This window comes from Spermophilus citellus (genome assembly GCF_964194105.1).
Source record: "Spermophilus citellus genome assembly, chromosome: 2".
NCBI lineage: Eukaryota > Metazoa > Chordata > Mammalia > Rodentia > Sciuridae > Spermophilus > Spermophilus citellus.
The window spans coordinates 198,073,209-198,145,297 of NC_138183.1; the positions used below are offsets into that span (position 1 = coordinate 198,073,209).

Genomic DNA, 72,089 nt, shown 5'->3' on the forward strand with positions numbered 1-72,089 from the left:
TAAGAAAATAAATTATTTTTATTAGAAATCATATAGTCCATGATATTTTGTTATAGTATCGCTAGAAGACTAAGATAGATTTAAGGTCCTGCTGTAACAAATACCTAAATATGTGGAAGTAGCACTGGCACTGGATGATTGATGGAGGCTGGGAAATTTTTGAGGTGCATGCTAGCAAAAGCTCAGATTTCCTTCACAATTTTGTTGCCAGGGATATTGATGTTACAACTGATTCTGGTGAGACTCAGACATAAAGGAGGAACATGATATTGGAAACTGGAAGATAGTCTTTGTTATAAAGTGATAAAAGCTTTCTAATTGTGTTCTACTGTTTTTTGGAAAGTAGCTACTGCAAGTGATAAACTTGGATAGTTAGCTGAAGAAATTTTGAAGCATGGCTTTGAGAGTGCAGCCAGATTTCTCCTTACTACTTACAGTAAAATATAAGTGGAGAGAGAGAAATTGAAGGATTGTTAAGAAAAAAATAAAAACAGAACTTAAAGATTTGGAAAAATTCTCAGCCAATCTGTATTTCAAAAAATGAAAAAGCATATTTTAATGAGAACACCAAGGATGTATCTGGCTGGAAAATAATTTGATAAGATACTATGAATGTGAACCACAGAACTAATCCATCATCTTAGCTAAAGCCAGGAGAAGATAGGGTGCTATGCTAGCAGAAACACTGCCAGCTGGGATTGAAGAGGACAGAAATAGAACAAAAATGGAGTATTGGAAGTCAGGGCTTCACAGGATGATAGGAGAGAGCTGTTCGGTTCCACACATGTATTGACTTCAGAGATCAGCAGAGCTGCCTTTCTCACGGTGGGCCCAGAGATCATAGGCCTGTGGGAATGAGGTTGTCTCCTCTGTTTCACTGGACACACCTGACATGGAACAAATCTCAGAAATGAGGGTGCAGCTCAAGGCCTCAGAGACTAGGCCACTGCCTAGGGCTGGAGGAGTAAGCCCACTTCTCCAGGGTGTCTCTAAAACAGGATTGCCATCACAGTGGGCCCAGTAGGGAGGGCCACCGTCTGAGAGTTCTTTATGTATTCTATGTATTCATGTTCTCTCAGAAGAGTAGAGAGCAATGTTTTCTTTCAGTGAGTTCTTTTTTCACATATTTCTGTTTTTTTATTTTTTTTTGAGGCTCAGAAACTTTTAATTTGATGCCATCCCATTTACTAACATTTGCCATATATCCCGAGCTTTGGGGGTCCTATTGAAAAAGTAGTTGCCTGTGCCGATGTGGTGGAGTGTTGACCCTAAATTTTCAACTTGATAATGAGTGAATCTATGTTGACTATTTTTATTTTATTTGTCATCCTGGCTGGGCCATGAGATGTGCCAATATTGGATCAAATGCTCTAAATGTTGCTTTGAAGGATTTTTGTTTGTTTTTGTTTTTTAAATGAAATTGACAGTTCAAACAGTAGTCTTTGAGTAAAGCAGATTACTCTCTATAGGGTGGTAGGCTCATGCAAATAGAGGTTCTTCACAAAAAGTGGAAGTTTTGTCTCCAGACTGCCTTTTATTAGAGTGGAAACATCCATCCTTCCCAGTCTACTCTGCAGATTTTTGACTTGCCTGATTGCATATATATGTGAGACGTTTACTTACAACAAATGTCTCTGACTCTACTATGTAAGAATAGTAGAGTCAGAGATATCAAGAATGTACCTAGAGAGTCTCAGAAATAAAGCAATACTGAGAAGAAAAAGAATGTTCCACTTCTTTTGCCGATAAGACACAAGACCCTGGGCTGGGAGGACATACAATTTAGTAGAGGCATGACAGAGGGGTGTAGTGACTGCAGGCACTGAAAATAAAAATGTACCTGGCATTGGAAAACACGGGGATATTTCAAATCAGAATGCAGAGACTGTGAAGCACTGTGTTTGGGAAAATTGGAAAGTCACTGGCATCCTGTGCAGGTGAGTGTAATGTCTATTGCAATGAGTACCTCAGAACCCCAGGTCGACAAACTTCTGATCACTATTTGTTGATGGCTCAAGTAACAGCCTGCACATTGTCCATGGATAATTCTACTAATTGAAGAACTCATTCAGTCCTCTCATGGGACCTAATTCTTGGCACAATACAGTCCTAAGACATCAGAAATGCAAGAGAGCATGAATGCTGCTCAGAGATTCAGAGGTAATGAGAAAACCCTAGAACGGATACACAGATGGACAGCAGTCCAGTTGCTTTTCACTGGACTATGTGAGGCCAGGATGCCTCTCCAACCTCTTACTAAGAAAGACTGAAGCTGAGTTCATTTAGAGGCTTCCTATTCTTTTCTGCAGAGGTCTTCATTTCTGAGACCAGGAGCCTCTGTCAAAAAGTGGATAGATGTTGAGAGCCATAGCTGAAGGGGCCCCAGCAAACTTCCAGCTGCCAGCAAACTTCCAGCTGCCGGCTGATGATTGGCTCACAGCAGCCCCAGCAACATCTAGCTGATTGGCTCCTCTGTGGTGATGCTCATTGAGCTGTTTCCCCGCCCTTTCAGACTGCCAGCTGATGATTGGCTCACAGCGGCCCCAGCAACATCTAGCTGATTGGCTCCTCTGCGGTGATGCTCATTGGGCTGTTTTCCTGCCCTTTCAGACCATGGAGCTGCTCATTGGGGGACTTTTTTGGCTCTGCCCACACAACCCAGCCAATCGGCCTCAAGAGCAGGAGGATTGTGGGAGGTGGAGAGGCGTGTGTTGTGGTGAGAGGCTTGTGGGAAGCTGGTTGTGGCAGTTGGGCTCTGAGGGTTTTTCCTGAGGAGCTGTTTTGTTTGGCGTGTGTGGTTCTAAAAATAAAGTTAGTTTCTTTTGACAAGTGGCTCCTGAATTGTGCCCAGCCAGACTGCGGCATTTGGTGGCCCATACGGGGCGACTGAGGGTAAGTAAACTTCTCGTTCCTGAGGGCAGGGCGACAGGATGGGTAGCCATTTTAAGATTCCTCTTTTGTTTTGCTTCACTTTTGTTTTAAGTTGCCTGTCCCTCGAGATGAGTGAGACGGAAGAAAAACCGCTCACATCTGAGGAAAAACTATTCCCGTCTGAGGAACAGATAGGGAGAAAGGCTATAATGATTTTTTGTTCCATTTTTATTTCATTCTATCTCGGTTTTGTTTGGTGTTATCTTGTTGGGTTGTATTATAGTAGAAATATGGGATCAGAAATTAGTAAAAAACATACCGAAAGAGTGTTAAGTAAATTGTTAGAGGAAGGAGGCATCCCAGTAAAATCAAGAGTAGTCAAGGCATACATTGAGAAGGTCTCTCGAACTAGTCAGACAGAGGAAGAGAATTTAGAGCAGAAAAAGCCATCAGGGGAAAAGTTACAACAGGAGACTGCTACTAACACCTTTCTATCACTCGAGGGTGTAAGGGTCCAACCAACAGCACCACCTCTACAGGAGACTGCTACTAACACATTTCTATCACCAAAGGATGTAAATGTCCAACTAACAAGACCACCTCCATATGCTGGGAGGCCCCCAATCCCCACAGTTGATAGTTGGGATCCTGAGACAGGATCTCAAGTATTAACATGCCCTGTATTTGAGGTAGGAGGGCAGCAAATTTACCATGCTTTAAATTTCAAAACAGTAAAGCAGCTAAAAGAGGCTGTAACAACCTATGGTTCTCAAGCACCCTTCACTGTAAGCTTGGTAGAATCCATTAACAACTTGAACATGACGCCAGCAGATTGTGCTAATATGTGTAAAGCTGTGCTAAATGGAGGACAATACCTGTTATGGAAGGTTGCCAATGAGGAATTTTGCAAGGAGAAGGCTAGGCGAAATGCAGCAGCTGGTTATCCTCAGAGAAATCTAGATATGTTGTTAGGAAAGGGACCTTATGAGGATCAGCAGCAACAAATTGCATATGATCCTGGTGTATACTCACAAATTGCTGTAGAGGCGATTAGGGCATGGAAGACTTTACAAGGATATGGAGGTTTACAAGGTCAATTATCTAAGATAATACAAGGAGCTAATGAATCTTACACTGAATTTTTAGATAGGCTTATCAAACAGTTACCAGAGTTTTTGGGAATACAGAACAAGCAATGCCATTAATAAAACAACTGGCTTATGACCAAGCGAATCGTTGGTGCAGAGAAATCATTAGACCATGGAAGCATGAAGATTTAAACACATATATTAAATTATGTAGAGATATTAATGAACAAGAGCAAGTCATGGCAGCTGCAGTAAAACAGGCTTTAGATGCCAGAGACATTAATGAATAAGGGCAAATTGTGGCAGCTGCAGTAAAACAGGCTTTAGATTCCAGGCCAAGAACATGCTACAATTGTGAACAAACAGGACATTTTGAAAGGAATTGCCCCATAGGAGGAGGGTTTAACAAAACTAGGTATCAAAGGAGTAGAATACCGGGTATTTGCCCACGATGCCATAGAGGGAGACATTGGGCTAATGAATGCCATTCTCAAACCACCATAGAGGGTACTCCATTATCAACAAACGAACAAGGATCAGGTGTTTATCCACGATATTGTGGAGAAAGGCATCGGGCTCCATTGCCAAAAAATGGACAGGGGGGCCCAATGCTCTGGGGCCCAAAACCACAAATATACGGAGCACTGGAGGAACCCAGCAACCCCATCAGGGTAGCGCCCAGGACACATTGTCCATCAGATCCCTCATCAGACAAACCAGAGGGAGCGCAGGGTTGGACATTTGCGCCTCCGCCAGATCTGTACTAACTCCAGAGATGGGAGTTCAAATCATTCCCACAGGGGTAAAAGGACCTCTTTCCAAAGGAACAGTAGGCTTATTATTGGGATGCAGCTCTTTACTCTAAAAGGACTTTTGATAAGTCCTGGGGTAATTGATCCCGATTATGAAGGTAAAATAAAAATTATAGCCAGTTCTCCAAAGGGTATATCAGTAATTTCACCAGGAGATAGAATAGCACAGTTACTAATAATACCAAGCCTACATGATAAATTTTCCAGTCGTGCTGTAGAAAGAGGTTCCAAGGGATTAGGCTCCACAGGTGTAGATTGGGCTATGCTTTCTTAGGCTCCTGAATTGTGCCCAGCCAGACTACGGCAGATAGATACCCTGTAGTACATCCCTCTCTTCTGTTGTTTCCACAATTTCTGGGTTTTATTTCCTTGTAACTGTAAACTTCATTCTGAACCGGGGTACTGGGTATTTCAGTCCATGGAAAGACATGAATGTCACTTGTCAAGAACTTAAGTTAGTACCAATTGTTTCTAGTGACGGAACACCTCAGTCATCAGAGCAATGGGGTGACAGGAAGGCAAGATTTAAGGGAAAATTCATAGGTTTGATTTTCTCCAGTTTCAAAGGATGAGTACTGAGGTGGGCGTGTGCGCACGTGTATACACACACACACACACACACACACACACACACACACAGCAGTTGGGCATTGTCTATCTTGGACTCTCATTAAAATTCACCCAAAGATAAAGAACTTAGGAATTCGTATGTCAAAGAACGGCTGAGAACAGATACTACTTGACCAAACAGTCTCCCTCTTTTTTTTTCCTTTTCCTTCTTCTTAGCCTAGAGTTCAACTGGGGAAGAAATGGAATACATAGGGCTCCCACAGGACCCTGCACAAACATTCACCACAGAAACAATTCTCCTAGGAGCTCACTGAATGACAGGCTTTTTTCTTCATCACAGTAAGGAAAACAAAAACAAAAACAAAAACAAAAATACTTACCATACTACTGTTCAGAAATCCTCAAATATGCTTCTAACTCCCTGTATCATTGTAATTAATATACATGAAAATTTATTTTAAAACAGAGAAAAGGACTTTCAATGAAACAGAATTACTATAGAAGTATGAAGAAAAAAAGACTAAACAGGCATGAAGTTAACATTTTTAATTATACAGAAACACTTATTTACAATTTATTTAAAATTTAAAAATCTGTGTTCTTTTAATCTAGTTATTTTTAAAAAATCATTTATTTAATCATTGTGAGGAGGATAAAAAAGAATGGACATCAGGCTACAGTATTACATTTTCTTACTTTTTTGAGGGGGTGCTGAGGACTGAATTCCAGGGCTTTGCACATGCTAGGAAAGAATCTATCACTGAACTACTCCCTACCAAGGGATTACTTCTTATCAAATCAAGATAGGTTATTAAAAATATCCTGTTGCTTAATTTTCACAATAGTACATGGAGTGAGTTTCATAAGGATTATTTTTTTATTTCTTTTAAATGGTAATCTGAATCCCTTACAATTTAGTTTCATTTACTTGATAGGGACCAACATGTGGCATCACCATGATTAAAAAAGCAAAACAAATAAACAAATTGAAAAAGTAAAATACATAATATATACTTGGCACATAGGTGGTCTTGGTATTAGTATCTAGGACATAAAAATGAGACTCCAGTAAAAAGTCAATCCTAGCTCCCTTTCACACAACCTGTTTCATGGGATACTGATACCACTGATACTTTCTGGTATTTAACAGAACAAATACTCATTGGGACACTTCAAAAGATACTTTGTACTTCATTTATTTTCTCACACTGATCCAAAGTATCAGGTACAATTTTTAAGCCAAAATCATTATTAAAAAAAAAAAGCACATCCATTTTTGTTGTTGTTATTCAAGGTTATACGGCTAATCTGTAAAGGGACAGTTTCTGAACATAGATACTCCATATACAAAACAACTACTGTTAGTATATACCATTTAGGACACATCTTCTTAACTCCTTGATTCCTTGATGAATAAGAAGCATCATGGGTAAACTGACATGGGTTAAGGGGTCATTCTATAGAGGTACTCCTATGCATAGCCCTCAACAATATAGAAAGGTGGTAGAAACTCTCCTTCATCTTCTGTCAGTAGCAAAAAAAGAAGAGAGTTTTCAAGATTTGGCAGAGGTGTTACCTCAACAATGGGATTATTTAATGAGGATTATTTAATGGTCATTTTGCCTTGGAAGCATGGGAGATGATGGAGGGATAAATCCTCATATGAGGATTTATAAATCCTTATACACATCTATGAGTGAAAGACTTCCTAACAGAAATGCTGAAGACAGCAAGGAAAGGTGGATAAAATGGTGCAGATGAGCTCAGGTGCATAGGATACACAAGGGCCAGAGGCACTACACAGACAGAGTGAGAGTAAGAAGTTTCAAGAGCTTGGCCACTGGAGTGTCATGGGCTCTGGACAGGTCACAGGATTGAAATAAGGAAAAACTTCCTTAGGAAAGGAACAATTGGAGAATTTATAGATAAGAAACCCATGGTTTGTAACATTGTAAAAAGAAAGTTCACGAGCCTCATAATCTAGGAAAACCCCAATATGTTGTGGAGGAACAGTCACAGAGAGGACCAAGGTCAAAGGATCATAGTGAACATCCTCCGCAAAAGCTTTATATTCAAATATGGGAAGCCTAGCATCCTCCACAAAAGGATTATATTCAAATGTGTGAAGCCCTATAACCCAATAGCCACATTTAGGTTGATAATTTTTACTCTGTCCGTGGAAATTTGAGGATTGAAAATAACTTCTATCACACAACCCCAGATACCAGGCCTTCTTCTTGGACACATCTACCATCCAGTAATGTTTTCCTGATGTGATAGGTGGGTAGCCCAGAACACCTTCGTGATAATTCCCACGCTTGCGCGAGTGTTCAAATACAGGCTTGCGTGAGTAGTGAGGTACATATCTTAATTGTCTCTGGTCCTTAGAAATGACAATATTTGGATTGTTGCTTGGAGACAGTGTCAGGTTAACTGTAGAAAAATTAGAGTTACATGACAGCTACGATTTAGCTTTATTTGTGATGTTATTAAAGGAATCCTGAGAAGAATTTAAGAAGTGGAATAAATTCTGATCAGAAGTCATAGAGAGGGCTGGGACTGTAGCTCAGTGGTAGAGGGCTTCCATAGCATGCATGATGCACTGGGATCGATCCTCAGTACCACATAAAAATAAACAAATAAGGCATTCTACCCATGTACAACTACCAAAAAAAAAAAAAAGTCAGAGAGATAGGACACTGCAGAAACAAGGTATGTGAGTGACTGTTGGAAGGAGCAACATGGACCTTAAAACATGAGAACTATCAGAGAAATCAATTCTGAAAGACGTTGAGAAGACTGTGGCTTATGATACAATAATTTCTGCTTACCCCAGTAGCGTTGAACATTTGTCAGCTCTGAAATGATAAAAATTCATAGTGTGAAATACAAAGGTGTCAGCACTGAAATCCATTCCCTTTCCAGATTAGGAAAAGGAGGAGGGATATCATAGGGCAGTAAACTGGCAAGTGAGGATGAATGGCCACTCCCCATTAAATATGATCACATTGTGAACACACAGAGTCCACTCTCCCTTGTCTCCTCTACCCATACCTAGAAACCACACCTTCTTCCCCATCTGTCACCTGCCACCACTAGAATCACACACTTAACCTAGCTCTTCTCACCTTGAGACACCTGCAGCATCCCCTTCAGATCAGGAGCTCGGAATACTCTTCTTTGTTCCTTGGGGAAAGTTTCTGGCTTCCTCAGCATTAAGTCCTTATACCTAGGGATAGAAAAAGTTGACCCACACTTCAGACCTTGTGGTCCCCACCCGACAACAACGATTTCTTCCCATCATTTCACCCCATTGATGCACTTGAACTTTCTTCACCAAGGATCCTGAGAAGGGAAGGGAAGATTCCTAACTCTGAACTCCTAAGAAATATTTCATGGTCACCTCCCTATTTACTTTCTTTGTGATCTTGTGAGTGTCTTAACATCTCAGAAGCATAGTTTCTAAAATGAATCAAGTTGCCCCTCTCTCTCTACCTCCTAGAATGCATGGTCAATGGTGAAATATTGAATTTTACGAAACTCTGGTGTCTAAGAAAAAAGAATATGAGGAAAATCAGTGCTATGAGTGTGTGTTCTCAAGAAAATGTTCAGAAACTAAGACTGCAGGTCCTGGCTCCTGGGTATTTGAGAAATAAGAAATGTAATAATCATATCTGGAAATGTTCAAAGCTTATTACTAATAGGGAAGCCCTCAGGTGACATCTGAGGTCTCATATTCTCTGGGGAAAAATGTCAAACATTTGGGAAGAGCAATACTATGAACACAAAAGTCATAGTAGTCTTAAGTCTATGTTTCTGAAAATATGCACCTTTCCCAAAGTATGCGATGCACATGGATCAACTGATTCTGGTGTGTTGCTATCCTTGCACACCAAGGCAGTGCCTTCTGGAAACTTCAACTTAGTTCCTGACGGTTTAGCCTCCTTATCATGCAACTGGAAGATGCTTATACATACAGAAACTCTTTCATACACTTTATCCCTGATAGACCAACTTCAACTTCAGTCAAGATTTTTAATTATCCAGGGATTCTAGTTTGTTTGTGAAAATCTAAATAGAAATCACAAAGAAGCCCTTGGTCTCCTTTATTCCCAGAAGAAACATACAAACATCCAGGAATTGTCCCAAAGAGTAATTCTTAGTACTTATCAGACAAAGAAGAAAAATCTTGCCTACAGTAAATAAAGCAGCCATTAAAACTGCAGCCAGAGCTAGAAGTAGGCACATGAGGGCAAGAAATGGTGGTGCCACAGGGGGTCTAATGTTAGAACATCTTATCCCCAGGACAACTACTGTTTCAAACTCTGACCTCCACAACCCAAGTCCCCATCATAGAATCTGTCTAGTCTATACAATACTCAAATCGTGATTTGTGACTATAAATTTAATATAATACTATATCTAAATTTACCTGATCTGGGAGATGTTGTATTCTAACAGAACGCCAGATAATTCTACTAACTACAAATCTCTTCTTACTACACAAAAGGATCATCCCTGGTATCGCACACGTACCTTCTCATGACATCATTCATATCCTAGAAAGAAGGGGGGAAAACACAAGTTACGAAATCACAGACTGTCCTCACTGACCAAGCTTCATCACATTGTCACCAGCCCCTGCTCTGCTGAGAACAGAGATGCTCACAGTGTGATGAACAAAATAGTAAAGATAAATTCAAGGGCTGGGGATATAGCTCAGTTGGTAGAGTGCTTGCCTCACATGCACGAGGCCCTGGGTTCAATCCTCAGCACCACATACAACACAAATAAAAATAAAAAAAAGATAAGTTCAAGCCAGTCATTCCATGGCTCCCCATGAGATAATTTAAATAAAGCACAATTCGTTCACTTATTCAACATTTACATAAACTGATATACTATTATTTGCCAAGTATAAGCAGACTCTGGATAACCAAAGTTGAGTAAAAGACTGAAAGAAAGAGGAAAATGCCAGAAATCTACATAAGGCAAAAAAAAGTCTTCAAAAATGAAGGGAAATAGATGTAATACCAGAAGAGAATTTAGAGTGTGTTGCTGGCACATGAGCTTGATGATTTTTTTCTTTTTTCGGATTTTTTTGGGGGGGCCGTGGGGGGCCCACTGGGGATTGAACCCAGACACTTCCTCAGTTAGTGAGACTGACCTTGATGGAACTTTCGATTCTCCTGCCTCAGCCTCCCAAAATATTGGGGTTATGGCATGTGCCATGGTGTGTGGCACAGTATTTAAAGATGTTCAGTTGCAACCAAAATTCCTTCAACACGTGGGTCAAATTCATAGAAAGAAATGAACTATAAAAAACTCTATAGTTCATTTCCCAAATTACTTCTTAATAATTTGGAAATATATTAACATAATAATTAAGTACTACTTTGATAATTTATATATGTATATTGTGTGTTTGTGTGTGTATATATAACAATAAGCTCACAAAGAAGGAGGAAGGAAATGAAGTATTTGTGCCAAGTTTCTATATTTTGCAGGAATTAAGTTAGTATTGATGTGAAGTAGATTGAGACAGAATAGAGTGCATTTTGTTATCACCAGGTCAAGCACTAAGACAACAAAACTACAGCTAGAAAACCAGGAAGACTAAATTTCTATCCTGGAATATATTTATTCAACAACAACACCAAAAAAAGGCACTCAAGAGAAGAAAAATACCAAGAAACTTCAGAAGAAATATAGAACACAAATAACAAAGTAGTAAATATAAACACAATTATATCAGTGACTACACTGAATTCTATGGTCTCCATATCCTTATCACAATAGAGATTGTCAAATAAACATCAAGCAAAAATAAATGACATAAACAGGCTAACAATAGATGAAAAAAATGTTCTTTAAGAGTTAATAAAGGTGATCAAATGTAACTAAACTGACTAAAGAAAGAAAAAGAAAGGCCAAGTGCAGTGGCACAGGGGATCACAAGTTCAAAGCCAGCCTCAGCAATTCAGTGAGGTCATAAGCAACTTAGTGAGACCCTGACTCATAATGCAAGGATGCTTCAACATACAAATTTTAACAGAATGTAATATTAAAACCATATGATGATTTCAAAAGATACACAAAAAGCATATCATGAAGTTCTATATCCTTTCATGATAAAAACTCTCAACAAATTAATTACACAAGGAATATACAATAAAATAAAGTCCATACATGACAAACTCAGAGGTAATATCATAATCAACAGTGAGATGGTGAAAACCCTTCTTCCAAGATCAGGAAAAAGCCCATTTTCACCACTTTTGTCAACATGGTACAGAAAGTCTTAGCCCAAGCAATTAGGCAAGTAAAAGAAGAAACAGATATGCAACATGGAAGTTAAATTTTTCCTCGTTGCAGACAACATGATCTTATTGAAAACCTTACGGATTTCACAAACACACACACAGAAATCTTAGAATAAAAAACTAATTCAGTAAACTTCTAGGATGTAAAATCAATATACAAAAGTTAGTTGATTTTCTATACTAACAACTACCCAAAAGAAATGAAGAAACCCCCACTTATAATAGCTATAATAAAATAAAATACTTAAAGTTAACAAGGAAGTGAGAAATCTATATACTGAAACCTATAAAAAAGTTGATACAAAAATTGAAACAGACAAAAAAAGTGGAAAGATATCTTGTGCTAATGGGTTGAAAAAACTGATATAGAGAAACACTAAAATATTTCAAATTCAGCTAAAGGAGCAAAGCTGGAGGCATCACCATGAGTTTAAAATCTATAACAAAACTATGCTTTTTTTTTTTTTAATAAGCACTCTACTGACAAAGCTATATTCTCAGCCCTGATCTGTAATCTTTTTAAAAAAATTTTTTATTTATTTTTTAGTTTTTGGCAGACACAACATCTTTGTTTGTATGTGGTGCTGAGGATCGAATGTGGGCCACATACATGCCCGGCAAGTGTGCCAGCCCCAACAAAACTATGCTAATAAAGACACAAAACAATGGCTATGAAAACAGATTTACTTGCCAATGGAAAACAATAGGGAGTCTGGAGGTTGGTGGAAATGGGTGTATTTATGGTCAGTTGATTTTTAATACGCTGTGTACCAAGAGTACACAGAAGGTTCAGGCATAGCAGCAATGCCCACTAAACCAGTGACTTGATCATATGTTCAAGCCAGCCTAGACAACTCAGCAATATCCTGTCTCAAAAAAAAAATAAAATAAAATAAAAAGGGCTAGGGATGTACCTAAGTGCTAGAGTTCCCCTTGGGTCAACCCATAGTGCTGGGGGTTAAGTACGGAGAAGAAAGGACTGTCTCTTGAATAAATTGCATTGGGACAACTGGATAACTATATGCAGAAGAGTGATAATTAAGAACATATCATACCACATACAAAAATCATTTCACAGTAGATAAAAAACTTCAACATAACACACGGAAGTATAAAACTACTTGAAGAAAACATACTGCAGTACTCCATGTCATTGGTCTGAGCAATGATATTTTGACTGAACCCCAAACCCTGGCAACAAAAACAAAATTAGAAAAATGGTATTACACCAAACTGAAAAGCTTGTGCACAGAAAAGGAAATAATCAACCAAATGAAAAGACAGGCTACAGAATGGAGAAAACATCTGCAAAGCATATGTTTTTAAGGGGTTAATATCCAAAATATATAAAGAACACATATACACGTATAATTGAATAGCAGAAAAACAAACGTCCAATTTAAACACTGGCAAAGGACTTGAACAGACACTTCTCAAAAGAAGACAAACAAACTGTAGGTATATGAAAAAATGCTCAAAATCACTAATCATCAAGGAAACACAATTTAAAACTACACTGAGAGATCTCACTTCACACTTGGTAAGAAGACTATTATCACAAAGGAAAAGCAAGCGTTGGCAAGGACACGGAGAAAAGGAAACCTTGGCACAATATTGGGGGAATGTAAATGAGCACAGCTATGATGACAGAAAATGCTAGGAGCCACAAGCAGATAAATGATGCATGGCAACTTTGCTTGTAAAGTGACGCCAGCTAGCCACTGAGATGATATGATTATGTTAAGATTTACATTCATATGCAAATTGGGCTCCTGCTGTTCACCTTGGCCTGCTACTGGACTCAAGTTACGGGACTCCTGGAGGGTTCCCATTGGTTGGGGAAGGATAGTAGGAGGAAATTCCGGGGGAGGTCCGGGCCTCCCGATTCTGGGGGATGCACGGTTCCGGTGGACGCCGGCGTGGGAGGACCGGTTTTGCCTTGCCGGCGCCTACGGAGTATTGGTGGCTTTTTCTAAAATAAAGTTTTGTTCCTGCTCGATTGGCTCGTGATTCTGTGCCCAGCCAAGACTGCGGCATTTGGCGGCCCGTGCGGGGAACGCCTGAAACTTAGCGGTGAGTAAAATTGCTCGCCCCTGAGGGAAGGCGACAGGATGGGTGACCATCTCAAAAAACAATGTGTTCTTGTTTTGATTTATTTTGTTTTTATTTCGAGCTCCCTAGCCCTAGAATTTTCTCAGGCGAACTGGGAAAAATGGTTGGCTCAGGTTTGAAGTTATTCGGCCCTGAGAAAGAGAAAATTGACACAACCATTCTCTGTTCCGTTTTTGTTTCATTCTGTTTTGGCTTAGTTTTATCCTATCTTATTGGGTTACGTTACCTTTATAGTAGATTAGAATCCAGTAAAAAACAAACCGAAAAACTGTTAAGTAAATTGTTAGAGGTCCAAACTATGGTAGAAAAAACGCTAGGTCAAGCAAAAGAGAAGGTCTCTCAAGCTAGTCAGACAGAGGAAAATTTAAAAAAAGAAAGCTTAGAGGAAAAACAGCCATCAGGTGGAGAATTACAACAGGAGGTTGCTACTAACTCCGTTCTATCACCAGAGGGCGTAATTCAACCAACAGCTCCATCTACTGCTGAGCGGCCCTCAACTCCCGTAGTTGATGGACGGAATTCTGAGACAGGACCCCAAAGATTAGCATGCCCTGTACTTGAGCAGGCAGGAGGGCAACGAATTCACCGTTCTTTAGATTTCAAAACAATAAAGCAATTAAAGGAGGCTGTAACAACCTATGGGCCGCAAGCTCCCTTCACAATAAGCATGGTCGAATCTGTTACCAACTTGGACATGACACCAACAGATTGGGCTAACATGTGTCGATCTGTGCTAAACGGAGGACAATATTTGTTATGGAAGGTTGCCAATGAGGAATTTTGCATGGAGACAGCTAGGCGAAATGCAAAAGCCGGTTACCCTCAAAGAAATATAGAGATGCTATTGGGAAAGGGACCTTATGAGGGTCAAAGACAGCAAATTGAATATGACCCTGGCGTATACGCACAAATTGCTGTAGATGCAGTTAGGGCATGGAAAACTTTACAGGGGCATGGAGACTTACAAGGTCAATTATCTAAGGTAATACAAGGAACTAATGAACCTTACGCTGAATTTGTAGATAGACTTATCCAGGCAGCCTCTAGGATATTTGGAAATACAGAACAGGTAATGCCATTTATAAAACAACTGGCTTATGACCAAGCAAATCGTTGCTGCAGAGAGGTCATTAGACCATGGAGACATGAAGATTTAAACACATATATTAAATTATGTAGAGACATTAATGAACAAGGGCAAGTCTTAGCAGCAGTACAACAGGCATTAGATGCCAGGCCAAAAACATGCTATAATTGTAATCAAACAGGACATTTTAAAAGGAGTTGCCCCATAAGAGGAGGGTTTAACAAAGCTGGGTATCAAAGGAATAGAATACCGGGTATTTGCCCACGATGCCATAGAGGGAAACATTGGGCTAATGAATGCCATTCTCAAACCACCATAGAGGGTATTCCGTTGTCAAAAAATGGACAAGGACCAAGTGTTTACCCACGATATCGTGGAGAAAGGTATCAAGCTCCATTGCCAAAAAACGGACTAGAGGGCCCAATGCCCCGGGGCCCAAAACCACAAATATATGGGGCAATGGAGGAACCCAGCAGCACCATCAAGGTAGTGCCCAGGACGCATTATCCATTAAATCCCTCATCAGACAAACTAGAGGGAGCGCAGGGCTGGACATCTGCACCTCTGCCAGAGCAGTACTAACTCCAGAGATGGGAGTTCAAATCATTCCCACAGGAGTAAAAGGACCTCTTCCCCAGGGAACAGTAGGCTTATTATTGGGACGCAGTTCTTCTACACTAAAAGGACTTATGATAAGTCCTGGGGTAATTGATCCCGATTATGAAGGTGAAATAAAAATTATAGCTAGTTCTCCAAGAGGTATATCAGTAATTTCACCAGGAGATAGAATAGCACAGTTATTAATAATACCCAGCCTGCATGATAAATTTTCCAGTTGTAATGTAGAAAGAGGTTCCAAGGGATTAGGCTCCACAGGTGTATATTGGGCTATGCTGTCTTTAAATTTAGATTCTAGCCCAATGCTAAAATTAAATATTCAAGGACATGACTTTAATGGGCTGCTGGACACAGGAGCTGACCTCAGCATCATATCTCGTCAAGAATGGCCAAAACATTGGCCATTACAACAAGCCACTCAAACGCTTCGAGGCCTAGGAGTGGCAACAAATCCCCATAGAAGTGCTATGGTATTAGATTGGAGGGATCCTGAAGGATGTGAAGGAACTATACAGCACTATGTATTGGATCATCTTCCCATAAATTTATGGGGACGAGATGTCCTAGATCAATTAGGATTGACATTAACAAATAACATCAATTCTAACACGCCCACTACTAGGGCTAAACAAGGCTTTAGGAAAGAAAAAAGATTAAGAGAACAAGAACAAGGTATGACAGCACCTATTCAAATAGATCAAGAAATAAGTAGACATGGTTTGGGTTTTCAGAAAGGGCCACTGAGACAATCAAAATTACTTGGAAATCAGAAAGACCAGTGTGGGTTCCTCAGTGGCCCCTGACTAAAGAAAAGATACAAGTAGCCCATGACTTGGTCAGACAACAATTAGCAGAAGGACATATACAACCTTCCATATCCCCCCATAATACTCCCATTTTTGTCATTAAAAGAAATCTGGTAAATGGAGATTATTACAAGATTTAAGAGCCATTAATAATGAGATGGTTATTATGGGACCTGCTCAATCAGGGATTCCCCAATTGTCTGCTTTACCAAAAACCTGGCATGTTTTAGCTATAGATATTAAAGATTGTTTCTTTTCAATTCCAATTTATCCCGAGGATAGTCCACATTTTGCATTTACTATCCCTGCACTGAATCATGAAGGTCCTGATCAGAGATATGAATGGAAAGTACTCCCTGAATGGATGGCTAACAGCCCAACTATGTGTCAAATTTATGTTAATAAAGCAATCCAGCCACTTAGAAATCAAAATCCTGAACTACAAATATTTCACTATATGGATGATGTGTTATTGGCACATAAAGATAAAAACACATTACTAGAATGTTATGCCACACTTACAAACTTATTGAAAAATTATAATCTAGAGATAGCAATAGATAAAGTACAATTAAATCTTCCAATTAATTATTTAGGGGTTCTATTATCCTCAACCATGGTCCGTCCACCAAAAATTCAAATACGAGTAGATCAACTCAAATCACTTAATGACTTTCAAAAGTTATTGGGAGACATAAATTGGATAAGGCCTTATCTAGGCATACCAACAGGAGAGTTAGGACCTTTATTTGATATTCTAAAAGGTCCATCAGATCCAAATTCACCCCGCATGTTAACGCCTGAAGCAAGAAAAACATTAAAAATCATTGAAACATATATGGAAAATATGCATTTGGATAGAATTGATATAAGTTTGCCTTTATTATTTATTGTACTACCAACAAAAAATATTCCTAAAGGAGTATTTTGGCAGGAAGGTCCATTATTGTGGATACATTTATCTTATTCTCCTAACACTATTCTTACTAGATATCCTGAGGCTGTAGGACAATTAATACTCAAAGGAATAAAAGCAGCAAAGGGAGTATTTGGGATTTCTCCCAATAAAATTATTACTCCATATACTATGAATCAAATTGATGAATTAGCTAATGAGTTAAATACTTGGGCAATAATCATGTGTAAAACTAGTGTTTCATTTGATAATCACTTACCATCTAATCCATTGTTGTCTTTTTGGTCTAAGCATCCTGTAGTTTTTCCAAAAATGACAAGAAAAACCCCTATCATAAATGCTCCATATATATTCACTGATGGGTCAAACAATGGTACAGCAGCAGTAGTTACTCCTGATCAAACTTTTATATTTTTAGTACCCAAACAATCAGCTCAAAAGGTAGAGCTTAATGCAGTATTACAAGCTTTTATGATGTTTAAAGATTCTGTATTTAATTTATTTTCTGATAGTCAGTATGTAGTTAATGCTATAGTATCCCTTGAAGATGCTGGTAGGATTTCACCTTCTTCTACTGTTTTCTCTTTGTTTTCCGCTATACAAAGTCTAATCTGGGATCGAAAAGATCCATTCTTTATAGGTCATATCAGGGCACATACAGGATTGCCTGGAGCCCTTAGTATGGGCAATGAACTAGCAGATAAATCTACACATGACATACATATTTTCTCCACAATAGAAGAAGCTATAAATTTTCATAAAAGGTTCCATGTCAATGCTAATACTTTACAAAAGCGTTTTAAAATAACTAAAGTACAAGCCAGACATATAATAAAACAATGTCAAAATTGTGTGACATTTTTACCACAAGTTAATCTTGGAGTCAATCCTAGAGGACTGATACCTAACCATATTTGGCAGATGGACGTCACACACTTGCCAGAATTTGGAAAATTAAAATATTTACATGTTACAGTTGATACTTCTTCCGGATTTTTGATGGGCTCCCTTCATGCCGGAGAAAAAACTAAAGATGTTATAGCTCATTGCTTACAAAATTTTGCCACTGTGGGCGTTCCTATACAGTTAAAAACTGATAATGGTCCTGGTTATACTTCTGCCTCTTTTAAACAATTTTGCTCATCATTTGGTATTACTCATATAACAGGAATTCCATACAATCCACAAGGACAAGGCATAGTTGAAAGAGCTCATCAAACTATTAAAATGTACTTATTAAAACAAAAGGAGGGAATTGGAAAGGGTTATATATCCCCCAAAGATAAACTTAAAATAACCCTTTTTACTCTAAACTTTTTAAATTTGGATTCATCGGGACTTAGTGCTGCGGAAAGACGTTTGTACCCAAAAAATGTACATAAGCCTAAGGTACTTTGGAAAGATATTCTAACAGGACAATGGAAAGGCCCGGATCCAGTGATAGTCTGGAATCGGGGCGCTGACTGTGTTTTCCCACAGGAGGAACAACAACCGATTTGGATTCCAGAGAGATTAACTAAAACAATTTCTACAGAAAAAGAAGATGATTTGACTCAAATCCATAACAGCTGACATCCAGAGCTCCAGCTTGGCTATTCTTACATCTGTGACAGTGATTAACCAAGGTGTTTTTTTTCAATATCTATTTTATTATTGCATTTTTCCCACATCATAAAGTTCTATTTTATTTTTGAGCTCATACAAACCTAGGTTAATGTTTTTCTGATCAGTTTTATTTTTTGACTGTGTTTTATTTTTTGACTGTGGAGTTTTTAAACATTGCAATGGAGATTTCACCTAGGTATAGCTACAAGGCCTTTATTTACTATTGTCTTATGTGTTGTATGTTTTGTGCACACTTCTGTTTTGTGTTGTATGTCTGTATGTGTGTATGTCCATATTTCTTATATGAGGAGCGCTCATGAAAAAATGGATCTGAATTTTTTCTTTATTCACGTGATTTATACGGTTTAATTTAAATTAGGTGAACAGCTGTTAATGATTGTTTTTAAAGATGGTTAAAAGATCTGTTTGTTTACTAATTTAAATTAGGTGAACAGCTGTTAAGGATTGTTTTTAAAGGAGTTTAAGAGATCTGTTTGTTTACTTTCACCTTTCCTTTTCATTATATTTAATAATTCTGTTCAGGATAATGTCTCTTTAGCATCATTACCAGAATTTCCATCTCCATCCCAATTCCGGTGAAGACTGAGATAAAACCAAACTACAGCTTCTATGATAGCTATCACAGTAAACTGTATAAACTCATGCATCAATGAATATAACTCAACAAGTAATGCTCAATCAAGGACTTGATTTACTTTGGGAGGAAATGGACATATTGATAGACTCCTCCAATTTGAACTGCTTGCAGAACTTGCCTGGACTATATATCAGTTGCATACATTGTGAAATATCATCTGGTGCACCGAATTGTGGTACTGCTGGCATATCTTTGCTGATGGTGTCATCAGTGATGCAATTTCCTTGCCAGCTCACCCCATGTTAATTGTGGTAATACTGGCATATCTTTGCTGATGGTGTCACCAGTGATGCAATTTTTCCAAAGGAGCCATCAATTGGCTTGGTGTCGTGGCATTTCTGTATCCTCCTCCCTTCTACTAGTGATGGTCTAAAATTTGGGGGCCAACAGAGGTGAGGCAAGAACCTCACCCCCCCACTGGTGCATAGGCCTATCCACAAGCATGGCTGAATGCTGGACCGGTAGTCAGTGACGGGTTGATCTGATTACAGTGGATTCAACCTAAGACAGGAAGCTGACGCCTAAAGGTCAGTTCTCCCATGACGGGTAAGAACCATATGTTGAATTGGACAACCTACCAGGCACGGTCCCTAGCCACATTGCTTGTTGCTTAATTAAACAGAAGGGGGCAGATGCTAGGAGCCACAAGCAGATAAATGATGCATGGCACCTTTGCTTGTAAAGTGACGCCAGCTAGCCACTGAGATGATATGATTATGTTAAGATTTACATTCATATGCAAATTGGGCTCCTGCTGTTCACCTTGGCCTGCTACCGGACTCAAGTTACGGGACTCCTGGAGAGTTCCCATTGGTTGGGGAAGGATAGTAGGAGGAAATTCTGGGGGAGTCCGGGCCTCCTGATTCTGGGGGACGCGCGGTTCCGGTGGACGCCGGCGTGGGAGGACCGGTTTTGCCTTGCCGGCGCCTACGGAGTATTGGCGGCTTTTTCTAAAATAAAGTTTTGTTCCTGCTCGAGTGGCTCGTGATTCTGTGCCCAGCCAAGACTGCGGCAAGAAAATATGGAAGCTCCTCAAAATATTGAAAATAATCTAGCCACCCAGCAACTGGGACTATATCCAAAGTATATGAATAAGTATGTCCATGAGATATCTCTCAGATTTACTAAAACACTATTCACAATAGCCAAGTTTTGGAATCAACCTAAGCACCCATCAAAGGATGAATGGATAAAGAAAATGTCTCTTTCTCTCTCTCTCTCTCTCTCTGTCACACACACACACACACACACACACACACGCACACACACATACACACACAATGGAATACTATTCAGCTTTAAAAGAGACAGAAATCTGTCATTTGCAGCAACATGAAATGAACCTGCAGGAGATTACACTAAATGAAACAAGTCAAGCACTAAGAACAAACGCTGCGTGATTTCATTTAAGTATGAGGAATGGGCAGAAAATGATCTCATACAAGTAGAGAGTTAAAATGGGGTTAGTCAGGGGCTAAAGGTCAGGGAGAATTGGGCACACATGTGATAAATATATACATTTTCTGTAAATTAAAATAGTCAATACATAGACACATAGACATTAAAAGGATTACAAAGAATTCTTATGATTAATTAGGATTACATATTTGAAAATCAGATGAAATTAACAAATTCCTATAGGATATCAATGACCAAAACCAGACTCAGGAAGTATAAATCTAAAACAGCCAGACACCAATAAAAAAGTTTAAAAATTTGTATTGCACCCAAAAAGGCAGAATAGACTGAGATGGCTTCACGGGTGAATTTCACTGAATATTTAATGAGGAAATAATACCAATTCTTCCAATCCCCCCCGCCCCCAGGAACTACAGAAAGGGGGAAGTCTCAACTCATTCTATGAGGGAAACGATAGATACATCTCTTGTAACCAGAAGTCATTTGTTTGTCAGCAACGAAGCTGAGGAAAAGATGCTTAGGGCTGGGGATGTGGCTTAGCGGTAGTGTGCTCGCCTGGCATGTGTGGGGCCCGGGTTCAATCCTCAGAACTACATACAAACAAAGATGTTGTGTCCAAAGAGAACTAAAAGATAAATATTAAAAAAATCCTCTCTCTCTCTCTCTTTAAAAAAAACAACAAAAAACAAAGATGCTTAAAAAAGCAGAAAACAGGGCCTACCGAATATCACTGGTTACAGTGGATCTTCCCTCCAACTTTTGAAATGCACTCGATAAAATAATAAAAATGGGATTATTTTCCTTGCTATTTACACATTTACTTATTCCATAAGCTTCATAATTGATTTGGGAATGAGGCACTTCAGGGCCCAGAGAAGCTGAAAGTCTTACCTGCAGCATCTCAACTGTTGACCCTTCCAACCGATGTTCCAGATCTGAGATGAAATCTTTCACCAACTGGCTCTGCCGGATCAGCTCACTTTCAGACTCTGTCAGGCTGTTCATAATAACTTCCTCCTCGTTCTTCAGCTTTTGGATCTCCTGCTCCTCCTCGGATTGGAGGATGTCTCTCAGTTTTCCAAACTCTATCTGGACATTTTCCACCTCACTCTGTATTTTGTTCTTTGGAGGGGGGGGGAGAGAGAGAGAGAGAGAGAGAGAGACTGGGAATAGGAACCATAAAAAGAACTATTTTACCTGGTGAGTTCTCACAGGGTAGTCTTGGAACCAAGGGAGAGATTCTGAGGGAGGCCGATCTTTCCCTTTCCCTTCCTTCATGACATTCCAAAACAATGACCTGAAGTCAGCATTGTCCAGACTCAACCTGAGCTGCAGTGGGATACCTGGGTGTGCCTCAGCTTCAGCTATCCAGGACACTCATATCTGCTCCTCATTTCACTTTTTTTTTTTTTAGTATAATAGACTTTTTTTTTAACATTTAATTTCTTTTTTTTATTGGTTGTTCAAAACATTACATAGTTCTTGATATATCATATTTCACACTTTGATTCAAGTGGGTTATGAACTCCCATTTTTACCCCGTATACAGATTGCAGAGTCACATCAGTTACACTTCCACTGATTTACATATTGACATACTCATGTCTGTTGTATTTTGCTGCCTTTCCTATCCTCTACTATCCCCCTCCCCTCCCCTCCCCTCCCCTCTTCTCTCTCTACCCCCTCTACTGTAATTCATTTCTCCCCCTTGTATTATTTTTCCCTTTCCCCTCACTTCCTCTTGTATATAATTTTGTATAACCCTAAGGGTCTCCTTCCATTTCCAAGCAAGTTCCCTTCTCTCTCCCTGTCCCTCCCACCTCTCATCCCTGTTTAATGTTAGTCATCTTCTCATGCTCTTCTTCCCTACTCTGTTCTTAGTTACTTTCCTTATATCAAAGAAGACATTTGGCATTTGTTTTTTAGGGATTGGCTAGCTTCACTTAGCATAATCTGCTCTAATGCCATCCATTTCCCTCCAAATTCTATAATTTTGTCATTTTTTAATGCAGAGATATACTCCATTGTGTATAAATGCCACATTTTTTTTAATCCATTCGTCTATTGAAGGGCATCTAGGTTGCTTCCACAGTCTTGCTATTGTGAATTGTACTGCTATGAACATCAATGTAGCAGTGTCCCTGTAGCATGCTCTTTTTAGGTCTTTAGGGAATAGACCCAGAAGGGGAATAGCTGGATCAAATGGTGGTTCCAAAAGTCACTGCCTATATACTGAGACAGAAGATTGTATTTACATAAGCAGAAGACGTAACATTTTACAACTTCTAAAATCAATCTCAACAATTACAATGCCCTTGCATGTCAACACAAAGGGGAGGCATAAATGTTTAAATCTATGAAATCAAATTGTAATACTTACTGTAAAGAAAAATTAAAAAGCTTTCGAATAAAGGCCATTATTATTATTATTATTATTTTGGTACTAGGGAATGAACTCAGAAGCACTTGACACTGAGCCATAACCCCAGCCCTATTTTATATCTTATTTAGACGCAGGGTCTAATTGAATTGCTTAGTGCCTTGCCTTAATGAAGCTCACTTTGAACTTGCCATCCTCCCGTCTCAGCCTCCTGAGTTACTAGGATTACAGGCGTGCATCACCACAGCCAGCCTAAAGGCCATTATTGAACCTACATGAAGAGCACAACTTGAACTTTTGAATTCATTCATCTTTTAAAGCTCTCCTCTGAATAACTTCAGTTCTAAGCATGGAATTCAGTACTGCGACTATTCCTTGGATTGAAGTTTGGCAATAATGTAGTCCAACTGTCTCCTTACTTCACACTGTGGGAAACTGCTCATGTCATAACATTGAGGGAGAATTTTCACCAGCCATTCTAGCTTGATATCTGTACGTGTCCAGATGTAATTCTTTGTTGTTAGAACTAACTCATTATAAAGCACCCATTCAGCCTTGTGGTCAAGAACTCTAGAAGGATGCAACTGAATGACCTGGTTACCTTTCACAGTTAAGTAATGGCCTGTTCCTTCTAAATGTGCCACCTGCATAAAATACCTAGTAACCAGAGCTTTTCTTATGTTAATATAATAGTCCCTGCTGATAAAGTCAGTACTTCTATGAGGCATAGAAGTACTGTTCATAATCTGTCCATAATTCGAGATAGCTACTGGCATACATTGTCTGTGGATATCAGGGACTGGTAGTTGATGAAGTTGCCATAACACCACTGAACCGACCCATGATTTTGTTTAAAACCATGATAGACATTCAGCAGGGTCAGATGATCTCCATCTATGTGGGCAAATCTCATCTTGGTCTCATCTGCAGCTTTCTTGGCCTCCATGGGGCAAACAAAACACTGTGGGACTGACAACATAGCAGTAATAGATAGGACCTCAATAGAACAATTGTAGTTGCAACTTGCAATAACTATTTTAGCAAGCTGTGGATCTAGAGGAAACTGCCATCATGGATCCCAATTCAGTCAGATCTGCATCATCACTTAAAGCACCCAGATAATGCAAAATTTCTAGGGTTCTCATCAGAGTTTCAGGAGCTGGTGGATCCATAAAATCAACATGCACCAATTCATCAAAACCAAGTTTCTTCAACTGTAACACCACTGATGCTAAATTAGAATGTACAGTCTCAGGATAGGTGTTATCCTGCATTCCTGTTTTATAATGTTTCTCTGTGTAAATCCTGAAGCATTTCCTAGGTCTGGTATGTCTAGCTCAGCCAGCTCTGAAGCTGATCTGAAGCTGCTCTAATAGCTGTCACCAAAAGAGTGACAGTGATGTCAGTGATGTCCTGCAATGTTAGTTGACACGACCACCATTCTTCTAATTACTGCATTTTGTTTATTGGGAGGTGGAGGGTGCTACTGCTGGGGTGGAGTGCAGAGAAGGGTGGAATTATTTTTTTTAATATATTCTTGACGATAACACTTAGATGAACCGAGAAGAAAATTTAGACAAGTCTATGGCTTTCTCAATTCTGTACACTGTTTTAGAAATACTTTATCTTGATTTTTAAAAATTTTTGTTTTTTTATTCTAATTTGTTATATATGATAGCAGAATGCATTACAATTCATATTTTTTGGAATAACTTTAAGTATTTATTTTTTAGTTGTAGGTGGACACACAATATCTTTATTTCATTTTTACATGGTGCTGATGATCGAACCCAGTGCTTCACAGTTGCTAGATGAGTGCTCTACCACTGAGCCATGACCCCAGTCCAGTGGAATAATTTTAATGTCATCAACTTCAGAACCCATAACGTCAACCTCAAGCTTTATTCTTTTATAGGCTTCATAAATTTCTTCTTGATTGGTAAAGAAAAGTAGAAGATCTCCCTCTTCCTCTTCCCACATATGTATCTGGATCACTATTTGAATTGGTGCTTCAAGATAGTTTCTCTCTGGCTCTGGAGTATAAAAGATCTCAACAGGATGTATGAGGCAAGGCATAATTAATAGTGGACAGTGATCAAAGTAAATCTGAATTTTCCCTCATGTAGAGTAGCATTCGTAACTATAACCTTTAAATCGAATCAATGTCTTACAACTTGCATTGAAACACCCATGAGAATATATGTAGCCAGTGTTCTTTCATGAGCCTCATCAACGATTATTACACCATAGTGCTCCAGGAGGGGATCGTTCATGGCTTCATGAAGTGACATCTCATCAGTCATATACTTAAGTATAGTTTTTGCACTACTACAGCCTTCAAATCAAATGGAATAACCAGCTTCCTGGCCCAACGTCACCTCTATTTCATCAGCAACTCTCTGAGCCACGCTCATTGCAGCCACTCTCCTGGGCTGGGTACAGGCAACTCCTCTCCTGGGTCCTGGTGAAGATCGCACATACTCCACACACAACTGTGGAACTGTGTTGTCTTACCAGACCCAGTCTCACCAACCAGAACAAATAACAAATAACCAGCATATCTGTAAACCTATTCAAACAAAGAGCTGAAGTCATTTCTTTAGAATATCATAGTATCAAGGTGTATGGGGTAAACTGGTGAGTGGATTAATACAATGCAGAAGTGATTTGTGTCCTGCATGTCCAGTGGGTGCGCTGAATAGGCAGAATGTGTTGATAAGATAAATGGGAAGGTTTCAAAGGTCATAATACAGCACTGATAAGCACAGCAATTGGTTGAAGCTTACAATTCCTTCTGGCTTTCTTTCTCCCTCTCTTGCTCTCTAAGCCCTCTATCACATTCTCAGTCCTACTTTCTCTTATTCCCTGCAGGCTTCTGGTTGGAGGAGTTATCCTCCCTTAGGTCCAACCAGTGCTATTTGGGCATCTTATTCTTTGTGCAAGTGGTTTGGAAGGAATTAAAAAGAAAAAAATGTGGTGACTGTATTGCACAGTGGAGAAGAACCACTTAACTCTTGGGGATGCCCACCCTCCAGCTACAACTTCCTCATTCCACTCTTGAACCTCTGCCAAAAGCTGAACACTGAGGACAGAACCATGACCCATAGCCAAAGTATTCCTTCAGTAGAATCAGAGTCTCAAAAAGCACCACAGCAACGGGATGCAAGCCAACCTCACTGGAGTGCCTCCCTGTGAATAGCTCTCTCCAAACAGCTGTATTCCTTTGTGATGTACCCACTCTCCAGCCTCCACTCCAAAAGGAAAAGGGCAAAGAGGATTATTCAAATGCTTTCCACCTTATAGACTGACATGAAATAAAGAAGAATCCCTTCTTCCCAAGATCCTGCCCAGAGTTCTAGCTAATTCCCTCAGAAAGTATTTCCTCCTACCTTCCAGAAAGTTCTCTCAGTTTGGATGTCAACTTTCCACTTCTCAGCTTCTTCCTTGGATCTCTTCAGGTTTTGCAACATTTCCTGAAACTTCTCCTGTGAGAAAAGAACCACACCAGAGTCAAGGGAAGAATTTTCTTAGCACCTAGAGAGAGGATAAACCTGGAAAAAAATCAGGTTGATCTCAGAAGAAACTAGAGCTTTCAGAAACTGTGTGAACAGACAATGGTAATCTATGAATTGGAAGAAATCCTGTGGTGGAAGGTGTCTTCTCTAAGTCTCTGGTAATAATGTTACCAACCTCTCACCAACAGTAGTCTAAATATTTTTGCACTAGAAGAGGAACCTGATATTGCAGCAAGGAAAGAACTTATATATCAACCCTTCTCCTTCAGTCTTCTGCTGAAAAAAGCCTTCAGAGCTTTTCTTGGACTCGAAATCTCTACCCATCTAGCACAAGGTGGTGTATTTTTATGCTCCCTGTCCAAGAGTTTCTACTCCAGGCTTAGCAATTAAGTGAAGGTAAAATCACATCCTTTAGGCCTCAGAAGGTAAGCATAGCATAGCATAGAAACAAATCACAGGCATCGGTTTCATGATACAATGAAATTAGAAAAAATATCGTCTCTGTCCTCCCTCCACCTGGTCTCTTACCTGGTACACCTGGATAACCTCCTCCAAGAGGAATGTGGAGTGTCCACGGTGCTCCTGAGAACGCTCACAAAGCCAGCAAATTACTGTCTTGTCTTCCTGACAGAAGAGTAGGAGCTTCTCTCCATGGCGTGCACAGTGATACACCTTCTGTTCCTCCTCTGGGTTCAGGTTGACGCCCCTGAGCCTCTCCACTATGTTGGCCACATGCTGATTAGGCTGCAGGTTCTCAAACTGGTAACTGATTCTGCACACAGGGCAGCTGCTCTCCCCTTTTTGACTCATCGTGGACTCATAGTTTGAAGTGATGCAGGCCTGGCAGAAGCTGTGGCCACAGTCAAGGCTCAGAGGTTGTGTCAGGAGATCCAGGCAGATGGGGCAGGTCACCTCCTCCTTTACATTCCCCAGGATTGCTGCAGCCATAGCATCTGTTTCCTGCTCCTGTCTGTCCTGACTTCTGAGATACCCCCTGCTCAGATTCCTACACGATTGGAAGATTAAAAGTGGGCAGAGTAAGAAAGGTTGAAATAGAATGGATATTGACTATGTAGAAATAATAATGGACCAAGACCAAAATTTTTTAAAAAGAAGAGAAACAAAGAACAGAGTTTGGTAACATCGTGAAAGATCTTTTCATAATGATATCAAGTAGGTTACGTCACATGATAAATTTCATATATGTAATGACTGTTATTTCTCTTTACTATTACTGGAAAGGCAGAGAAATAGAGGCCTGTTTTAGCAAGAATTTTGTGTAACCTACCATCTATCTTTGCCTGATTTTCTCCAGGCCAAAAACACATCCTCAATGTTAAAAGCACCAAACCATTTATGCCTCAGGCATTTCACCCTTGCTGTTTCCCAGTAATAGAAAGGTCCCCTTTATATTAGTATGACTCCTTATTTGTTATCTTGTCATAAAGAGCTTCTCTGACTACCTTACCAAGAGTTCAAACACCTTCAGCTCTGATACTTATGCAATGCTATTTTTTCTTATCAGCACATAATAAATAAAAATGAGTGTGTGCTCCTGGGAGTGTGTCTGAACCTCATAAGTTATAATCCTTTCACTAGATGTGTGAATAGAGATACTAAGTGACTTACTATTTTCAATGTGATTTATCTTCAATACATTGAGGTGAGATGAACTTATTCCATTTAGGGTCCATTTAGAAGTCTCCTCTCTACATTACAGTTAATCCAAGACAAAAGAGCTAACTGCATGGTTACCTATTAGTCTTGCAATCATTCTACAAAATGTCACTGATGATGTGTTAGCAACTAGATTAAATGTCAAAAACTAGATTAAATATATGGTTGTTTATACTGAGCCCAAGCACAGTATAAACAACTAGGGATTAATCAACTGGACAGGCATAGTAAATTAAATAGCCAGAAGGAGCAGACATGACAAACACTACTAGAGAGATGGGCAAGTTGCTGCAAGACTAAATAAAAGGGGCAAAGAGAAGATTTTTCCAAGAATTCCAAGGTGAAAACAAAGGTTTAACAAACCTAAAAAGCGTGAAGGGGAATATGGAATGAAAAAGGGGACAAACGTGTTAGGTAAAATAAATCACCCTTATGAAGAGCCTACTCATGTATGACATAAGCTCTTCAATGTTTTTGAAATTGCTAGCATAGGCTGGTGTGGTGGCATATGCCTGTAATCCCAGCACCTTGGGAAGTCAAGGCAGGAAGATCGCAAGTTTGAGGACAGTCTCAGCAACTTGGTGTAGACTTAAGCAACTTGTTAAGACCCTTTCTCACAATAAAAAATTAATAAAAGGGCTACGGATGTGGCTTAGTAGTTAAGCACACCATGGTCCAATTACCAGTACCTAAGTAAATAAACAAATGAACAAAATTGCCAGAATGCCTGATGTACGGTGAGTTGTAGGTCTTTGGTATCATATAAGTCTTCAGGAAACAGAAAATGTGACACTTCTCAATTATATAACACTTGAGGACGATTTTCTAATAATAGGGAGAAAATATCAGTCTAAAAAAATTCCTGTGTCACCCCAAACAGAGCTTTGCCTGAATTATGCAACTTTGTGTCCTGGTGCCAATATGATACTGTGCCCACCTCTCAGGGAAGCAGAGCCCCCATTGAGCTAGTCCATCCTGCTCTTCAGGCCAAAGAGCAGAGGTGCCCTTCTTCCTCAGAACCAAACTTGCACTCTTGAATCGGAGCTGCTGAGGCACTCTCCTCCCGGGAGTGGACTCATCTCTGTGCCATACCATCTTTGAGGCCTGAACTGCTGTGGTGCCCCATCTTCTCAGGACAGGGTGTTATCACTGCACTGTTCCTGAGATGGGAACTGCAAGGACTGAGCCATAGCTGTGGCCCATCATTCCTAGGTCTTTGCTGCAGGTGCACCATGGCCCCCAGAGCCTGGGCTTCCACAGAATCCTACTGTGTTGGTTCATATTTGTGCTGCTACAAAAAAATACCTGAGACTGTGTAGTTTTTTTAAAAAAAACAACAACAATGAAAACATTTATTTCTTATGGGTCTGAGGGCTAGAAAGTCCAAGATTAGAGATCTATGTCTGCTGAAGCTTTCTTGGGCATCATCTTGGGGCAAAAAGAAGTAAAGCGCATATATGAAAGAGACAGAATATGAGACAAGTGGGAAGGAAGCCAAACTCATCAGCACCTCACTCCCATGCTAACTCTCTCCTGTAATAACAGCATTAATCCATTAATGAGGACAGAAGCCTCATGACCTCATCACTTAGAGGGCCCACCTGTCAACAGCATTGGGGATTAAGTTTACAACATGTAAATTTTAGCATAGATTCGAGGGTTTGCCCCATTCTACCCCATGTCAGAGCCATAGCTATATGTCCTCTCCCTGGGCCTCAGCTTCTAGGGTACACCTCAGAGTCTCAGGGTAGGGTTGTAAGGGTGACCTACATATACCCTGGTTAATGATCTCATGAACCAGAAGTTCCTAAGTGCCACAGAAGTTGGTTCCACAAGTCTCTAAGTCCAAGATCCTGGCTCTGCAGCCACTCTGAACATATGTACCCTGGAACCCAAGTGGCATCTAAAAGCTACCGACAAGACACCTGCTGTGTTGCCATGGCTGTTGCCACAGGTTCTTGCAGTGCAGGCCACTGAGTCACATTCAGACTTTGCACATTGATTACAGCTGACAGAGCTACATGAAGACTCCACCATTATGCCTACCTAAAACCAGAGCCACCTCACCCTGTTCAAGTGGCACTCTTGTAGTCACCTGAAGTGAAAGTCTTTCCCCACAAAAGATAATCTGCAAAACTAACATGCAGACAGCCACATGTATACTCAAGAGGTGTGAAGAAGCAAAGAAAGAGGAATCTATCAAAGGAACCTCCAGTAACTGACCCCAAGGAAATGAAAAGCTACAAACTGCACCCAAAGCAATTCAAAATAACAAGGAGCAAAGGAGAAAGTCAGCAAACTTAACAAAAGAGCCACAGAGAAATATTAGAGCTGAAAAATTCAATACAACAAAGGAAATTAAAACTGCAGGAGAGAATTTCAACAGTAGATTAGCTCAGGCAGAAGAAAAAAAAAAATCAATGAATTTGGGAACCTGTGTTTGGTGTGCATGTCTGTAATCCCAGCTACTCAGGAGGCTGAAGCAGGTGGATGAAATTTCAAAATTAGTCTGTGAGACTTAGTGAAACCCTGACCCTAAATATAAAGGCTGGGTATTTAGCTTAGTTGTAGAGTGCTTGCCTAGCATGCACAAGGCCTTGGTTTTGATCTCTAGTAAAACAAACAAAGAAACAATGACAACAAAAACAAAACACAAGTGGGATTTATCTGTGGCATAAAAAACTAGCACATACAAATCAATCAATAAGACACATAATATTACAGAACAAAAGATTAAAACCACATGGTGGCCAGGTGTGGTCGTGCAAGTCTGTAATCCCAGTGGCTGAGGAGGCTGGGGCCGGAGGATCTTGAGTTCAAAGTCAGTCTCAGCAAAATTGAGGCGCCAAGCAAGTCAGTGAGACCCTGGTCTCTAAATAAAATACAAAATAGGGCTGGGGATGTGGCTCAGCAGTAGAGTCCCCTTGTGTTCAATCCCCAGTGAAGGGGTTATGGAAAATAATATTCCTACAAGAACCCAGCCACCCCCTAACAACAGAGGAACAGTGTGACTCAGGAGAAGGAAAGGAAACTAGCCAAACATTAAACCTCTCCTAGAAACAATGGGCCCCAAAGTAAAAAAACAAACTTTCATCCCTTCCTGGGTTCATCCCCAGCATCTCCACCAAAAGCAAACATTCATCCCTTCCCAACAACAATCAATCCTGAAAGGAGGAGGCCTGTATTGAAAAGCTAGGCCCTGGACTTTTACCCTTTCCCACTGCAGATGAGTTCTGGAAGGTGAAAAGCCAATAGTGAAACTCTAGGTAACAATGGGTCCCAAAGGAAAGAAGATAAGCAGTGAACATTAAAAAAAAAAAAAAAAAAAAGTTCTGAGCTTTTCCCAGTGACAATGAGTTTCAAACTTTTGACAACTGTCTTCATGAGCTAAAATTTTAACCTGCACAACTAGGTCCCTGATTGTTCCAATAGCACCTCTACAGTCTCCAATGATTAGTTCACCCTCATTGTAAATTATAAAACTCAGACTCCTTCTGTAATCCACAGGCCATTTCTGCAAACAGAAAATGAGCCCTCTCATGCAAAATTGATTGACTGCCCTGTAGAATAAAGGAGAGCTTGCTGATCTGTTTGAGGTCAGCTTCGGTCCTGGTTATCTGTATTTTCATTATGGTGCGGAAACCATGTTGGTTATTTTTTCTTACACCTGGTAGCCTCCCTGCAAACAAACAAACAAACAACAAACAAAAATGATGACCATAATTGTTGCATGAAAGCATCTGACAAAGTACAACATCCTTTTATTATTAAAATCTAAAAAATTTAGGAATCAAGCTGGGCAAGGTAGTGCAGACCTGTAATCCCAGCAGCTAAGGAGGCTGAGACAAAAGAATCACAAATTCAAAACCAACTTCAGCAATTTAGCAAGGCCCTAAGCAACTCAGTGAAACCCTGTCTCAAAATAAAATAGAAGAAAGAGCTGGGGATGTTGCTTAGTGGTTAAGAAGCCCTGGGTTCAATCCCCAGTTTAAAAAAAAAATTAGGAAGAAAAGAAAAATTTCTTCAGGATAATAAAGACCATATATGAAATACTATAACTAATAGAGGATAAAAGCTTTTCTTTGCAGATCTGATAGAGAACATGTTCACATTTGTCATTTCTGTTCATCATAGTACTGAAAGTATTGCTGAAAAGTCAGTCTTTGTCCTTGAAGCCAATCCAATAAGGAGGACATAGTTGTTAGGTCGGTGGCAGTGACTTGGTGGCGACTTAGTGGCAACTTAGAAAAAGAAAAAGAAGACTTATTGCTTTACTTGCTAAGGAGAAACATGGGGGATTCTTGCACTGAAGTCTGTGATTTTGCCTGTCAGCAGAAAGGGGGCTTTTAAAGAGGTGATTCAAAGGCTACATTACATGTGTTGTGTTCTCTGTTGGAGTTGTAATTTACTTGTTAATTCTTCTGATACCACCCCCAAAGTCTGAGTTACTTCTTCCTATGGTGGGTGTGTATCCAAGGACAGATAAATCTGGTTACCATGGGGGAAGAAAGGTAACCCTATTTCCCATGAGATTAAGGAAAAGGAAAGATTAGGGAGGAGCAGGGAGAGAAGAAGAGAAAGAAGCATGAACATTTTAAAAATAAGTTGCAGTGCCAGAGCAACAAGGGCTACTACATTCAAAGTATAAAATGGATCACTGTTATAAAAGTACTAAGAAGAACAACCAGATGAAAGAAAGAAAGAAAAGTATACAAAAGGGAAAGGAAATGGTAAAATTGTATGTATTTACAGATGACAGAAAACTCCAAATACTACATAAAACCTCTTAGAGCCAGTAAATTAATTCAGCAAAGTCACAAGATACAATGTCATCATAGAAAAATCAGGCTGCATTTCTTTGCACAAATAATGATTACCCACCTACACACCTGAAAAAGAAATTAACCAGGCTGGGGATGCAGCTTGGGATGTGCAAGGGCCTGGTTTCCATTCCTAGTATTGAAAATTAATTAAGAAATCATTCCATTTATGAAAGTGAAACCAGACTTGGGAGATGAGACTAGATTTTCCACTTTACCAAATTCCCAAGTTTTGAAGAATAAAGTCCATAGATAATCACAGAAGGGAAGTAAATGGAACAGGATTTATTTAAGCGAGAAGAAATACAATCCCACTTTGTGCTATCTTCGGAGTTTATATATGGTTCTAGGGCAGAGCTTGAAGCAAATCTATGTAAACTGTGTATGGAAAAGGCATGTGGCTATCATCCAAGTTTCACTTCAATCCTTCTTACTGTAGTCCATTCTCCTTCCTGTAACTTCCATTTGGTTCACCTCCACCTTCCATTTTCTACCTCTGGGACAAAGAAGTTGGTTGTAGGTGTACTCACAGGTGAGCCTTCAGGACTTTTACATTTGAAATAGGCCTTAACATGTGCATTCATATGTACACTGTTGTACCCCTTAGCCTCCAGGTGTGGTTGAAGGGGGCCCATTTTCTTGACTGCCTGGCCATTTTACTGATCTATTCTATCCTCATTCAAAAGCATAAAAAATAAAAATAGGAAAAATGTAACTAAAGACATGGAATATTTGCATAATAAAAGCTAACCTATTGAAAGTAATTGAAAAGGGCATAAATTAACATAAAAATGTCTGGTATTCAATGATTGCAAGAATTAACATTCTTAAAAAAATCCATACTGTCTAAAGCAATACTCAAATTCAAGGTAACCCTTATAAAAATCTCTATGGTATCAGTCACAGAAATAGGAAGAAGAAGCCTAACATTCATTGGAAATGACAAATAAAACTTCAAAAGGTCAACCCTGAGAAATTTCAAAGTATGTTACAAAGCAAAATTACTGAAAACAGTACAACTAACATAAAAATGTACACACAGATGAATGAGCAAAGTAGAGAGCCCAGAAATAAATCCAAACGTATATAGTCAAATAATTTTTTGACAGTGGAACCAAGAAAAAAACAATAAAGAAAAGACAGTTTCTTTAATAAACAGTACTGGGAAAAAGAATTTCCAAATGCAAAAGAAGGAAAGTTGACACTTATCTTAAGCCCTAGAAAAAAACCAACTGAAAGCCAATAAAAGATCTAAATGTAAGGCATGAAACCCCTAAAAGCAAACAGAGGAAAAGCTCTCCGACATCGGCCTTGGCAATAATAGTTTGGATCATATTAAAAATCCAGGCTATATATAACATAAGGTTCTCTAGTTCTATCCATTTACCAATAAATGCCATAATTTCATTTTCCTTTATCACTGAATAAAACACCCTTGTGTATATGTGCCACATTTTCTTCATCCATTCATCTGTTAATAGGCACCTGAGCTCACAAAGTCAAGGATTGAACATTTTCTCTCACATGCAGAAGCTAGACCAAAATAAAGGGGAAAAGGTGGGGAGCATTCCAGGAAAAGAGACATCAGTGGAGTAAAGGAAGAGAAGATGGGGGGAGGGAAGAGCACAGGAAATGGGAGGAATCACGGAATAAAATTGACAAATGGTTCTATATACATAAAGGAATATACTACAATGACTTTCACCTGCAGAAAGAAGACCAGTAGAGAAGTGTTGAGAGCCACAGCCCAGTCGGGATGGCACCTAGCTTTGCCAGAAGGAGTGGTTGAGAGGTGATGCCAGAGAGCCATTAAGATGATGATAATTAAGTTATAATTGCTGTGACTGGATGATGCTGGATAGAAACAGACTGTGTATTGAGTTGTATCTAGACCCCTGCTGTCTGGCAATAGGGCGGCTCCTGTTGCCTCAGGTGCCCAGTACTTTGGAGTTCCCGTGGTGGCAGGGTTATTTTGTGCCCAGGGAGACTGCGATATTTGGTGGCCCATGTGGGGGACGCCTGAAGCTTGGGGGTAATTGAAATTGCTCGCCCCTGAGGGAGAGGGAGAGAATGGGTGACCATTTCAAACAACAATGTGTTCTTGTTTTGATTTGTTTTGTTTTTGTTTCAAGCTGCCTGTCCCTAGAACTTTCTCAGGGAAACTGGGGAAAATGGTTAGCTCAGGATTGAAAGTTGTTTGGCCCTGAGGAAGAGACAGAGATAAACCACGGATACATATATCAAGAAAATAGAAAAACTGATACAACGAATTTTTGTTCCGTTTTTGTTTCATTCTGTTTCGGTTTTGTTTTGTGTTATCTTGTTGGGTTGCGTTATACTTGTAACAGAAATATGGGGTCAGAAATTAGCAAAAAAAAAAACAAACCGAAAGGGTGTTAAGTAAATTGCTAGAGGAAGGAGGCATTCAGGCAGCAAGTGCAGAGAGAGCACAGGAGGTGGCAGCCCAGCTTGAGATAGCGGCAGAGAAGTTTTTCTATCTAAAAGGAAAAGATAGCGACTAGGATAACTTTATCAGACATAAATAGGAAATAGCTTTCTAAAATACTGCTTAGCCTTAAGTTCTTAAAGTAATTTTAATGCCATTTAAAAAAGATTTTGAGGAAACTAGGCTTACTTTGAAAGCATGAGAAAGAAAGAAAGAATAAAAAGGTGTTTGTACATGGCAGATTGAGACAAAAATTCTTTTTTTTTTAAAGAGAGAGTGAGAGAGGAGAGAGAGACAGAATTTTTAATATTTATTTTTTAGTTCTTGGCGGACACAACATCTTTGTTGGTATGTGGTGCTGAGGATTGAACCCGGGCTGCACGCATGCCAGGCGAGTGCGCTACCGCTTGAGCCACATCCCCAGCCCGAGACAAAGATTCTTAATGGAGTAAAAAAAAGAAAAAAAAAGAGATTTTAAAAAGTTGTCTAAAGAGGATTGCAGAGTTCTTAATAAAAGCCTTTAATTGAAGGGCAGCCGTGTAAACTAACATTAAAGCGATTTAAACAGAATCTAAGCCTCATTTAAAAGAGTGAAGTTGTAGGTGGTGAATAGTCATTTAAAAGTACAGTATAGATGATAATTGGAAGGCTTTAAAAGGTTAAATTGAAGGTGGTTAAGATGCCTTCATGCCGGAGAAAAAACTAAAGACATTATAACTCATTGCTTACAAAATTTTGCCACTGTAGGCATTCTAAAACAGTTAAAAACAAATAATGGCCCTGGCTATACTTCTACCTCTTTTAAACAATTTTGCTCATCATACTATTAAAATGTACTTATTAAAGCAAAAAGAGGGAATTGGGAAGGGGTATATATCCCCCAAAGATAAACTTAAAATAACCCTTTTTACTCTAAACATTTAAAATTTGGATTCATCAGGGCTTAGTGCTTTGGAAAGGCATACGTGTCCAAAAAATGTACATGAGCCCAAGGTACTCTGGAAGGATATTCTAACGGGACAATGAAAAGGTCCTGACCCAGTGATTGTCTGGAGTCAGGGGTCTGTTTGTATGTTTCCACAGGGAGAACAGCAGCTGATTTGGATTCCAGAGAGACTAACTAAAGCGATTTCCTATAGACCAAAAAGAAGATGACTTGGCTCAAATCCATAACAGCTGATATCCAGAACTCCAGTTTGGCTATCCTTACATCTGCGACAGTGATTCTCCCACACCTGGAGGCTAATGAATAATGAACACCATTAAAGCCTATTTCAAATGTAAAAAAACCTTGGGGCTTGCTTGAGGGAATACCTTCAGACCCATATGCAAGTTACAGGAAAAAAGATGGGATATCAAAAGAAGAGTCAAACCCAGGTGGTAACCAGAATGCTTTTTTCATAATCTATTTTATTATTGCCCTTTCCCACATCATGAAGTTCCATTTTATTTTTTGAGCTCATACAGACCTAGGTTAATGTTTTTCTTATCAGTTCTATTTTTTGACTGTGGAGTTTTTAAACATTGTAATGGAGATTTCACCTGTGAAAAGCTACAAGGCCTTTACTATTATGTTATGTGTTGTATGTATTGTATTATGTGTGCACACTTGTGTTTTGTGTTGTATGTCTGTATGTGCATATGTCCATATATCATATATGAGGAGCGCTCATGAAAAAATGGATCCAAATTTTTTTTTATTATTCATGTGATTTAAATGGTTTAATTTAAATTGGGTAAACAGCTGTTGAAGATTGTTTTAAAATGTGAACAAAAAAGGAGGTTAACAGACCTGTTTGTTTACTTTCACCTTTCCTTTTCATTATATCTAATTCTATTCAGGATACTAAATTGTTTAGAAAATTGCTTTTTTTTAGTGCCTGCTGGAATGTTACATAATTTTTTTTTTTAGCCATCATTGCCAGAATGCCTATCTTCATCCCAGTGCCGGTGAAGACAAAGATAAAACCAAACTATAGCTTCTGCGATAGCTATCACAACAAACTGTATAAACTGATACATCAATGAATAATGTAACTCAACAAGTGATGCTCAATCAAGGAGTCGATTTACTTTGGGAGGAAATGGACATATTAATGGATTCCTCTGCTTTGAACTGCTTGCAGAACTTGCCTGGACTATGTATCACTTGTATGCATTGTGAACTATCTGTTGATGCAGCAACTTGTGGTAGTGCCGGGGTATTTTTGCTGATGATGTCATCGGTGGTACAATTTTTCCAAAAGGAGCCGTCAATTGACTTGGTGTCATGGTATTTTTGTATCCTCCTCCCTTCTGCTTGTGATAGTCATTCAGCTAAAATTTGGGGGCCAACAGAGGTGAGGCAAAGAACCTCACCCCCCCCCCCCACTGGTGCAAAGGCTATCCACAAGTATGGCTGTATGCTGGGCTGGTAGTCAATGATGGGTAAGATCCAATTGCAGTGGTACCAATCTAAGACAGGAGGCTGACGCCTTGAGGTCAGCTCCTCTGATGATGGGTAAGGACCATATGTATTATTGGACAACCTAAGACAGGCACGGTCCCTAAGCCACATGCTTGTTGTTTAATTAAACAGAAGGGGGGAGATGTTGAGAGCCACAGCCGAGTTGGGATGGCACCTGACATTGCCAGAAGGAGTGGTTGAGAGGTGACACCAGTGAGCCATTAAGATGATGATAATTAAGTTATAATTGGTGTGACTGGATGATGCTGGATTGAAACAGACTGTGTATTGAGTTGTATATAGACCCCTGTTGTCCGGCAATAGGGCAGCTCCGACAATAGGGCGGCTCTGACAATAGGGCGGCGCCTGCTACTTTGGAGTTCCCAAGTTGAGTTCTCGCAGGGGTTCCCGGTGGTGGGTGTGGAGCCCGGTGGATTATGAGAGAGTTCCTGGGGAGTGTGCGTGGAGTGCTGGTGGAGTTCGGGCAATAAAGGACTTCCTGTTTGGACCTACAAGTGCCTCCTGGGGGCTTGGTTATTTGTGTCCAGCTAGACTGTGGCAGAGAAGAGAAAGAGGAACAGAAGGGAGGAGAGTGAAAGGGGAAGTAGTGGGGACTGAAATGGAACAAAATGTATTCCATGCACATATGATTATGTCAAATGAACACCACTATGATTATAATGCACTAATATAAAAATTTTTTTAAAAAATCCAGGCTACAGTGTGATGTTCTGTGTTGGATTCGCAGCACCAGAGGGAGGCATGGAGCTCAGATTACGAAATCAAAAAATAATCATACAGAAACAGTTCTGCATAGCAAAGGAAACAATCAACAAAATAAAAATGTCTTCTGATTGGGAAAAAATATTTGTAAGGCACAGATCAAATAACTGGTTGATACAAAAAAACACACGAAGAACTCATACAAGTCAGGAACAGAAAAATCTGATTTTAAATATGAATAAAGAAACAGATGGATATTTCTGCAAAGAAGACATAAAAATTGGCTAAGAGGCATATCTTAAAAGGTACTAGACATCACTAATCATCAGGGACATGCAATTCAAAACTACACTAGACATTACCTTATACCAGGTAAGATGGCTTTTATAGACAAGATGACACATAAAAAGTATTGACAAGGCCATGAAGAAAAGGGAACCATTGCATACTTTTGTGAGAATGTAGTCATGTGACAATATGGAGACCCCAACAAAATGAAAAACAGAACTACCAAATGGCCTGGTAAGTCTTCTTCCTGGGTACATGTCCAAAGGAGATGAAATCATGTTCTTATAAAGATATCTGTACTCCCATGTTCACTGTGGCATTATTCACCATAGTCAAGACTTAGGAAACAATTAAATTGTCCATTGGTTGACGAATGGATAAAGAAATTTTTATTTCTGTTTGTCCATCCATCCATCATCTATTGATGATACATAATTCAGCCTCAGAAGAGGAGTCCTGTCATTTGGCACAACCTGAATGAACCCAGAGGACAAACTAGGTTTGTAAAAAGCTAAGCAACATAACAGAACTTTAATCTTTTGTGATTGAGGTAAACTGTTTCTCTTGGCATGATGGAAGTACTGATGTTATGTAGAAAGGATTACTTTCTCTAAAGAGGCTGAGAAAATAAAATTGAATTATACTTCATTTGCTAAACACTGTCATCTAGTATCAGTTGAGGCTTTAAACTGAAAAATAATAAGTCAATTCCAAAATACTGTGAAATGTTAATTCCTACAGAGCCCTTCCTGCACCCTCACCAGGAACCTGCCCTTGCTCCAACAGGTTGCTAAGGTAACCTGTCCCAGGAATTGTCCCACCCCACAGAGAGCTATAAGCTTGTTAATTAATGTGCTCTGGGCTGCTCCATCCTGCCCTTCCCCCTTCAACCCACCTATTTCCCACACTGAGCATTCTGGGCCTATTCAAGTAAGCAGGAAGGAGAGAGATAAGGGGAAGAGAGCAGAACAAAGGAAGCCTAGGACATATAAAAAGGCAGAACACCTTGTTTCTGGGGATACCAGGATACAAGCTATGGCTCCCTTCTTCTTCCTGGAGAAAGTCTATGTTACCTCTTTTTAAATAAAACTCTGCCTTATATGCTTGATTCTGCATGCTTCTTTAGTGTTCAAACTTCAACATGCAATGGAGAAGAACTCGTCACCTATAACAGGTGGCATTAATTCCAGTGACTATGGAGGCAAAGAAAGGAAGATCACATGTTCAAAGTCAACCTAAGCAAGTTAATGAGACCCTGTCTCAAAAAATGGCAGTGTGTGGCTCAGTCAGTGGTTAGGCGACCCTGGATTCAATCCCTGGTATTAAAAAAAAAAAAAAAAGTGAGATTTCTGTAATTTCCCATGTCCTTTGCCAGTTCTACTCTTATCTGAGTTCTGCTTTTGGCAGATATGGCTCAAGGGGAGGGAAGAGCAAGGGAGATGACTTCTTTTTATTGTTTAATTATATAGAGAACAATGAGTTTCATGTGACATATTTATGCATGCATGTAACAAACTTCATTACAGTCCATCCCAAGTAGCCCCTTCTCTCTCCCTCCTCCCACTCTCCCCTTCTTTTACCCTACAGTTCTCTTTTCAGGAGATCCCCTTTGGTTCTCCTTAGAGTCAACATGTGAGAAAATATACAACCCTGGACTTTCTTTGTTTTTAAGGAACTGCAGTAATTCTGTGTCTGGGTGGGGGCTGTGAAATAGGCCTGGCGAGTAGATAAGAGGCCACAAAGCATCAGGGCTTCTGAATGCAGGCCAAGGTGATGGGAATGGATCTGTAGCTGCAGATCACATTATTACCCTGACAGGCATTATGCTTTCAGTTTTAAAGATCTCTCCAGCTCTGCCACAGTTGTTGGGGGAGGGAACATCTATCCAAGGAAAAAAGGACTCTGGCACCCTTCACCAAGGTGCAATTCAAAATTCCAGACCAGGAGGGAGACAGGGTTTAGGTTCAGCTTGGACAATTAAGGTCCCTCCAGGAAGCCAATGCCTTTCATCCCTTTACTCCCAACTTCTTTCACAGCACCCCTCCCCCAGGCTGCTATCAGCAGGGAATCCTGGAGCTGGGCCAGCAGGCCTTCAGAACAGCTTCCTGGCAAGAAGTCAAACTCACCCAAGCGAATCCGGGTTTTCTTCTAAAGTCTTCCCAACTCTGCTCTCTGCAAATTGGCTCAGTAGCTCTTCAGAAACTCATGCGAAGTGGGGTCTGCGGGATTGGGCAGATGTGGGCAAGATTCCTTCTCCAAACCTGCCTCCACCAGGGCGTTCCCCCTGAGCTTAGTGCACCTCCAGAGAAATGAAAGCTATATTCTTGTGGGCGGGGAAGAGAAACTCGGCCAATGTGCTGCCTTCACGTAAGCCTCTTGGTCCACCCCACACCCCAATTAATAGGCCCCTGTGCAGCCCTGCCTTCCCCAGGTGGAGCTGAGGTAAAAGGAAAGGGCACGCCCTGACCTCTGACCCATTCAACTTGCTATCTATTGACTGGCCACAGTTCGAATTACTGTAGCTCTAAAATATGTTGGCTGTTACCTAGCATGTTGCCCTCTGTGTATCTTTTGCTCTGCTGTTGAGTATTTTATTTCCCAGATTTTTCGAAATTATGATTGCATGTCAATTATATAAATTACGGGTTTGATTGTGACATTTCCAGATGTGCATATATTGATTTATTCATGTCCACTCACCCTACTGTCTTCTTTTACCCTCTTGTCTCTTCCCCCTTCTCTGGTCCCTTTCCCCTTTACAGGATCTTGTTATCCTGTCACTTCCAACATAATTCGTGTTAACCCAACATAGTACTGAAAGTTAGAAAAGGTGCTCCTAATGGAAATTCTTCCCATGTGCTCCTCTTGTTCCTGATACCTTAGCTGGGTTGTGCTTTCAGCCAGCTGATGTGGCTCATAGAGAAGGGTATACATAGTTAAGGATATTTAGAGTACCGACATAATTCCTTGAGTCTGGGCTTGGGGGTTTTACAAGATGAGTAAACCATGAAGCCACAGATCATTGCAGCTGCCACACCATTAAGAGTTCCATACTCAGAGGGTTTGATGCTAGAAATTGACCTGGAAAGCCATGCAGAAATATTACAATATTACACTTACAACAGTTAAGCTATGAAGCCTCAATGAACTGTCCATCTCCCCCTGAGGTCTTCTCCAAGTATTTCATGCTTGAGAAGGGCCAGGCCTAATTCTCTTCTGCTAGTCTCTATGGAACCGGTCCAGAAGGCTGGGCTGTGGCCCATAGACCATTCATAGCTTTCTAGGATGATCACTGGAACAAATATCTAGCAGAGGTGAAGATTCAGTCAGTACCCTCTGAATTAGGAAATGAAAATATGTGAGGAGAGGGTGATGAGAAGAACTGCTGTGGGCAGCTGCTATCCCTCAAGACCATCATTAGTAAATCCATCCTCCTCTCCACACTGTACCCCTCAACTCTAAATTTCACAAAGTCAGGAAGAGAATTTCTCTATTTCCCCCATTTTTTTCATATTGACTATAAAGTCATGCATATAAGAGTGACAGTTAAATAGATATTCAGATATATAGTTATAAGAGTAATTTCTAGTTCTGTGGTTCAAATGTGAATGAGAAAATATTAGAGACATACCCCAAAAGGATATTTAATCTGGGTACTCCCAGAGGAGTTAAGTTAATAAATAAAAATAACCTTGTGTATACAATGTAAATCAGGGCCATTTGTGTCACTGCTGGAATTCACATAAAGAGGTATAGAAATAAGGAGGAATAAAACAGCCATGCTGGATGAAGACTAAGTGCCTGGCTCAGGATTGATGAATTCATATACACTTGTGCATAGTTTTGGGCAAAGTCCCTAAAGACACAATTCCAAATATTAAACTCTCAAAAGATCAAATCCCCAAAGTCTAATATCCTGAAAAATCAAAATCCCAAGAACATATTCTGGAAAATATTTAAAAATTCTTTATAAGTCATGTGTGCACATTTTTAAAAGGAGATTATTTGAGAAACAGAACACTTCATAACCTCTTCACATATTAAGATATGCAATGATCTCATACATATTTTTGTAAGCATGAACATTGAGGCATATGTACAACAGTTGGACAGGTTTAACAGTGATGGGAAGATGAAATATAGATAGGTCCTGGTCGACCTTCTATAGCTATTTTCTCCCGCCAACGCAGATTGGATGGTGCCAGCCACAATGGACCTTACCCATCTAGGCCACTCATAGTCATACACTCATGTCTCTAGAAACCCTCACAGACTCAAAAATAATGCTTTAACATGTTTCTGGGTTTTCATTTCAACTAAAATGACACAAGAATCCTGCCTACAACCCAAACGCTAAGGCTTTCCCCACAGTTTGATTTTTCCCTTCCTCTTGTATAGCCTCCCCTCCACTGCTCACAGAGGGAATTGCAGCTTTCAGAATTTCAGCTTCCAGGATTCCACATTCAGGGTTTAATCTTTTGAGATTGTGATTACAGGATTTTAGACTTCAGAGATTTTAATCATTTAGGTTTTCCACTTTGAGGATTATGGTGTTTGAGATTATGACATTTGGGATTGTGTCTTTCCAGATTATGTTTGGCAATTGTCACACAAATTCATATGTGCACACATACTTATATACACATATAATAGCGAATATAATTAAATGTAAATACATAAACACTTTCCCAGTTACTCTGTTAAAAGCATCAGAAGAAGGACACATTTATATAAAAAAGGTTAAAGGAATTTATAAACAGAGTTTCTCCTTATGCTCCTAATGCTAAGGAGCAAGAGAGGCAGATTAGTATTAGGTCCATGTTACTCCAACATCAGTGCTCATTTCTCTGCACCAACTACCATGGAGGAGGCAGCAGCCTGATTCTGAAGGTTCTGGGGGCAGAAGGGGCAGCTCAGGAAGTACTGAGCTGCAATAGGAGCCTGAGTTATCTTAAGCTAAACCCTGGAGACCAAGAAATATAATTTGACATTCTGAATCCATGCAGCCATAAATGAGGCAGGAGAGGGTCACGATGATGGATAATTTGCTGAACCACTTCATGCCCAGCATGCTACTGAAGAGAACATGAAAAAAATTAGATTGTTGAATGCTTGCACTTGGAAAACAGAATTGTGCATGAGGATATCACCACATAGTGGCCGGTATCAATTTAACTAATTTCTATGAGGTTCAATTTCTTTTGAAATATATACATAAATATAAGTATGAACATATATAAGTATGAACATAAATAAACACAACAAAACTTACCTGAAGTAATATTGTAGGAATTAAATAATAGAATATTTGTAATAACTTCTGCTATTTCTTGGCAAATAAGCATTGACACAGAGTTGTACCTATTATTTTTTTCTTGATTTCTCTGATTTGAAATAAATATTTTAAAAAATGAATATTTACTTTTCGTTTTTTTCATGCTTTAAGGTTACTAATTTTGTTTAATGAAATAGAATAATTTGTGTAAGAGTCACAGCCCTTAATATTTGTTACCAAATTATAAAATAAATATTATATCACTGTAAAATATCTTTTTTATTAACATATTCAGAGCCATATAATCTGATTTTATAATTGTAATAATATCTTTAATACCAATCAATATGGTAGATAAAGGCTACATTAGTTTTCTATTGCTGTATAAAACGCTACCCCAAACTGAAGGACACAGGAGGTTTTGGTTAGCTCACAGAGTCTCTCCCTCAGAAGTGTTGGCAGCAGTTTAGAAGGGTTCTCTCTTTCAGAACCTCAGCAGTGTGCAGTGAAGTTGTTCACTGGGCCACATTTTCATTTGGAGGTTAAAGGAGAAAAGGGTCTGGTTCCAAGATAACTCAGGTTAGTGGTAGAATACAGTGCCTTGTGCTTGTAGAACAGAGGCCCTCAGCTTCTGAAGACTGTCCAAATTTCCTGGTCCATGCACTTCTCCATGGGTAGTGCACAGGATGGCTGCTGCTTCTTGAAGGCCAGCAGGAGAAAGGGAGCTACTGCTCCAGTAACACGGTGTCAGATCATAGGGCACAGTCACAGTGCTGGCATCTCTTCACCTTGGCCACATACTGTTAGTTATGAGGAATTCAGAAGTTCTGTCCACCCTTGAGGGTGAAGGGAAATGCTTGAAGGCATGAACATCAGTGGACAGGAGTCACTGGGGGAAGAGGGGAGCTTCAACACACAGGGATTTGGAGACAGATGGGGAAATGGTGCCCTAGCCACATCTTAGATCCATCTGCCAATGGGAATGGCCAGAAGATACTGCTCAGGTCCCAGAGCAATAGTTATCGAAACTTCAGAGTGAGGCAGAAAGCATGTGGATCCCCTTTTGAGATCACTTTGCCCAGAAGCCTGAAAATGACCCTAGAATTTTATTTAGATCCCCTGCAGAGGTAATCTCCCTGTAAGCAAGAGTGTCACAGTGCAGGGTCTGTTACAGCAAACCTCAGGAGTGCCCTGCCAGCAACCCACTGCCCTGAAGACAGAACACAGCAGCCAAGACAGGAGCAAAAGCAACAGCAGCAATAGCAGTATCCACATGTCTCTGGGCACTTGGAGGAACACCTGGGGAGGAACACCTGGGGAAGCCCTGCTCAGCTCCAACAGGTTGCCCTGCATAGTCCCCAGAAGTCCTGGCTGTGAAACACCTGGGACACTACTCCACCCAGCTTTCCAATCTGTCCCTCCAACCCAGAAAACGTGTCCAGATCCTGATAGGCAACTCGTGTTGACTCACCTGGGTGCTGTTCCTTCTACCCCACCTGTGCCTTGCCCTCCTTGATCGGCCAAGTTCTCATGCTAAGAGGTCCTCCTAGCCATGTGACTGCCGGGAGGTCTTATTGTTAGGAAAGCTTGAAGACATTTCTCTGGCAGTTCTCAGTACTCAGTGCTTTTCACTTTCTAGCTCTTTCCCCTTGGGCTTCCCCTGCCCCTCCAGATTCATAAAGTTTCAGAAGCCTTTTTTCAGGGCCCCAGTGAGTGCTGATCCATCCAGCAACTAGTGTACCTCTCCTGAGGAAAGCAGAATGGGGAGGAGGCATTTCCTCATGGTTTAACTTCTTATTTATTTATGTGCTTATATTTTTATTGGTTCTTTTTAGGTTTTTTTTTGTAACTTTAGGATTCATTTTGATCTAATTATGAAAGTATGGAGTATAATTTGCTCTAATTTAGTCCCCAGTACTTCTCCTCTCCTTCCCCACTGCCCTCTGTCTCTTCCCTTTCCTCTACTGATCTATTTACTTTTTTGTTTTATTTTAATGTCTTAATCATGATGGTGAGATTCACTGTGGCATATTCATATATGTCCTTAGGAAGGTTGGGTCAGATTTATTCCACTCTTCCTTCCTTACCCTGATCCTTTTCCCTCCCTGTCAATCCTCTTCCACTGATATCTTCTGTTTTGATGGAACATCTTCTCTGTCTCTGTCTCTCTCTTTCTCTCCCACTAATTTTGCACTATCACAAAAAACATTCAACCTTTGACTTTTTGAGTCTGGCCTATTTCACATAGTATGATAGCTACCCATTCTATCCACTTATCAGTAAACGACATAATGCCATTCTTCTTATGGATGGTTAATACTCCATTGTGTATATATAACATTTTCTTTATCCATTTATCTGTTGAAGGGTACCTAGGTTTGTTCCATAGCCTGGCAATTGTGAATTGTGCAGGTATAAGCACTGATGTGGCTATATCCCTACAGTATGCCTATTTTAATTCTTTTGGACAGATAACTGAAGAGTGGGATGGCTGGAACATATTTGGTGGTTCCATTCTTAGATTTTTGTTTGTTTATTTTCAGTACCAGGGATTGAACTCAGGGGTAATTAGATCTAGACACATCCCCAGGCCTTTTTATTTTATTTTATTTTTTAATTTTTATTTTGAGACAGGGTCTCTCTAAGTTGCTTAGAGTCTCACTACATTGCAGAGACCAGCCTTGAACTTGCAATCCTCCTGCATCAGGCTCCTGAGTTGCCGGGATTACAGGAGAGTACCATCACACTCAATGCATAGAAAATATTTTCATAGTATACAGAATTGTGGACTAATCCTTATGTGACTTTTCCTTTTATTTTTTTTAAGACATCAATTTCATTATTTCTAATTAGAGGTTGTGTTAGTTACCTTTATATCACTATAACAAAATGACTGAAATAATTAACTTATAAAGAGAAAATGTTTATTGTGATTCATAGAGTTAAAGTTTCAGTTCATGATTAGGCAGGCCCATTGCTTTTAGGCTTCTGGTGAGAATTAGGATGGCAATGGTGGAAAGTGGCATGAAAGAGCAGAGCAAAGGTACTTACCTTATAGCCAGAAAGCCAAAAAAGAGGAAGAGGAAGGGGCCAGGGCCCTCAGTGCCCTTTGAAGGCAGGACCCCAGTGTCTCCTGGATGTCCACCTTCTAAAAGTTCAGTAATCTCCCAATAGCACTACCCTGGAGACGAAGTCTTTCATTCATTGGCCTTTTGGGTGCTAATCTATTGATTTTTTGTGTTGTTTCCTAGGGCTACAGTCAAATTTTTCTCAGAACCTTTACTATGATGTTCTTGATGGTAGCTTTCTTTGTATTTATTCTTCTTGAAGTTGTCTTTCACTAACCTAGGACTGTTTCATTTGAGGGCAGGGGGGACAGCTAATATCTCTTTAAATATATTTTGAAATATTTACTTTTCCTCTTCTTCCTTGAATAATGTGTGTTATTCCTTTGATATTGTCCCTTTTGTATTTTTTTCTTTCATAATCTAAGTATATAGTTTTTAGGCCAGAGAATATTTATTGATTTACCTTTAAGTTGACTTACTCTTTCTTCTGCCATCTTTAATCTTCTATTAAATCTGTTCAGTGATTTTAAAAGTTTTATTTATTATTTTTATAGTTTTCTAATTTTGTCTCAGTAGATATTTGATATCCATAAATTCATCACTGGATCAGGATCTCAAATCACTATTCTAAGCTTAATTCAGGTTGGAATGTCTAGAAGAATAGGTTGGGATATCTGGAAAGGTGAGCAGAAGGAGGAGGTAAAGAAAGAGAAGTCAGTGTGAGCCACCTTCTCACAAAACATCCTTCAAACCACCAGGATACCTGAAAATAAATCCACGTATCCATATGACAAAATAGCTTGAATAAGGAAAATTTAGAAGCAAATACAAATGAACAACAATATATGCCATGTAAGTGCATCTAGTATTACTGATATATCTAGCATAGTAACACTAATCAAGAGTAGTAGTGGATTCAAGCTGGGCACAAAGGCTGATGCCCTTAATTTCAGCTACTTGAGAGGCTGATGCAGAAAATTAAAGTTAAAAGGTCTAGGGATGTAGCTCAGTGGTAAAGTGCCCCTTTAGTGACTGCACTTTTTAACTCTCTATTCTTAGTGCCCCCTCAGTATTAAAGAAAAAAAAATAGTGAATTCAATGTGTATAATTTACCAACTATAAAACTACAGACAGAATAATGGTTCTACAAAAAAAAAAATAGCCTTATCCTAAACCTAAGAGCCTGTAATAATGTTAAGTTCCATGGCAAAAGGGAATTCAGATTCACATAAATTTCAATTGCAGTTCAAATAAAAGTAATGAACATTAATATAGGGACATATCTTGGTTTATCGAAATAACTCAAATGCAATCACAGGATTCTTAAAAATGGAAGAGGAAGAGAGAATTGGAGAATCACAGGAAAAGGTGACTATGGTAAAAAGGCAGACGTATCATTGCTGATTTTGAAGACCAGTGGGCTTCTTGTGGCCAGAAAAAACAAGGAAATGTTTTCTTTTAGAGTTTCTCAAAAGACATGCAACCATCTCAATACATTGTTTTCAACACTGTAAGATGAATAGTGGGCTTGTAAACTGCAATAAATCATCTGTTTCTACTGTTTAAAGTCAGGAATTTAGGGGAATTTTTTTAGAGTGGCTACTTGATACAAATATACTCAGCATCCAAAAAAATGTATATTTGTTTTCTTAAGTACATATAAGAATTTTAATCTATTATTGGGAAAATTTTTAAAACTACATTAATAAGGAGATGTATTACATTTATAATATTTGTAGAATAAATATTCAATTTTACAAAAGTGTCACATATTTCTATTTTAACATATTGATTCAATGAAATCAAATAATCCAACTTGTTTGTGTGTGTGTGTGTGTGTGTGTGTGTGTGTGTGTGTATGTGTTAGTTATAAAACATAACTTCTAAAACTTTTATGTCAGTGCAAAATACTGAAAATGGTTAACAAAATTTTAGAAACAAAATTGTAGGACTTAAACTCCAATGTCAATAATCTAGAAAGTCTTAGTTGTATTAGAATAGTATTGGTGAAAGTATACATAAAGACTAACTAAAGAATATTGGGAAAACAAAACTATTCTTAGGCTTCTGAGAATGCTGTCCCAACTGATGTTGTGGGATTTGTCTAGAGCTGAATATCCTGTGGGTCCAATATCCACAAGCTATTAAAACCCCAGTGACATTCCATCTCAAGAGAAATTACTTATTATGTTGACTTTTATCCCCTATGACGGAATGGGAATGGAGGGGCCCATCTAACCTAAATGACCTGGGAATATGAGCAAATGCATAAATGTTTTCATTTACTTTTTGCGACAACATTTCCTAGTTTAAAATCGTACTCAGTTTCTTCTAAATAGATAGTTCCTACAAACCCTGTTCACCAAGCGACAGAACTCAAAGTCTGGTGAGTTAAAAAGTGCAGTCACTTAGTGAAGAGAAAGGCCTTCACTGGCTCTGTCATTTCATCAAACAATGCAGACTCCCTTTACTCAGGGTCCAAGCATGGGCTGAGCCCTGAAGGACCTGGCCCTGACAGAAAAGGATTCTTCTGGCACCAATGATTCTATGACAAGGAGTTAGAGCCTGAGGAGACTATTGGCTTCAAGTACAGACCAGCAAATATAGCTGGTCTCTACTTAGAGCCAGGAATAGATGAATCCAGGACTTCAGAAGAAAAGGGCTCTCTGGGCAAAAGAAATGAAGTTTTCACTAAAGCAGCAGATCTGAGTTTGGATGTTTTATTTTAGCCTCCCTTTGTAGTAGTAATGATTATTGAGTTTTCTTCTCCTTCAGTGTTGTCCTGAGGTGGGGTGTATGTGTGCAGCAATTCTGTGCTATAAGTGGCATTCTCTCCCAAATTCCTGAGATGCTGGGAGCTTTCACTGTCCACCTGCTTTTCAGGCCACAGGAGACCACATGACCATCATTTTAGATAGGATTTCATGGGGACTCTGTTGCTGTACATTCTCCATAGAAGCTCAGTCCCTGTAGGAGTTTAGTTTGCATCAGTTCTGAAGATGGAACTTATAGCAGGCATTTATACAGGGAGCTGTCTTGGACAATGGGAACTAGTTACTTTTCTCCTAGGTAGATATAGTGGTTTTGCTTGGGCTGACTGAGGACTCTGAAATTCAAAACTAAGCGAGAAGTGTCCTTCTGTAAAGCTTTGACTGGATGGGAGGGGTGGGGGGACCTAGAAGAGTTGAGAAGTGTCACAAAATCCTATGTGGTTTCTCCCATCTCTTCTTGTATATAGGACAATGGAGTCCTGACAAACACACTCATGCAAGTTGTGACTTTTGACGGTTTTGCAAAGTCCACTTCCTATACTTAAAAGCTTTTGAATGATTTTGTAAAAAATTTTTTTGGTGTGTGTAAGGTAAAACTAAAACTTCTTCAAAACTCATGTAAGGATGGCATATATGCTGCGGGGCCTCTCTAGTGTCATACCTACTGGTGTCAGTGTGCCCATTTTCCTTCCCTTCTCATTTCAAAGTACTCTATAAAACAGATCACAGAAGTGGAGTTAAAGTGTGAAGGGTAGTTTCAATGTAAACACCACCCCAAATGTACTATTTTCTACACAGATGGAGCTTTTCACACAGAGTCCAAACACTGGCATACCAAAAAGAAAGGAACACTTTGAGGAAAAGAAAACTTTTTTTTTTTTTTTTTGCAAAACTTCTTAGTATCTCTTTGTTTTAATTCCAGTGCAGTAGAGTCGGCTGTGTTTGATTTTGCCTATGACACATTGCACTATTTGTTTTCTGTTTTGGAGGCATTGTGAGACTCACTGATCATCACTGATCTATAAAGCTATCTCCCCAACTAGCAAAGGGAACAGAGATCCTCTAAGGCGTCCAATATTGCCTGTGAAGTCTTAAATCATACTCTGAGCTCACTGTTTGTTGAGAAGGGGGAATGTTGTTCCCTTGTCCCTGAATGTTCTTTGGTAGATGGCATCTCAATAAATACACCTCCAAATTTGAACCATATTTCAATCATTGAAATAAAAGTTCCCACATCACCCCAGCCCTGATATGTGCCCCCTTTTCTTCTCTTTTTGTTATTTTTTTCCTCCTGCTTTATCCAAAGTCTTCAATTTATTTCCATCAAATTCATTGCCTGAAACATAAAATTTACTCTATGAAAGTCAGCAGTTCCTCATTCTTTACAGTATAACTTCATCATATGTAACAGTTTTACTCCTTTATTATTCTCTTCCATGTCCTCCTCTTCTAATCTCTTTTGCCTTTTTCTTCAAAATTGATTTTTTTCCCCTATGAATGAGGGCACAATTTAAATAATCCACAATGGAAAAGAAAGTTATTGATGTGTAATCATAAGAAATTATTGGCCTCCAAAAGAGCTATACCTAGGGTTTATTAGAATATATATATATGTATGCATGTATATGAATATGTATGAATGTCAATGTACAAGACTAGTCACTCCCACAGGTGCCAGCTCATCATCCCTGGGAGAGGACATGCTTTTAATGTAGGAACCCTGAATGTGATAGTTGCAGTAACCAACTATTTTCAGCTCCACAGTAGAATTGGCAGATTTCATAATTCACACTGACAGCTGGTTTGTCCTTAGGGCTGAAGAACCAGTGGATCCCAGACTGAAGAGAGAGACCATGTATAACTCAAGTTGTTACAACCCAAGTTCCTTCATCCTTCTTGGAATACCTGGCCTGGAGCACTTCCACCTCTGGATTGGGATTCCCTTCTGTGTCATCTACCTTGTGGCCATTGTGGGCAACTGCATCCTGCTCTACCTCATTGCAGTTGAGCGCAGCCTCCATGAGCCCATGTTCTTCCTGTCCATGCTGGCCAGCACGGATCTCATCTTGTCCACTGCCACAGTGCCCAAACTGCTCAGTAACCTCTGGCTTGGCTCCCAAGAAATAACCTTCTCTGGTTGTCTCACACAGATGTTTTTCCTGCACTTCAGCTTTGCAGTGGACTCAGCTGTCCTATTGGCCATGGCATTTGATCGCTATGTGGCCATCTGCTTGCCCTTGAGATACAACACCGTCTTGACCCCACAGGTGATCATCAAGCTTATGGTGAGCATTGTTGTGAGGAGCTTTTCCGTCATCCTGCCAGATGTGTTTCTTCTAAAACGCTTACCATTTTGCAGGACCCGCATCATCCCACATACATACTGTGAGCACATAGGTGTTGCTCGGCTTTCCTCTGCTGACATCTCTGTCAACATTTGGTATGGATTTTCTGTACCTCTCATGACTGTCATCTCAGATGTCATCCTTATTGCTGTGTCCTATGTCTTCATCCTCCGTGCTGTCTTTCAACTCTCGTCCCTGGGTGCCCGCCAAAAGGCCCTGAGCACCTGTGGCTCCCATGTCTGTGTTATCCTCATGTTTTACACACCTGCCTTCTTCTCTATCCTTGCTCATCGCTTTGGGCACGGTGTCCCTCGGAATGTCCTTATCCTATTTGCCAACTTCTATGTGGCCATCCCTCCTGCCCTAAATCCTGTTGTTTATGGCGTGAAGACCAAGCAGATCCAGGAGAAATTTATTCTTCTCTTCACTTGGAAGAGGCCACAGTGACTGGACACCAAAGGAGAAATTTAGATTAATTGATTTTTTGAAATTTTACGTAACATAGAAAGACACAAAATGAGGATATACCGCTTAAAAATTTAAAATTTAAGCATTCTACCCTTGTAAAGAATATAAGGAAGTGGAAAAGTAGAGAAAGACAAGCCATTTAAATTTCTGAAACATGAACTGTTTTCTTTAATACCTTGCCTCTGTGTGTGTGTGTGTGTGTGTGTGTGTGTGTGTGTGTGTGTAAAAGTTGATGCTGGATGCAGCAGAGCCAAACTAAGGTTCATATTATTCTTGTTGCTAATTTTGAAGATATTTGAAGAATAGATATTTCCCCAGATGCAACTCATCCTGTGGTTTTGAAATGAAAGCCAAAGTCTTCTGCCTTCCTTTGTCAGGTAGTTATCAACATTCTCTGCTATAATCAAACACTATGTTTCAAACTTTGGTCCAGATAACATACATTATTATTGCTTTTTCTTAAATTCTCTACTTGCTTTATTTTTTCCTCCCCATCTGGGAAAGCTTAGAGGTACATATTTTTGTACCCATTTTTCTTACTTAAATGCACAAAGAAATCCAAAACTTTTAAAAAATATCCCTTAGATTTTATTTTATGGTTTAAGATTAATAATTAAAAATATGTTTGAGAGAGTAATATTATTTAATTTGTTTTTGAATAAGGAGTCACAGACTTAACAAAATTGTAGAAAGATGCTTAAAGGAGGATCCAAGCACAGAATAAAGATTTATATGATTCTGAATTCTGAACTCTTCATCTAATTACTTCTTGGGACTCTACTCACACTAGTGCCTTACAAACTCTCCCATGCCGAGTCCGGCTGGGCAAAATAACCAGGAGGTGACAGGCAACTTGAAGGTTGAAGCGGGAACTGCTTTATTGCGGGGAAACTCAGCGGGAACTGAGCGGGAACTCAAGGTAGCAGGCACCCAAGGTAGCGGGAACCGCCTTATTTCAAAACAGCAGAGGTATATATACCTAACTCATTACACACAGCTTGACTGAATTAGCATCATCCAGTTACGGCAATCAGCCAATAAGGAATCTCTACCATCTTAATGGCTTGGTGGCGTTGCCTCACAAACCACTCCTCCTGGCAAACTGCCAGGAGCCATCTTGACTTGATTTGCGGTCCCCAACACTCCTAGATTATTTTCTCCAAAAATGATCTGGAAACTCACTCCGTGTCTCTGTACCAAGTGTTCTTTCCCATCTTCCTTCATGATAAATTGCACTATTAAAAATAGGAATGCTACTGCCTTAGAACTGTGACTTGCCTTTATCTCTCTTATGATGCCATCGGACAAAATTAACTCAACATAACTGATATACAATCAGAGACATGATAAGTTGTGGTATAAAAGTGTATTAAGAATTGTAATGCCAAATAATAAGAATAATAAATTGAACAATTGAGTCTGAAGTTTCTATTATTCATTCCGGTGAATATAAACATCACTTTCTGACCTTTAGTATGACATGGAGTTTGACAGAGCTTTAGTGTATTACCTATCTCTCTGAGAGTATTTCAAAGTCTTTTTGAAGGATTTCCAACCTGTTCCTTCTAATGCGTTCTATGAAAGCCATAATGAGCATTTTATAAGTTACGTGTGATTGGGTCACCATTACCTTGAAATTTTTCAGTGATTCCAGGTCCTCAGGACTATGCTTGCATATTTTCCTCCTTTAAGATGATTGCAGGACAAGGAAAACTTAGATGAAAAGAGCAGCTCTCATAAAACTCCAAGTGTTACATTTTAGTTACATTTACTTATACTTAATTTATGTTTATTTACAATTTATAGCAGTTCCTTGCATCTTTGAGAAAGTAATTCCAGAAATAATCTTTTTATATTGCCATACCCAGTGTCTTGTGATTGTACTTAATATAAAATTGGTATAAATTTCCAATGGGGTTGGGTGGAAGCCATCAATATTCCTCTTGGGAAACTGTCTTAGGATAAGACCATGTAGAACCCAAATCTCCACTCAAAATAAAGGCATGTTTTAAATCATAATAAATATATATTTAAAAATTGAAGGAAATAATGAGTAAAATTGGCATTCTGACATAAAGATCCTATTTGTATGTGTGTATTGAGATATATTTTTTCTATCTGAAATGTTGGTGAAGTGGCTCAGAAGAGGCTCATATAGGAACTTCAATTTTGGTATTATTGAAAACTATCACTTATTTTCTTATGTGTTTTTCTATCCAATACCTGTTTCATATATTTCTTGAAGGCTGAAACATAGTCTTTTGTATTGTTTTACACTCTGCCCAATGAAAATACCTAATGCCCCTCATGTTTTTAATGTTTTTCAAGTATATTCAAACATCAACAAAAATCTTTTCTCTCAACTATTGTTCATGGCCTTTTAAATAACTGTTGATAGCTAGCATAGATTTCACAGTACATTATTTTAGCCATTGTTTTATGTCCTAAACTCACCATCTCTCTTATATACTCAGCTGAAAAATATATTCAGGGTATCTTGGTGGAGTTAGTATTTTGAAGAAGTTGCTGAAAATGTCCCCAAAGGCTAGAATGATACAATTGTTGATAATTGAATTAAGACCACATACCCACCATTACTTGCCTAGTTTCAGCTTCACAAATATGTACAATTTCTAGTCACTGTTATTGGCTTGGTGCCTCTTATTTAGGCTTCAATTAAAAGTCCTTCCTTGCTGGGCATGGTGGCTCATGTCTGTAATCCCAGTGGCTTGGGAGGCTGAGGCAGGAGGATTGTGAGTTCAAAGCCAGCCTCAGCAAAAGTGAGGTGCTAAGCAACTCAGTGAGACCCTGTCTCTAAATACAATCCAAAATAGGGCAGGGGATGTGGCTCAGCGGTTGAGTGCCCCTGAGTTCAATATCCTGTACAAAAAAAAGAAAAAAGAAAGGGAGAGAAAAATCTTTCCTTGAATACTGTACACTATAATAGTATCTCTTATATACATTCCCATCGCACATGCACTTTTAATTTTAGGACTATCAAAGTCCTGATGTGATGTTTACTTTTGTATTTAGTTTTTAATGTCTGATCTCCATTAGTCCTGAGGACCAAATTAGCACCTGCCTTGTTTACTATTGTATTCCTATTGAATGCAATTGTAGTAGCACATAATAGATGCTCAATAAGTGGGTTAAAACAAACGAGTTTTAGCCTGGATTTATAATTCAACATAAAGAAAAATAAAATTCCACAGCACCATGCTGATTCACCACAGAGGCAAGATGAAGAATGCCAAGCAAGATTGGCCATTGAAGAAACCATCAGAAAGAGAGGCCTCTTCACAACTGCAGAAATGCCAGGCACTGAAAAATGTCTCCAGGGCATTGTCATCTAAGGACACCAGGGGAAGTGTTTCAACTCAGTGAGATTTTGATTCTGTTATGCTACCAGTGGTATTACAACATGTTACCCTAAAGTGTGGTCTGTGGCATTTTGAATACTTTGAAATACCAGAAATTAGAAGGGCCTCAGAAATAAGTCTCCTCTGCTCTTGTCCATTTCTCTTTTCTTTATTTCCTGTTTATCCCCAGAAAAATGTCATAGAAACTAAAATTCTTCTTCCTCAAGGAAAGCGTAGAAACTAAAAGTCTCCCTGGAGGAAAACATAAAACCTGGAGAGGTTGCTCATCTACCTCACCTGAAAGGAGGATCTAAGTCCTTAATTTCTGAGGACGTACTTGGAGGGAAAGGAATGTTACACAGATGAAGAAGAATCTGAATCAACAGGTGTCATTCAGTTTCCCCAGCTAGTTACCATGAGATCCTGCCTTTTTTGTCCAATCACATTTCTACCCCGCTGTCCCTTCTTCATTGAACCTGAATTTAAAAATGCAGCTTTCACTGAGTCTTTGGATCTTTATTTCTGAAATCTCCGAGACAACTAAATTCAGATCAGATTGAATAAATATGATATGTTTTCTCTTAACAATCTGCCTTTTGTTTTAGCGGTGTTGGCCATCAACATTGGAATGCATAAGAGAAAGAACTTACACATTGACATCTTTACACTGTGGTTTTGGATTCTAAGATACAAACTTTCACTAATATTAGCAGAGGAATAAGTTCCTAGTATAGGGAGTGTTGATTTGTTTGAGTCACTGAGGCTCATAGGTCTCTCTGTCTCAGAAGCCCTGTCTTCTAATTTGTCTTTCATCCCAGGAGAAGACAAGGGAGGTATTTTCGTGCTAAACCCTCTAGGCTCTGTGTTTGTTCATCTCCACTGTGACCTGGATCCCACATCTGTTCCTTTTGTCCCTCTGTCTGTCCTTCCTGAGCTTGCCACTTCTGTCTGTGGACTGCCTTTGACCTACTTTATTTTATACCCTCTGTTCCTAATCCTGCCTTTGCAAAAACAATTCCAGGACCAGGACCTCTGAGGTATGACTTTGTGGGGAGTAGGGGAGAACTCTTGGAGGAAGTAAAAGCTGGTGCAGAGGGGGCCTGAGGAAGAAGAGCAAAGGAGGTGGGGAAAGGGGAGACTCCAAGAAGTAAGAAAGGCCTAGGGTAAAACCTGAACATAGTTCTAGAGCTTATGCTTACTGAAGAGAGTAGAATCAAAGAGGAATGCCTAGCAAGATATTCATTCTTTCTTCCTTTTCAAAATAAATTTTGTAGTAGGATTTGAACTCAGCACCTCCTATGTACTAGGAAAGTGCTCTACCCTTAATCTATACTTCCAGCCCATTTTGGCTTTTTATTTTGAGACAGGGTCAAGTGAAGACTCCAGGCTGGTTAAAACTCATGATCCTCCTGTCTCAGCCTTCTGAGTAGATGGATTATAGGCATGTGTCACACTGGAACTAGGAGGAGTTTAATTCTGAGTCCTTTACACTAAATTACCTAAACTATTTTTAGATTTTTCTGTAGGTCAAAAGTTATAATGCTAATAATATGAGAAATGTTTAAGTCAGTAAGTAGTCAGATATATTTAGGACTGTCCGTACCAGACTGGGACTGGTCATCTGGAGATTGACATCTGAAAGTCCAGGTCAGAGACTTTTCATTTAACTCCTAAGTATAAGCATGTGCTTGTATTTGTGAACTGTATGTGAAGGAGTATCTGTTGTTTCTTGGGAAGATGAGGGCAAGCAACAACAAGCCCATTTCCCCATTCACACCATGGAGCAGCAAACATACAAAATGGGGTGAGGACTTTGTCTTCTGGGATGAGTCTTAAAGGCAGTTCTCTGCAATTCATAGACCAACCATGGGTGCCCGTTATTTGTAAGGGGGTAGAAGTAAGATCATCATATCAGTGCATCTAAAATAAAAACCATCCATAAGTTATTGTACTTTATGTTAAAGATATTACTAAAAAACATGTCTTGTGTTTAGTGCTGAGTGGGACTGAGTTAGAAGGGGTATAGGATGTATCATGGCAATATTTTTAGTCTTGGGAGAGAAGAGAGCAATACTAACTAATCAGAGATCGATCAATAAGTAATAATGAGTAGAATATTTGCTAATGACAAAAACCAGGATTGTCTGATCAAAGGGATTGTGATCTAAGACAAAGACTTATTAATACATTAAAGAAAATATACATTTTGTGATGTCCAGGAAGATTGAGTGAGTCATGGAAATGCAAAGCTACAGATCTTTTGTTTTATTTAGAACTTTGAAGGTGGGGAAGGTAATCATTTCTCACATCCTCCTGTGTCCTTACTTCCAGACCATCTTTCAGTGGGTTGTAGTGACAATGGATTCCTTTGGTGAAAGTCTTCATCAGGTTGAAGATACATGAATAAGGGAAGCAAGTCCCCATGCTCTTTGAGACCTTTTCGTTTCCCAGAAACGTTTAACAGCACTGGACACTGCTCTGTGTTATTTTATGGTAGGCTGTGCAGGGACAGTTGGGAAAGAGACCTAGGTGAATGGCAGGGTAGTGAACCTGTATGAACTGTATTAATTGAATGATGAAATGAATTAGTGTGGAGTCCCAAGGACACTCCTATGCTAATTTCTTCACCCTATACTTATTGAAAACTGTTCTAAGAGAACTTACTTCTGTCCTATTAAAGTTTACTGTTTATTACATGAGAAAGCTAATAAAGCAAAACTAAAATAGTGCAGTAAGCATTCTGATTCAAGAATGCAAAAGGCCTCATGAGTTCTTAGGAACATTTCTAGTTTGAATATTTGTCAGTAAAGCTTGTTGAGGATCGTAGATCAGTGGGAGTTAGCCAGTAAAAAAGAGACAATTAATTTAGCTGAATATCAAGATCAAACACAAGTGCAAGATTTCAGACAGAAGTATTCCCAAAATGTGAAGGTTAAATTGGGGGTGACATAGTCGATGGACCAAAGTTATCTCACTTTTGACGTGGGAGAGGATTCTGTGAGCTCTTCCAATTAATACTCTTACTTGAGGTGGGCTGTTAACATGATGCTTAAGACCAAGCAAAGAAAATAACTGAAGGCCTTTAGAGTGTCATGTAGGAACTGCATCCTACCATGATGTCAATAATGCCACAGGGCCTGGTTAGGTCTAGAAGAGTTTTATGCAAATTCTTCAGGTATGAGTTATGTATTGGAGATGTAAAAAAAGTGGATGCTGGGGCTGGGGATGTGGCTCAAGCGGTAGCGCGCTCGCCTGCCATGCGTGCGGCCCTGGTTCGATCCTCAGCACCACATACCAACAAGGATGTTGTGTCCGCCGAGAACTAGAAAATAAATATTGAAAATTCTCTCTCTCTCTCTCTCCCTCTTTCTCTCTCTCCTCTCTCTTAAAAAAAAAAAAAAGTGGATGCTATTCACCCAGCCAGTATGTGTTTCCAAGTAACATAATTTGCTGCCCTTGGTGGATAGCTGACAGGTGGGCATATTTTGATAACTCTTAAATTATTTTCTAAAATTGTGAGACAAAGCAGAATCCAAGAAAAAAATAAACAAATGAGCAAATAAACAAATTAAAAAAACTTATTAGGAAGTTCATAGAGATGAAAATGCTTCCCAAATTTTCAACACCTTTGTTTGTTATTTCTATCATCCTTCTAACAATAGGCAAGATCTACCAGTTCCATCTTTTTATATGTCAGAAGTTCAATCTCTATTGTTACCTTAATTCAGATTGCCATTATCTACTTCTCTACAACATTCTATAATTTATTGCTTATAAATTGTTTGATGGATACAAATTAAGAGTTAAATATATCATTTGAGTGAATGAAGCATTTAGGCTTTTCCAAAATAGTTACAATACAATTTTAAAAATAAGTAGAGAATGCTCACTTTAGCAGCACATATACAAAAATTGGAACAATACAGAGAACATTATCATGGTCTCTATGCAAAGATGACATACAAATTTGTGAAACATTCCATGTTTTTAAGGATTTAAAATTCAGCATACTACAGTGATGTGGCTACATCAATATTTATAACAGCTCAATTCACAATAGCTAAGCTATGGAAACAAAGTAGGGGCCCTTCAAGAGATGAATGGATAAGAAATCGTGGTGCATATACCATTAAAGGAGAAGAAATTATGACATTTGTTGGTAAATGGATGGAACTGGAGACGATCATAGTAAGTGAAATAAGCCAATCCCCAAAAAACCAAAGAATGTTCTCCCTGATATTCGGATGCTAACTCATAATAAGCAGCGGGAAGAATATAAATTCACTTGATTAGACAAAGGGAAATGATAGAAGGGAAGGGAAAGGAACTAAGAAAGAGTAGAATGAATCAGACATAATTTTCCTATGTGCATATATGAATACCTAACCAGTGTAACTACACATCTTGTACAACTACAAAAATGGAAAGTTATACTCCATGTATGTTTGATATGTCAAAATACACTCTATTGTCATGTAGAACTAAAGAGAAGAAAGGGAAAAAAGAATTAAATAAAAGAAAGGAAGGAAGAAAGAAAGTAAAAAGAAGCATGCATAGAGGGCTTTTAAGCTTTCTGTATGCTTGGAAATCAACCGTATTCTAAATAAACTGTTTGCTTTTTATGAATAAGAAGATAGGGCTAGTGATATAACTTACCACTGTTCTTGTATGTGGGAAGCCCTGAGTTCAACACTCAGCCCTGTAAACCCACATACACAAAGATATATGCTTCGATTGTCTTGTTTAAATTTCTGACAACTTCTACTTATTTCATGTAGATTAGTGTATTTGTTTCTGGTTATTCAATAATCATAACTGTTATTTTTTATTTTATCCTTTCAACTTCTGTATTGCCCTTTTTCCTCTCATTAGATAGCATGGGGTGCATGTGTGGTAGGGTGTGGGAAAGGGAACTTCCACACAATTTTGTGGTACTAAGTGGGAACCCTGGATCCTGTGTTATGTGCTCTTGATTAAGCTTCTCTGTATATTGGCCTCTCCTGTAATTAAAGCTTTTGTTAATGAAGTGGAGCTTTCTTTGAGTAACACACAGGTGAAATCCACTGACTTCATCCTGCCATTTCTTCCCATCTGGAAGTTATAGATTTTCCATTTTCCTTTTTTCTCTAGTTGCAATAGACCTTAGACCACATCTTCATTTCTCTTGGAATAGTAAGAATATACTTTCAAGTTCATTGTAGTTAAAACTTATGATCCTTCTGCTCGGCTTTCCAAGTTGCTAAGATTACAGGTATGCACCACCCTGCCCAGCTAGTCTGCCTTTCCTCCTTCCTTCCTTTCTTCCTTCCTTCCTTCCTTCCTTCCTTCCTTCCTTCCTTCCTTCCTTCCTTCCATTCATCCTTCTTTCTTTTTTTTTCTTCTTCTTATTTTCCTCCTCCTCCTCCTTCTTCTTTTTTTTTTTCTTTTTTCTTTTGACACCAGGATTGAAGCCAGGGACACTTGAATGGAAAGTATAACTTTCCATTCTTGTAGTTGTACAAGATGTGTGGTCACTGGTCATGTATTCATATATGCACTTAGGAAAGTTATGTCTGATTTATTCTACTCTTATTCATTCTACTCTTTCTCAATGGCAGGTAAGCCTAAAGGAGTACACCAGGAGATATATATTAAATACTATTTTCATTTTCTCTATATATTTTCTGGCTCTTTTTTCAACCCCTCCCCAACTTTTAATTGCTAAAGGAAAATACATTTCAATTAGGAGCCCGATTCAGAGATCTTGGTGCCATCTAATGATACATACGGTAGAGCAGTCAGTGAAGGGATAGCAATGAGTGGATGTAACAAAGAGATACTTAGAGGGTGAATACTTGTGATAGGATAATTGTTTAGAAGATGGGGAGGGTGTTTGTGAAGAAGATATGATTAAGATAGAGTCAGAGTTTCTAGACAAAAATATTGTGATGTGCTGTCATTTGTTGAGTTATAAAACAATGTAGTAGAATCAGGGTTGGTGCAAGAGACAGACAAGTGGGGTAATTTGGAATATTGAGTGGGGTGTACCTGTGGGACTTTTAAGTGAAGATGGCAGGCATAGGGTAACTAATTGTGTGACTGAGGAGAGAGCACTGTTTTTAAGACCATAGACTTCAAAATATTCGACATAGGGGTCTCAGTGAGAATCACAGGATTTGTGAAGATCTCCCAGGTGAAGTTTCTCACCAAGAAAGCAGTTAGATGTGCACAGAACACTGAAGAATTTCAACACTCAGGTGACACAGAGATAGATAGATAGAGATAGAGATAGAGATAGAGATAGAGATAGAGAGAGAGAGAGAGAGAGAGAGAGAGAGAGAGAGAGAGAAAGAGTGGCACCAAGTTTAGAGAAAAAAAGTTTCTATCATGTTACAAAAGAGTTTTGGGAAAAGACTCAACTGTTTTAAGAAAGTTTCTCGAGAATGAGTCATTAAGTGGACTAGACTGGGAAGAATGCCACTGGGCAACTTTGCCTGGAGTCCAGGCTACCCATCTCCTGTTTTTCTTCTTGGAGGGTTGGGAGAAGGATTTGATCATCTTTTCATGAGGCAAATCTAACATACTAAGTCATCAGACTATACTCTTTTATTTTTGTCTTTTCTTTCTTCTTTCCTTTTGGTACCAAGGATTAAATGGAGGAATGCTTAACCACTGTGCCACATATCCTGTTTACATTTTTTATTTTGAGACAGGTTCTCTCGTTAAGTTGCTGATGCTGGCTTCGAACTTGTGATCCTCCTGCTCAGCTTTCCAAGTTGCAAAGATTACAGGTATGATCCACCCTGCCCAGCTAGTATGCCTTCCCTTCCTTCCTTCCTTCCTTCCTTCCTTCCTTCCTTCCTTCCTTCCTTTCCTTCCATCCCTCCCTTCCTCCTCCTCCTCCTCCTCCTCCTCTTCCTCCTCCTCCTCCTCATCCTCCTTCTTTCTTAACACAAGTATTGAAGCCAGGGGCACTGAACCACAGAGCCACATCCCTAACCTTTTTAAAAATTATTATTTTGATATAGGGTGTCATAAGTTGCTTAGAGCCTCACTAAGTTGCTGAGGTTGCATTTGAATTCGAAATCCACATGCCTCCTGAGTTGCTAGGACTACTAAGCCTGGCTAAACATAGTCTGCCTTTTCTTGAACATTATTCTGGACTAGGAATGTCTGAAGGGCAGATTAAATCACTGAAAAGTTAAATTTTAGGGAAGAGTGTTTTTTTTTCCTCTTTATGTTGGTGAACTTTTCTTTAACAGTAAAGAGAACCAGGAAAGATGGTTTAGTGTGAGGGAGAAGCAAGAAAGAAAAGAGACCCCCTGTTTTACCTAAGGATTTAGACATTGATCCTGCCTTTGTTAAGCACCTTGTGATCCTACATATTAGTTATGGCATTTCTCTAGGGTTTGGAATTCACCTTGAACTTTGCTCCAATTCCTAACTAGCAATTAAGTGGGTATCTGCCTAATATTATTCTATGCACATATTTTCTTAAAGAATTTTCTGAATTGTTGATACAGAGGCAAGACTATTTAGTTTTGTGACTTATGTCTCTGGGACAATGTTTCAATAACACTTCTATTATGACTTAAAATTGTGTCTGAAATGTGGCAGACATTTACTAGCAAAGAGAAGAAGATAATTAATGATATCCGAGAAATGAAAGTGAATGGATACTATTGGAGAAACCTCAGAGGTTAATTTCTATTGAAGATGATAACCAAATATCATAAAATTTTTATTTTCAGTTTCTGAGATTCCTCCAACCTACGATCATAATGGTGGCATTCAACATGAGCAGCTTCAATCCAGGTGTGTTCATTCTGCTTGGAATCCCAGGGCTTGAGCCCTTCCACCACTGCATCGGGATTCCCTTCTTTATTATCTACCTTGTGGCCCTGGCAGGAAACAGTGTCCTCCTCTACCTTATTTTCACAGAGCGCAGCCTCCATGAGCCCATGTTCTTTTTCCTCTCCATGCTGGTTGCTACAGATCTCATCCTGTCTAATACGTGTGTACCTAAAACGTTGAGCATCTTCTGGCTGGGTCCTCAGGAGATCACCTTCCATGGATGTCTTACTCAGATGTTTTTCCTCCACTTCAGCTTTGCCATGGATTCTGCTATCCTACTGGCCATGGCATTTGATCGCTATGTTGCTATTTGCTTCCCCCTGAGATACTCTGCGATTCTCACCCATCAGCTTATTACTAAGATTATGATGGGTATTATCAGCAGGAGCTTTTGTATCATCTTCCCATGCATCTTCCTATTAAAGCGACTACCTTTCTGCCGAACACTCGTCGTTCCCCACACATACTGTGAGCACATAGGTGTTGCCCGGCTCGCTTGTGCGGACATCTCCATCAATATATGGTATGGATTTGCTGTGCCTGTGATGACGGTCATGTCAGATCTGATCCTCATTGGTATCTCCTACACTGTCATACTTCATGCTGTCTTTAACCTTCCTTCCTGGAATGCCCGCCAAAAAGCCCTCAGTACGTGTGCTTCCCACATTGGTGTCATTCTTACATTCTACGCCCCAGCCATATTCTCCGTCCTTGCCCACCGTTTTGGTCACAATATTCCTCACTCCTTCCACATACTTTTTGCCAACCTCTATGTGACTTTCCCTCCTGCCATCAATCCAATCATCTATGGGGTGAAGACCAAGCAGATTCGGGACAGAATCAGCCTCCTCCTGTTCCCTAAAGGGAATCAATGACATGAGATTGAGGGCATGGGAAAGACAAAAAGTAATACTAGTGATGTGAGGAGTTTTTCCATTTTTTTTTTTTAAAGAGAGAGTGAGAGAGGAGAGAGAGAGAGAGAGAGAGAGAGAGAGAGAGAGAATTTTTAATATTTATTTTTTAGTTCTTTGCGGACACAACATCTTTGTTGGTATGTGGTGCTGAGGATCGAACCCGGGCCGCACGCATGCCAGGCGAGCGCGCTACCGCTTGAGCCACATCCCCAGCCAAGTTTTTCCATTTTTTTTAAAAAGCTGATATTTCTGTAATGTTGACTTCAATTTATATAAAATCCTAGAAATCCACTATGGGTAAGAGAAAGCAGTAAGAAAAGATTTGTATGTGAAGAGAAGCTAAAAATTGAAGAAGATGTTTTCATGCACAGATAGTTTGGAGGGAGATCTTTGTCTCAAATTCAGATAAAATATGCAAGACGTATAGGATAGCATATTGATTATATATAAAATAGAAGATTTTTATAAACAAGTTAAAAGCAATGAAAAGCCTCATAATTTGGGTTATCTTTGTAGAGCACATTGAAGCTGAAAGTTGGTAAACACAACATGGGATCCTTACACTTTCTTTTTTTTTTTTTTAAAGAGAGAGTGAGAGAGGAGAGAGAGAGAGAGAGAGAGAGAATTTTTTTAATATTTATTTTTTAATTCTCGGCAGACACAAATCTTTGTTGGTATGTGGTGCTGAGGATCAAACCCGGGCCGCACGCAGGCCAGGCGAGCGCGCTACCGCTTGAGCCACATCCCCAGCCCCAAGGGATTGTTACACTTTCTAAAGCATCCTCTGGGAAAATTAATCTGCTAAAGCAATTGTTTCCAAACACATAGTGGATATCTGAATCACCTGAACATCTAGGTGAAAATGCCAACTCCAGGCTCTATTCTCCGGCCATGGACCTTTGCATTCTTTAATAATCCTCCAGGTGATTCTGATACCAAGATCCTGGCTCCTTTCATGTCAGAAAAGTCATGGTCTTTAAAAACCCCATAAACTTGATTCTTGTAATAATTTGGGGGAGCTTAAATGAAAGACAGCTCTCCTGTATATTCCCCATAATTGCTTCTTGTCTAACATTATTCATGCATCCTAAAATTTCATATAATCTCATAAAATCATAAAACTTCATAAAATCTTATATCATTAAAATATCTATTTTCTGTATTTGTTGCATTATCTTTTTAGCTTGGGTCATTCTTTCTTGAAGATTTTTCTTCTTTGGCAAAATGTTTTGTTTTGTTTTTCTCTCACAAAACTTGTCAATATTCCTGGTGAATGTAGTCTGTATAATAGATAAGCCTATAGTACCTTGATAGGGCAAATGGTGTTTTCCATAATGACCACAATGATATTTTCTAGCTTCTGTGCTTTTCTGCAAGGTGTACATCTTGCCGTCCCACATCAATGGACTTTGATCTTTCTTCTTGAATCTGGACTGAACTTAGTATATCTTTGACAAATGATATTCACAAAAGTGATATTTGGGGGCTTCGTATGTTAGTTTAATAAAAGCCTTCACATATTCCACCATGGTTTATTCAAAGGCCTGATATTAGTAGACTCCTTCTTAGCCCTAGTTACTAGGCTGTGCGCATCCCAGGACACATGGAGAAGCCATTTATAAATATTCTAATAAATGTCCCCAATTGAAATCCCAGACAGCAGACAACTACAACTTCCAGCCATATCATTAAGCCATGTTGCACATCCAGTCTAATTGAGACTTCAAATTGCTTGTAACTAAAATATGGAATCTAGAAAATATGCCTAATGCACTGTTGTATTTGGCTAAGGAGATTTGGAAGTAGAGTTTTGAAAGTGGTAACACTGATTTTATGCCACATATGATAAGGTACAGATAAAAGGATATGAGATAATAATCAAATTGTTCAGTGTTGAAGCACAATTTAGGGTACATACTAGAGTCAAGCCTAGCTAGGTTCTAATAAATGTGGCTTTTCCCACCTACAGCATCTTCACAGGAGGAAAAATTCTCCAAGTAAAAAATGCTTTAGGGAGTTGTATCATCTATAGATCAAGTTTGTAAGAATATTATTTACTAGGAATACAGAAATATTTAAGGGTGTGCCTTATAAATATTTTCTACTAGACAAAGAACTTCTATGAATCTTAGCATTATTCTCCTCTGACATGATAACTCTCAGCCACAATTAGGCAGTGGACAATCAGGGAGATATTTGTGGGTGTGGCTTTTGTCTAAGGATTAAAACTATAAAATAGTCATAGATTTTTAAAAAGAGAAATCCATAGATGAAACCACCATCAGCTTCTACTTAAAGGGGCATAGTCTTTTGAAAAGAAGTTTTTGAATCTTCAACTTCTTCAGGCAGACAACATGCTGAGAAAGTTACTCAGGTCATTTCTCATTGAAAAAAAAAAAAAAAAGACATAGTCTACTGAGGCAGTTGCCCATAATCCTTTCCAGGAAGGGGGCTTGGGTCCTTATTGGTAGGTAAGAGACAGACATGAGAGAGAAGTGGGTACAGTGAGGTTAAGGAGATAATGCCACAAACTTGACCTACTGTGCTGACCCCCACATGCTTTCTTTCAGATAAGCAATTTATTTCACCCCTGCCAGACTGAGGTCAATTGGATATATCACATTATTTAGTAAACAACATGTCATCTGCAGGAGATGCAGGCCCTAAAGGATCCTCCCTGCTGTTAAGAAGAACACAAGCTACCCTAAAGTGGAGGATTTTATGATCTTTACACAGACCCACCACGTTGCAGAACTCAGGGAGATAAGATGATAAGAGGCAACACTCTTAACCATAAAATTTAACATGTTCCCAATTAGAGCCCCTCAACATGCACCCAAATGACTCAGAGTTGCCTGGATCCTTCACATGTCATTATAATAGTAAAATCTCCCCTCCATGGGGTAAGACCATGTGCAGTGAGGATGTGGAAGTCTGATGCAATCCTGTTATCAAAGGTCAACTGGTGGACACAGGCAGGACTTTTCTGGAAACTTCTCTGAGATGCCCAACAAAATTGGGGAGCAGGAAGTATATACTGTCCCTCTCCTTTCCCAGGGGAACCACTTTGTCCCTTGAGAGTGTCCCCTTCTTCCTTTACCTATCCCTTCTAATAAACTCACTCTGGATACTATGTGTGATGTGTCTGAAATTTTTCTGGCACAGTAGCAAGAACCAGTGACAAATGACATCCTTGGTTGCTTTGTCTCTGTTGGTGGCCTTGCTCTGTAACATTTATTCATAGAATATTGTCACATTTTGGACTGAATTTTAAAATTGTAATGACAAGTGACTTAATATACCTCTCCTGTACTTTGACCTATAAGTATCTATTGCAGGCATCCTATCTCAGCATCACTATCCTATATGGCTATATAAAGGTCAGAATACTCAATTATTTACCTTACGGGACTTCAGTTTGAGAAGAACTGCATTCAAAGAACTGTGTACAGGGAACTGTAAACAAGAACTTACTTTTTAAATTTCTTGATTGACATATATCAGTTGTACAAATTTACAAGGTACGAGGTGATATTTTGATTCATGTGTATACTGGGCAGTGATCAAATCTGGATAATTAATTTATTCATCAAGGTAAACTTTTTTCACTTCTTTATGATGAGGATATTCAAAATTTTTTTCTTCTAGATATTCTAAAATAAGACATTGTTGTTACTAAATTCACCCTGCTGTGCCTTAGAATACCAGAATTTATATCTTCTATTTGTCTGGAACATTGTAACCAGAGACTTGTGTTTGCCCACTCCTTCTTTCCCTTCCTCATCCAGTTTCAAGTAATAACTGTTCATTTCTCAAATCATATGAAATGTGTGCTTAAATTAATCTCATAATGGGAATGAGAGTTTCACGTCTTACGGAAGAGATATATCCATGGATATTGGACATAGGAGGAGATATGTATTATTATTGCCAGAGGATGCACTTTCACAGGATAAATCTTCCAAGCATGTCCAAAACAGTATCTTGCATCCCATATACTTTCCTGTAATAGTATCTGCCTTCCCAGGAGGTGCAGTCTAATTCCCATCCCTTCTTCTGGGTTGACTTAACTGATTTCCTTGAAAATGGATATGATATACTGAGATATTTGAGGCAGTGTTGTAAGAAAACTTATAACCTCTTCATTGGAGTCTTTGACTATTTACATTTTGGACACTTTCAAGAACACAACCACTGTGTGGTGAGAATTCCAAATCACAGGGAGAGGCCATGTGGTGGACAGTCCTGGCTGAGCTTCCAGTTGACAACCAGCATCAATTCTGGTCAAGCTTAGAGATGATTAGGACTCTATCAAAAATCTGATTAGCCAGCTGAGAAAGAGAAACCAAGGGAGAAGTACCCAACGGATGCTAGAAAATTCACAAAATCAAAGGGGATGATGACAAATTCTTTCAAAACCACTACATTTGGAGGTAATTGTATGAATAAGAGATAACTGGGAAAATTGGATTCTGAGGACTGTGATCTTTGTCCAAAAATCTTGAACTATCTACCTCAGCTATTTAAACATCTCGAAAAATCTCACAATTTGTATTGATTCAAATACATGCAAATCATTACTAATATAAATTGAATGTATTTAGTCCTGAGCACATCACCTACTATTGTCCACTTACTTTTTCTTGAATCACAATCCAGTCTTTGAACTTCAAGGCATTAATAATACATTGAACTGACTGGCTTTTACAGTTATACATTTATGCTTTATTCTCATTTCCCAATTCTCATACTTGCAAGCATTAATATTATGATCCATTCCTAAATTTAATCTATAATACAAACATTCTCTTCCTCCCTCCCTCCCTCTCTCTCTCTCTCTCTCCCTCTCTCTCTCCCTGTCTCATTTCTTCCCTCTCTAACACACACTTATAAGCACTTTCTTGTAGCAATGCAGCCTCCAGACCTAAACATAACTTTGCACCTACTATGTGCTGTGCCACAGAAATGGGTTCAGCAATTTCCTTCATATTCTTGAATTTTGATTTTCACTCAGTTGCATCTGTCCCCATCAAGATAAACACCTGATAACATGTCTTCCACCTTAATGTTTCTTGACTCCAGATTCTTTCTAGCTATTGCCTTCAGTTTTATATTTTCCTTTGCAGTACAGCTCCTTGAAAGAGTTGTTTATATCCACTGCTTTCAATTCATCTCTTGAACTTTCTCCTTAACACACTCCTACCCAAATTTTGTATTAATGACCACTGCATTATTCTGTTTTAATTTGTTGCTAAATAAATTGTTGCTACAAGGTGTCCTATTCCTCTTATGTTTTGAACTATTAGCAGTTTTTTATATACTTTTTATATTATTATATGCACATTTCTTCCTTTCAAAATTATGTTCTTCCCTTAGCTCCTGTGAGTTTTTTCCCTCCACTTCTTTATATCTACCTTTCATTTGTCTCCTTCACTGTTCCTTTGTTTTGAGTCAACTAAACATTAGGGTTTGATCTTCAGTGCTCTTTCTGTTCAATCCCTATCTCTTCATCTCATTTGGCCTCAAGGCTTTAAATTACTGCCATGCTTCTGCTGATGATGATCTGAGAGCCTATATTCCCACATGGACATTTTCTCTGAGCTCCTGCTTGTACTTCAACAATTGCCTCCATGTCATTTCCTTTGCAGATTATGGGGAAAGTCAGAACCTTCACACTGAGCCATAAGTTGCAGGAACTCTGATTAAGTATTAATCACCTGGTGTAATTTGATCAAGAAGAGAATACAAGAAATTACCCTAGTAAACATACAAACAGGTGAAATGGAAATAAGGAATCAAGTTCAAGATCTCCATAGAGAAATGCAAATTAGACAAGTGATCATGGTCTTGAATGTAGCTATTTTGGATACTAGATTTGGCAACAACAACAAAAAAAATGCAAATTCTGACATGAGCTGCATTACTTCCAATTCTGTCTTTATTCCAAGACTCCTCCCTTTTTCCTGAGTTGCTTTTCCCCAAATTCTGGTACAGTTGGTTAGATTTTTTTTTTTTATCTCAAGGTTGGGAACTATTAGTGCTTTAGTATAGGTTGATGGTGACTCCTTCTCCTGTAAAGCAATATGCCTAGCCTTTAAAATTGTTCCTAACATGACTCTTGGTGTGTCTTGCTAGGGATCTTATCTAAAAACTCATCCCTATGTTTAGCAGCTGGGACCATTGGTGCTCTGAGCCAACTTCAGCCACTGTGGACCCCACACAGAAGCAGACCTCAGGTGCAAGAAATGTGCTACCTGTGGTGGATCAAACTTTCTCTAATGGTGGTGAGAATGCAGAGCCTTCTCATGGAGGCTGGCATGAGGGGGAAATTGATGGGGTGGACAGAAAACAAGTTGAGGACAACTCTGTAAGGCCAGGAAGAGAGGTAGGGGAAGATAAAGTCATCTATCATCTATGATGAGTGACATTGATGTTTTTAGCTACTCTAGAGATCATCTTATACTTTCCCCCAACTCCACTGTAGAAAGGAGAGTTCCTTCAACCACTCAGGTTTGGGTAGCCTTAGTGCATATCAGTTAATCATTGGTAAAATTTCCTTATAGCATATATCAGTACAGCATTTTATGCATGGATTGAGGATTACTTGGTTATTACACTTAGTAGACTGTAAGCTTGATGTATCATCAAACATGAATGTTTTTATTCTTCAATATATATTAAATCCCTAGAAGAATTACCAGCACATAAGACTGTAAATTCTCTTGACAAAAAATATGAAATCAAAGAGCAGACTTTGAAAAAAAAAAACATTTAGGAAAATGGAAAATGGAAACCTAAGATACTGAAGGATAAGGAAAATAAAAAGGGACACAGAGACAAGATGCAGAGCCAGGAAAGAAAGATGGCAGAATGGCA

General features: G+C 39.2%; 3 protein-coding genes and 1 pseudogene across 4 annotated transcripts; 2 read left to right on the top strand and 2 right to left on the bottom strand.

Moving 5' to 3' along the window:
- Window positions 1-7,166: 7,166 nt before the first annotated feature.
- On the bottom strand, window positions 7,167-41,456 carry LOC308641748 (tripartite motif-containing protein 5-like; the record flags this gene model as incomplete). The annotated part of the gene is made up of 8 exons (XM_081280359.1): window positions 41,307-41,456; window positions 27,309-27,786; window positions 26,655-26,750; window positions 21,777-22,007; window positions 9,878-9,900; window positions 8,470-8,570; window positions 8,173-8,199; window positions 7,167-7,774 (listed from the first exon to the last, which is right to left on the bottom strand). Exons 2-8 carry the CDS (start codon window positions 27,726-27,728, stop codon window positions 7,167-7,169), a joined length of 1,506 nt encoding a protein of 501 aa, XP_081136485.1. The 5' UTR covers window positions 27,729-27,786; window positions 41,307-41,456.
- Window positions 23,634-26,370, bottom strand: LOC308634620 (ATP-dependent RNA helicase DHX15-like; annotated as a pseudogene). The gene is made up of 3 exons: window positions 26,294-26,370; window positions 25,090-26,096; window positions 23,634-24,748 (listed from the first exon to the last, which is right to left on the bottom strand). The product of its transcript is annotated as an ATP-dependent RNA helicase DHX15-like (transcript).
- A 10,691-nt stretch (window positions 41,457-52,147) lies between the features above and the next one.
- On the top strand, window positions 52,148-53,086 carry LOC308642124 (olfactory receptor 52H1-like; the record flags this gene model as incomplete). The annotated part of the gene is made up of 1 exon (XM_081280730.1): window positions 52,148-53,086. One exon carries the CDS (start codon window positions 52,148-52,150, stop codon window positions 53,084-53,086), a length of 939 nt encoding a protein of 312 aa, XP_081136856.1.
- Window positions 53,087-64,226: 11,140 nt separating this feature from the next.
- Window positions 64,227-65,174, top strand: LOC308642074 (olfactory receptor 52H1-like; the record flags this gene model as incomplete). Its single annotated transcript, XM_081280675.1, has 1 exon — window positions 64,227-65,174. The coding sequence occupies one exon, from the start codon at window positions 64,227-64,229 to the stop codon at window positions 65,172-65,174; it is 948 nt and encodes a 315-aa protein (XP_081136801.1).
- Between the last annotated feature and the right edge of the window lie 6,915 nt (window positions 65,175-72,089).